Source organism: Anas platyrhynchos, chromosome 13 (genome assembly GCF_047663525.1).
Source record: "Anas platyrhynchos isolate ZD024472 breed Pekin duck chromosome 13, IASCAAS_PekinDuck_T2T, whole genome shotgun sequence".
In the NCBI taxonomy this organism is placed as follows: Eukaryota; Metazoa; Chordata; class Aves; order Anseriformes; family Anatidae; genus Anas; species Anas platyrhynchos.
This window is the reverse complement of record NC_092599.1, coordinates 24255141-24327229: the sequence shown is the minus strand read 5'-3', so window position 1 is coordinate 24327229 and position 72089 is coordinate 24255141. Positions and strand designations below refer to the sequence as shown.

General features: G+C 41.0%; 2 long non-coding RNA genes and 1 pseudogene across 2 annotated transcripts; 2 read left to right on the top strand and 1 right to left on the bottom strand.

Annotated features, from left to right (window-relative positions):
• Positions 1-19944: 19944 nt before the first annotated feature.
• On the top strand, positions 19945-28851 carry LOC140003578 (uncharacterized). Its single transcript, XR_011812472.1, has 2 exons — positions 19945-23223; positions 23462-28851. It is a non-coding gene; the product is annotated as an uncharacterized lncRNA (long non-coding RNA).
• Positions 28852-42464: 13613 nt separating this feature from the next.
• LOC140003581 (uncharacterized) lies at positions 42465-47887 on the bottom strand. The gene is made up of 4 exons (XR_011812474.1): positions 47335-47887; positions 43937-43999; positions 43276-43393; positions 42465-43094 (listed from the first exon to the last, which is right to left on the bottom strand). It is a non-coding gene; the product is annotated as an uncharacterized lncRNA (long non-coding RNA).
• A 420-nt stretch (positions 47888-48307) lies between these two features.
• On the top strand, positions 48308-60952 carry LOC140003580 (serine/threonine-protein kinase RIO2-like; annotated as a pseudogene).
• Positions 60953-72089: the final 11137 nt, after the last annotated feature.

The following is a 72089-nucleotide window of genomic DNA, read 5'->3' as shown; positions in this document are numbered from 1 at the left end:
GTGCCCTGGCAGCCAGGAGGGCCAACCGTGTCCTGGGGTGCATCAAGCACGGCATCGCTAGTAGGTCGAGGGAGGTGATTGTCCCGCTCTACTCTGCGCTGGTGCGGCCTCACCTCGAGTACTGTGTGCAGTTCTGGGCACCACAGTATAAAAAGGACATGAAACTGTTGGAGAGTGTCCAGAGGAGGGCTACGAAGATGGTGAAAGGCCTGGAGGGGAAGACGTACGAGGAACGGCTGAGGGCACTGGGCCTGTTCAGCCTGGAGAAGAGGAGGCTGAGGGGAGACCTCATCGCAGTCTACAACTTCCTCGCAAGGGGGTGTCGAGAGGCAGGAGACCTTTTCTCCATTAACACCAGCGACAGGATCCGCGGGAATGGAGTTAAGCTGAGGCAGGGGAAGTTTAGGCTGGACATCAGGAAGGGGTTCTTCACAGAGAGAGTGGTTGCACACTGGAACAGGCTCCCCAGGGAAGTGGTCACTGCACCGAGCCTGACTGAATTTAAGAAGAGATTGGACTGTGCACTTAGTCACATGGGCTGAACTTTTGGGTAGACCTGTGCGGTGTCAAGAGTTGGACTTGATGATCCTTAAGGGTCCCTTCCAACTCAGGATATTCTATGATTCTATGATTCTATGATAATAGGACCTCAGCAATAGGACCTCAGCAATAGGACCTCAGCATTGTGACCTCAGCAATAGGACCTCAGTAATAGGACCTCAGAAATAGGACCTCAGAAATAGGACCTCAGCACTAGGACCTTAGCAATAGGACCTCAGCAATAGGACCACAGCAATAGGACCTCAGCAATAGCACCTCAGCAATAGGACCTCAGCATTGTGAACTCAGCATTGTAACCTCAGCAATAGGACCTAAGCAATAGGTCCTCAGCAAGAGGACCTCAGCATTGTGACCTCAGCAAAACGGCCTCAGCAATAGGACCTCAGCATTGTGACCTCCGCAATAGGACCTCAGCAATAGGACCTCAGCATTGTGACCTCTGCATTGTGACCTCAGCAATAGGACCTCAGCAACAGGACCTCAGCAATAGGACCTCAGCATTGTGACCTGTCAGCAATAGGACCTCAGCAATAGGACCTCAGCAATAGGACCTCACCATTGTGACCTGTCAGCAATAGGACCTCAGCAACAGGACCTCAGCAATAGGACCTCAGCATTGTGACCTCAGTAATAGGACCTCAGCAATAGAACTTCAGCAATAGGACCTCAGCATTGTGACCTCAGCAATAGGACCTCAGCATTGTGACCTCAGCAATAGCACCTCAGAAATAGGACCTCAGCATTGTGACCTCCGCAATAGGACCTCAGCAATAGGACCTCAGCATTGTGACCTCTGCATTGTGACCTCAGCAATAGGACCTCAGCAATAGGACCTCAGCAATAGGACCTCAGCATTGTGACCTGTCAGCAATAGGACCTCAGCAATAGGACCTCAGCAATAGGACCTCAGCAATAGGACCTCAGCAATAGGACCTCAGCATTGTGACCTCAGCAATAGGACCTCAGCAATAGGACCTCAGCAATAGGACATCAGCATTGTGACCTCAGCAATAGGACCTCGGCAATAGGACCTCAGCATTGAGACCTCAGCAATAGGACCTCAGCAATAGGACCTCAGCATTAGAACCTCAGCAATAGGACCTCAGCATTGTGAACTCAGCATTGTAACCTCAGCAAAAAGACCTCGGCAGTAGGACCTCAGCAATAGGACCTCAGCATTGTGACCTCAGCAGTAGGACCTCAGCAATAGGACCTCAGCAATAGGACCTCAGCATTGTGACCTCAGCAATAGTAACTCAGCAATAGGACCTCAGCAATAGGAAGATCAGCAATAGGACCTCAGAATTGTGACCTCTGCATTGTGACCTCAGCAATAGGACCTCAGCATTGTGAACTCAGCAATAGGACCTCAGCATTGTGAATTCAGCAATAGGACCTCAGCATTGTGACTTCAGCAATAGGACCTCAGCAACAGGACCTCAGCATTGTGACCTCAGCAACAGGACCATAGCAACAGGACCTCAGCAATAGGACCTCAGGAATAGGACTTCAGCATTGTGACCTCAGCAATAGGACCACAGCAATAGGACCTCAGCATTGTGACCTCAGCATTGTGACCTCAGCAAAAGGACCTCAGGAATAGGACCTCAGCATTGTGACCTCAGCATTGTGACCTCAGCAATAGGACCTCAGCAATAGGACCTCAGCAATAGGGCCTCAGCATTATGACCTCAGCAATAGGACCTCAGAAATAGAACCTCAGCAATAGGACCTCAGCAATAGGACCTCAGCATTCTGACCTCAGCAATAGGACCTCAGCAATAGGACCTCAGCAATAGGACCTCAGCAATAGGACCTCAGCATTGTGACCTCAGCATTGTGACCTCAGCAAGAGGACCTCAGTAATAGGACCTCAGAAATAGGACCTCAGCAATAGGACCTCAGCAATAGGACCTCAGCAATAGCACCTCAGCAAGAGGACCTCAGCATTGTGACCTCAGCAAAACGGCCTCAGCAATAGGACCTCAGCATTGTGACCTCCGCAATAGGACCTCAGCAATAGGACCTCAGCATTGTGACCTCTGCATTGTGACCTCAGCAATAGGACCTCAGCAATAGGACCTCAGCATTGTGACCTGTCAGCAATAGGACCTCAGCAATAGAACCTCAGCAGTAGGACCTCAGCATTGTGACCTCAGCAATAGGACCTCAGCAATAGGACCTCAGCATTGCGACCTCAGCAATAGGACCTCAGCAATAGGACCTCAGCATTAGGACCTCAGCATTGTGACCTGTCAGCAATAGGACCTCAGCAATAGGACCTCAGCATTGTGACCTCAGCATTAGGACCTCAGCATTAGGACCTCAGCAATAGGACCTCAGCATTGTGACCTCAGCAATAGGACCTCAGCAATAGGACCTCAGCAATAGGACATCAGCAACAGCACCTCAGCAATAGGACCTCGGCAATAGGACCTCAGCATTGAGACCTCAGCAATAGGACCTCAGCAATAGGACCTCAGCATTAGGACCTCAGCAATAGGACCTCAGCATTGTGAACTCAGCATTGTAACCTCAGCAAAAAGACCTCGGCAGTAGGACCTCAGCAATAGGACCTCAGCATTGTGACCTCAGCAGTAGGACCTCAGCAATAGGACCTCAGCAATAGGACCTCAGCATTGTGACCTCAGCAATAGTAACTCAGCAATAGGACCTCAGCATTGTGACCTCAGCAATAGGACCTCAGCAATAGGACCTCAGCAATAGGACCTCAGCATTGTGACCTCAGCATTGTGACCTCAGCATTGTGACCTCAGCAATAGGACCTCAGCATTGTGATCTCATCATTGTGACCTCAGTAATAGGACCTCAGCAATAGGAAGATCAGCAATAGGACCTCAGAATTGTGACCTCTGCATTGTGACCTCAGCAATAGGACCTCAGCATTGTGACCTCAGCAATAGGACCTCAGCATTGTGACTTCAGCAATAGGACCTCAGCAACAGGACCTCAGCATTGTGATCTCAGCATTGTGACCTCAGCAATAGGACCATAGCAATAGGACCTCAGCAATAGGACCTCAGCAATAGGACCTCAGCAATAGGACCTCAGCAATAGGACCTCAGCAATAGGACTTCAGCATTGTGACCTCAGCAATAGGACCTCAGCAATAGGACCTCAGCATTGTGACCTCTGCATTGTGACCTCTGCAATAAAACCTCAGCATTGTGACCTCAGCAATAGGACCTCAGCAATAGGACCTCAGCATTGTGACCTCAGCAATAGGACCTCAGCAATAGGACCTCAGCATTATGACCTCAGAAATAGGACCTCAACAATAGGACCTCAGCATTGTGATCTCAGCATTGTGACCTCAGCAATAGGACCTCAGCAATAGGACCTCAGAATTGTGACCTCTGTATTGTTACATCTGCATTGTGACCTCAGCAATAGGACCTCAGCATTGTGACCTAAGCAATAGGAGCTCAGCAATAGGACCTCAGCAATAGGACCTCAGAATTGTGACCTCCGCATTGTGACCTCTGCATTGTGATCTCAGCATTGTGACCTCAGCAATAGGACCTCAGCAATAGGACCTCAGAATTGTGACCTCTGCATTGTCACATCTGCATTGTGACCTCAGCAATAGGACCTCAGCATTGTGACCTCAGCAGTAGGACCTCAGCATTGTGACCTCAGCAATAGGACCTCAGCATTGTGACCCCAGCAATAGGTCCTCAGCAATAGGACTTCAGCAGTAGGACCTCAGCATTGTGACCTCAGCAATAGGACCTCAGCATTGTGACCTCAGCAGTAGGACCTCAGCAATAGGACCTCAGCATTGTGACCTCAGCAATAGTAACTCAGCAATAGGACCTCAGCATTGTGACCTCAGCAATAGGACCTCAGCAATAGGACCTCAGCAATAGGACCTCAGCATTGTGACCTCAGCATTGTGACCTCAGCAATAGGACCTCAGCATTGTGATCTCATCATTGTGACCTCAGTAATAGGACCTCAGCAATAGGAAGATCAGCAATAGGACCTCAGAATTGTGACCTCTGCATTGTGACCTCAGCAATAGGACCTCAGCATTGTGACCTCAGCATTGTGACCTCAGCAATAGGACCTCAGCATTAGGACCTCAGCAATAGCACCTCAGAAATAGGACCTCAACAATAGGACCTCAGCATTGTGATCTCAGCATTGTGACCTCAGCAATAGGACCATAGCAATAGGACCTCAGCAATAGGACCTCAGCAATAGGACCTCAGCATTGTGACCTCAGCAATAGGACCTCAGCAATAGGACCTCAGGATTGTGACCTCTGCAATAGGACCTCCGCAATAGGACCTCAGCAACAGGACCTCAGCAATAGGACCTCTTCATTGTGACCTCAGCATTGTGACCTCAGCAATAAAACCTCAGCATTGTGACCTCAGCAATAGGACCTCAGCAATAGGACCTCAGCATTGTGACCTCAGCAATAGGACCTCAGCAATAGGACCTCAGCATTATGACCTCAGAAATAGGACCTCAACAATAGGACCTCAGCATTGTGATCTCAGCATTGTGACCTCAGCAATAGGACCTCAGCAATAGGACCTCAGAATTGTGACCTCTGCATTGTTACATCTGCATTGTGACCTCAGCAATAGGACCTCAGCATTGTGACCTAAGCAATAGGAGCTCAGCAATAGGACCTCAGCAATAGGACCTCAGAATTGTGACCTCCGCATTGTGACCTCTGCATTGTGATCTCAGCATTGTGACCTCAGCAATAGGACCTCAGCAATAGGACCTCAGAATTGTGACCTCTGCATTGTCACATCTGCATTGTGACCTCAGCAATAGGACCTCAGCATTGTGACCTCAGCAGTAGGACCTCAGCATTGTGACCTCAGCAAGAGGACCTCAGCATTGTGACCCCAGCAATAGGTCCTCAGCAATAGGACTTCAGCAATAGGACCTCAGCAATAGGACCTCAGCAATAGGACCTCAGCATTGTGACCTCAGCATTGTGACCTCAGCAATAGGACCTCAGCATTAGGACCTCAGCATTAGGACCTCAGCAACAGCACCTCAGCAATAGGACCTCAGCAATAGGACCTCAGCATTAGGACCTCAGCAATAGGACCTCAGCAATAGGACCTTAGTGTTTTAAATGTCTCAGGATTCAAATTAGGATTAAATAAAAAAATAGGATTTATTAAAAGTATATAAAGGAATAGAGGTAAGCAAACAGCGCTGGGTGCACCGGGAGTCTCTGCTCCACCAGGACGCACACCAGTTACATCAAGCAGCTGATTTTTATGCACCTAGACTAATACATATTCATTACTACTTCTAAAAAAAAATAGATTATTATAATTAGGTTCCAGGGTCCAGTCCCTCCTACTGGAGCATGCGCATCAGTCTCCTCTGGGGGTCTCTAGGGGTCTTTCATGCTGAAGGCTTGTAGTCTTCCTCTCACCCTTTGTACTTACTCGGCACTATTCCAAGTTTATGGAACACTCTCTGTACACTCTCCACAGGTCTTGTCTCCCAACCGTCCTTCAGCTTCTTTTTTCTTCCTCTTAATCTCTTGGCCCCCCTGGCCAGATACCAAGGATCCTCATAGTATCCCATAACAGTCACTAGTTGTTATCAGTTGTTCTGAAACTCCCAGACATCAAACACAAACAGCTTTCTTATTTGACGCTTCACGAGTAATTAAAACTTTCTTCCCCAGCCATTCACAGACACATCTATAGCAGTGTTAAGTTAATCTCGAAGAAGACAGGAAAAAAAGGCTGTAACTTTTAGAAATAGAAGTCCGGAATAACAAAAGCAAACAGGTTCATACATTTAGGGAGTGTTTTCTGAAGACGTGATAAATTGACTGGAATGAGGGGGAGACTGGGATACACTGCATCTGTGGTTCAAGAATTAAATTGCCAGTGCAGGGCCCAGAGGCAGACAGGATTCAAACAGAATTGTTCTTTATGGACACGAATTGGAATTGTTAAAACATTCCTCACAATCCCTTATCTTCTTTTTACTATCCCCAATTCGTGTCTCTTCTGTTATTAATAATTGGATTTCATCAGTTTGTTCTTGGAGGGTCCAATCCTTAAGCATCATAATTGACATATTCCCTTCCTTTTTTAATGAAGTTATTACCAATGTACTATTTATCACCCGGTGTATTGATAATGTAAAACAAGGTATCATACAAGGTACAAATAATAACGTCATTACACCACATAACAATAAAAATAACACTCTTTTAACCCATGGTCCACCAGGCAGCCATGAAAATAAATCCCATTCCATATCCTTCCAGGTTTGTGTTTGCTCGCTCACCTCCCCCCCTCTCCTTCTCTGGGATGGGAGAGAGAAATGGGAAAGTGAAGCCTGTGAGTTGAGATAACAAGAAAATAATAATAATAATAACAATAATAATGATGATAATATTACTACTAGTAATAATGTATACGAAACAAGTGTTGCACAATGCAATTGCTCACCACCTGCTGTCCGATGCCCAACCCAACCCCGAGCAGTCCGGCCCTCCTCCCAGCCTGCCTGCTGGCAGGACAGTGAGAAGCTGAATTTGGCTTGGTCCTTGGCTTGGTGTAAGCACTGCTCTGTAACAATTAAAAACAATTAAAACATCAGCATATTATTAACATTCTTCTCATCCTAAACCAGAACATAACATTCTATCAGCTACTAGGAAGAAACACCCTTTTTATCAATCTTTAAACAGCAATTACTAAAGCTAAATTTTCCACAGACTTCTCCTTCTTGTGCTAGTAAATAATCCAAAGCTAGGCAATTTTGATACAAAGCAGTTCTCATCATTTATAACTATTTCTATTACAGCTAATAACCTAATTATTCTATTAAGTATATATACTGGGGTCCTATAGTCCCACGATCTGTCTTCTGCCCACGTATCTGGATCATAATAGGTAAACACCTTCAGGGTTGATTCAGGCTTGTGTTACCGTTCGGCCTGTCAGGGTGATCCAGCTCCTGGAAAACGAATCACAAATTTATATAGGTTAAAATAAAGGTTCTTATGTTATTTTCTCAGGACAACCTAACCTTAGTGTGGGAGAAGTCCAGTCGAGGCCCTCTCACTCGGCAGTCAATACCCATAGGGGTTGCCTCCCTCGTGAGACCATACACACCGCAGTGGAGGGTCCTGCCCTGGTCTTGCCTTCTCCCTTTCCTCACTTCAAGCTTGTCCCCTTTATTTGGCATCCTTAATTCATGCAGAGCCTCGTTGCCAGAATATTAGTTCTTCCTTAGCTTGAGTTTCAGTTTCCCAGGAGCAGACTCAACCCTCCAAGTTTCAGTAGTTACTGGTCCTTTTATTCTGGATGCATGGGTCCCTTTCTGCGGTTCTCACAGCTGTTTCAGTAGTCAGTAAAACAAGGTACAATCCCTCACACCGAGGGTTCAGTGATTCTTCCCTCCCGTGGCTGCTTGTTGAAACACTTTCTTTTTTATCTTCTGACAAGTTAAATAACAGTTATCTAATTTGCTTTGCCGTATGGCCCTTTCCAGGTTCCTGTAGCAGGATTCATCTGATAGCCTTTCAGGTTGATACAGATTTGACTACAGATACCAGGGTTTTGGCATTCATCACTAACTCCACAGTTTCCCAGCTGGACAGTCACATTCATTTTTGTTGCATTCCTTCAGGGGCTTATCACTCCAGTCCTTGCAGTCTCTCTGCTGGTTACACACTTTATTGATATCTATGCATTCTCCACTTCTGCACTTGAATTTGCCAGGTCCAGAGCATTGAATAACATTGTTACAGTTTGCTTCATCAGTGCCATCCAGACAGTCTCTCACACCATTGCACTGCCTACTCCCATGGACACAGTTCCCATCTTCACATCTGAACTGGTCTGGTCCACAGGTCCAAGAAGGGCAGTTAATTTCATCACTTCCATCCTTGCAATCAGGATCTCTGTCACATCACCACTTCTTGTGGATACATTCACCTGAGCCGCACTGCACCTCACTCACAGAACACTTCACCGGAGGTGCAGGCTGGCAGCCACACTGCTCCAAAGATTCATCCGAGGGGTCGGAGCAGTCACCTTGACCATTGCAGACAAAGCTTTTGGAAATACATTGTCCACTACTGCATGTGAACTCTGCTGCACTACAAGTCACATTGCCACAATTCTCTTCATCCTCTCCACTGTCACAGTCTCTTTCACCATCACATTTCCATGACACTGTTCTCATATGACACAGCTCAGCACTTTTGTCAGACCCATCTTCACAATCCGGATCCCCATCACACTGCCATCTGTTTAGCACACACTGACCACTGTTGCACACAAAATCAGATTCAGCACACATCTTTTTCACATATCTTCTTCACACAAGCACTCTCATCACTGCCATCTGAGCAGTCTTCACATTTTACTCTAGCACCGTTGGCAGCAGTGCACAGTCAGGCGAAGGCGAGCAGCAGGCAGAGCACCCAGAACCCCGCACCGTCACCTGTGTCACTTATACTACTCCTATTACCCATGCTGTTAGTGTCAGTGGCATCCTCCTTGTACCGTTTCTGTCTTTGCCTCCCCCCTTTTCTTTTTGCCACTGACCATTCACCACAAATGGATGAGACACATGATTACTAGTTAGGAAAGAGAGTGTAACGTCTGCTATACGGCTGCAGGCAGTGCCAGCTGCAACCTTAGGTTTGTGAAAGAGCCTGCCGGTGGTCATTTGGCAGTGTAATCTGCGTCTCTGCACTCCTGCCCTGCAATAGAGCTAAGTCGTCATTAGCAATAGTTATAACACCGATCTGGGGACGAATAGTCTTTTTTGCATTGCAAGATAAACCTTTTATAAAAAGAATGCCAGAGTGAAGCAGCACAGCCGCTGCTGCCGCTGCCTCCATGGTTATGTCAGACAGGCTGCAGGGTCCTGATGTCCGCCCCTCTGCTCTGTGCCGACTCGCCACACGGTGAGGGTCAGCTACCGGTGTCCACTGACGCCTCTGGTCTCCCGTAGCAACTCGATCTCGGATGTTCCGCAATTACTTCAATTTCCCCGCGTTTTGCAGCTTCTGTCAGGTCTATTCTGTGTCTCTCAGAGCCGTCCGTGGCTCTGCAGCGTCTCTCAGGGCTCTCTCCGTCCATGCTGCAGCCGATCCCGCAGCCGAGCAGAGTGTCTCCTGCCTGGCTCACCAAAATGACTCTCAGAAAGCTGACTCCACAATCAGTAGGATTGTAAAGTAGGTATGTTTACTCAGTTCCGTGCAGCACGGGGCGGGTAGTCCCCCCAAAGTCGTGCAGGCCTAACGTGACAAATTGCTTTAGTAAAAAGTTACATATACATAAACATTCCTATACATATACATAACCTGTCCCTTTGTGAACAGTCCTCCTTATCTTAGACCCCTTGGTTAAAGTCTGAACCATGAGGTTGTTTTTGATCTGGTTCTCGGGGTCCGAGAGGCTCCTGTTATCTGGTGGTATAAGCGCAGCACAGCACAGTAGCACATATTCATTCTTAATCAATTGCTCTCTAATTTCTAATTCCAATGTTTCAGCTTGCTCTTTTCTGGATCCACGGGTATTCTACTATTAGTGTTCAAAGCCTGACAGACCCCGTCCTCCGTGGATCAAAATACAGGGGGTCTTAAGGGTTCTTTTGGTCATTCTGTCATAAAATACTGGATCATTTTTAATTTACTCTTTAATTTTCTGGGGCCCCTATTGTACCAATTTCTAATCATTATTCATATTGGACTTTTTGGTCATATATCTGGTAATTTGCTCCCTTTCTGGTCCTTGGTCTTCGATTTTATCTGACCCATCCGGGAATTTTACTAGTGGCAATTCCCACAGCCCTTGGTTGCCCAGTGAGAGTGTCTTGCAGGGGGTTTAGGACCTATCACCCACCCACGTATCCCTCTTCTCACCAGTCCAGCCCCCCCGACAGGAGATTAGAACCAGTGAGAAAACAAAAAGACCTCCACGCTGACTTTAGAAGTCTCAGTTACACTCTCACACACAAAAACTGGCAACCGTACCCTTACCCAACCGGACGGTATCTTACGAATCAGTCGTCTTCGTCCAGACTCCAATCGGACGGTATCCACCAGCGTCTCTGCTGTCTTCGTCTGGGATCGAACCAGACGGTATCCAAACGACTGTCGTCTTCATCCGGTTCGATTCCGGGCACCGGAATCCAACCGAACGGTATCCAAACGACTCTGTTGTCTTCGTCCCGATCTTCGCGCGCAGAACTACGGGCAAAAAACAGCCGGCAACAAGGGAGCTCAAAAAAAAATCAAATTCTTTGCTTACCTTTATTCAGGTTCAGGATGGCATTAGTCCCGATCTGACTCAAACAGGAGCCACCAAATGGTGGGGCGCCTCTCCTAGATTAAATCAGAATTCAGGAACTATAGCCATCCCGGACGAGCCCCCAAATTGTTATAAATGGCTCAGGATTCAAATTAGGATTAAATAAAAAAATAGGATTTATTAAAAGAATATAAAGGAATAGAGGTAAGCAAACAGCGCTGGGTGCACCGGGAGTCTCCGCTCCACCAGGACGCACACCAGTTACATCAAGCAGCTGATTTTTATGCACCTAGACTAATACATATTCATTACTACTTCTAAAAAAATAGATTATTATAATTAGCTTCCGGGGTCCAGTTCCTCCTACTGGAGCATGCGCATCAGTCTCCTCTGGGGGTCTCTAGGGGTCTTTCATGCTGAAGGCTCATAGTCTTCCTCTCACCCTTTGTACTTACTCGGCACTATTCCAAGTTTATGGAACACTCTCTGTACACTCTCTGCAGGTCTTGTCTCCCAACCGTCCTTCAGCTTCTTTTTCCTTCCTCTTAATCTCTTGGCCCCCCCGGCCAGATACCAAGGATCTCATAACAGTCACCAGCAGTCACCAGTTATTATCAGTTGTTCTGAAACTCCCAAACAGGTTGACGACTCACGAGCAATTAAAACATTCTTTCCCAGCTATTTACAGTCATCTACATAACATCTATAGCAGTGTTAAATCAATCTCGAAGAAGACAGAAAAAAAACCTGTAACTGTTAGAACTAGAAGTCAGGAATAACAAAAGCAAACAGGTTCATAAATTTAAGGAGTGTTTTCTGAAGACGTGATAAATTGACTGGAATGAGGGGGAGACTGGGACACACTGCATCTGTGGTTCAAGAATTAAATTGCCAGTGCAGGGCCCAGAGGCAGACAGGATTCAAACAGAATTGTTCTTTATGGACACGAATTTATGGACACGAATTGGAATTGTTAAAACATTCCTCACATGCCTATACATACATACAATCAGGATAGGTAACAAACAATCCTTTGAGTTCCATAACTTAACAGTCCCCATTCTGCCAGCCTGTTCCTCTTCACTTCTTTTTCCTGCTTCTGTACTGATGTAACTTCATAGTGTTGCCTTCTTTTTTTTTTTTTTTTTTTTTAAGAGCAGGCTCCCCTCTAATACCCTTCTCTCCACAGCAGTTCTTTTCAAAACAACTGTTTAATTAGTCAAACAACTTTGAATGTAACAACAACAGCAAACACCCAGAAACATCCATGCCTTAATGGCTGGAGAACAAGAAACCACCTGGAGAACAAGAAACCCCAGACTGCATGGAGTCTCCTGAATCACCCTTCTTTGTTAATATCAACCATTTTCTCGACACGAATTACCACTCCATATATAACATTTCCCCAACTTGTATTTCAAAGGTTCACAAAAATAAGCCTTTTCGGTTACACCCTTTTACCTTAACATAATCATTCCGTAAAGGCATTAATGCTTGATTTAGAACTGAATACGTTGCCCCATATCAATAAGAAATTTCACTTCTGTTCCTCTCCTAACTTCATTATAATCAGTGGAGGATCTGCTAGGGTAGATTCCCCGGGTCCCCATTAGACCTGTTGAAATCAGGGGCCGATGATTACCCTAGAAAAAGGCTAGTCGATTTGTCCTCTGAAGCCAGGTCCAAACCGTTTTTTTTTTTTTTTTTGTTTGTTTTTTTTTCTTTCTTCCCCATTACATTTCAGAGTTGGTCCAAAAATTCCACAGGGGTTTCTTTTAGACCTTGTTGGAAGCATATTCTCAATTCCCAATTCGTCCAGATTCTAGTATTTACTTAACCGTTCATAATTTTCAGGATGATTAGGGTCTTAGTGGGGGTCGGTCAGGAAAATGCAATTGTCCACAGTTTCCTGAGCGATCCCATCGGCAATCTGAGCTCACACATGAACTCAGGTTGTTTTCAGAGTTAACTGCTTTTCTGTTTCTGTGACAACTCTCTGGGACCCATCATGATCCCTTTGCCCCAGAGGGCTAACACCCAAGATTTTAAGGTCTCAGCCCGAGGCCGAGGCAGAACTGTTAACATTCCTACATCCTCTTTCCCTGCTCATTCAACTTCAAACACCTTTAACACTTGCAATAACCCTTTTAACACTTCCTTTATCTTTCTCCAGCCTGTACTTTTCTAATGCCAGCATCAAAAGCACAGTCAGGGACCAACTTAATTCCGTACATTTTCCCTCCAAGATGCTGAAACAACATCAGTATACAACATTCCATCCTATTTTCCTTCTCAAAAACATTGACTGTAGCAAAGTATTATAGTTTAAAGCTCCATTAAAAGGCCACTTTTTTCAACATTCCAGCTTATAAAGCAGCCACCATTGATTACAATATTTTGTCAGTTTTCTTATTTTCACTTCCACCCGGAGCCCCCCCTATATCCTTCCAATAACTCAAAATACAGCCCAACGTACTTTTCTTAGGAATTTCACTGCTTACTCGTCCCCCCATTTTCCAGTTCTCACTCTCAGAATACATGTATCACTTACAAAACTGTGGGCACACAGGTATCTTTCAATAGCGATGTCACAAAACTACTATTATTACCAGGAGATATTGCCAAAATCACAATAACAATAATCAGAGTCAAATTCCACATGCGATAGGTCAGAAAACCAAAATATGTAACACTGTAACGATATCTTTCTTATAACAATGCCACGAAACTACTATTATCACCAAGAAAATAGCCAAAATCGCAGTAACAATAACCAGAGTTAAATATCACACTCCATGAGTCAGAAAACCAAAGTAGGCAACACAATTCCAGATGGACCTTAAAGCGAGCTCTTTCCTTAAGGTCCCCAAATATACTTATGGTGCTTACCACAAAGTGTATACTAAATACTGCCTTGCAGAAGATCACCTTCCGACTTACAGACAGTTCCAGATACAGATGGACCTCAAGGTCCCCAAATATACTTGTGGTACTAACCACAAAGTATATACCAAATACTGTCCTGCAGAAGATCACCTTCCGACTTAACGGACAGTTCCAAATGACCGGTCTACCAGAAAACCAAACCAGAATAAAGAATATACTCACAATGATGGGTGGGGTCCTTGTCTGCCTCCGCAGTGATCCGGTGAGTCGAGGAGTCCCTCCGGGAAATCCCGGGGGTACCCTAGGGAGTCCTGTCCCCAGCGGGTCCTGCGGACCGGCAGAGAGGTTGTCCCATCTGGGGTGCCAAATTGATTTAAAGATCAAAGCCGAAATTTCCTTAAGTGGTATATTCTTTATTGCAGCGCTGGATGCACGGGGGATCCTTCCGCCTATCGTGCACGTTCGAAGTGACAAAATATCTCATATTTATACAGCGAATCAACGAATATTCAATTAGCACTCATACATATTCATTACCTAACCCCGCCTACCCTCGCTTCGTATGCTAATTAGCTTATCAGTCCTTGCGCTTGCGCAAAGCCTTCCAAGAATTGTGGGCCGGGGTCTCCAGGATGTGGGCAGTGGTCTTTGGGAGGAAGGCCGTAGGTCTTCCTCGTAATGCACTTTTCACCTTTGCTTAATCAGTTGTTTTCCAAGCTGTAAAAATGCTGAGTTGGCTTTCAGTTTAACTGAGGGTCGGCAGATAACAGGAAGTCTCAGTTAACAAGACAAGACAATTGACTCAAGTTATCTCAAGTCTCAGCCTGACTAACAGTTAACAGATACTGGGATGTTTTCAAATAACAAGATGCTTAAACATAACAAAAGGTCTACAGATAACAAGATGTCGTTTACTTTGTCCTTGCTAACTTTTAACCACAAGTTTTATTCTATCCTAAAGTGAGTTTATACTATATCAGGTGGGGGCGGTGTTAGGACTTCTAAGTCCTTTCTCTTTTTATCCTGCCCTCCTTTTTCTTTTAGAGATGTAGATGCGTCCTCATATCTGAATTTATCCAGAGGTGTGCATACTCACTTTCTTCCAGACTAAAAGGTTCCTTTGAGTTTACATAAATATTTAGGCCTGACAAACCCAGTCTTCAAAAGACCCAAATACAGGCCAGTAAAGGTGGTCTCCTCAAATCTGTTTACCATCCCAAACTTCAACACAATAACGTATCATTTTTACTTTATTCCTTCCCCGCCTAAAAGGGGAATCATTCCAATTTTTAATCATTATTCCTAGAGGACTATCGGGGGGGAATGGAGGACATATCCTTACCACTATTTCCCCCACCCATGGAACCAGAAAGCTTACTCTTTTTCTGGCCCATCTTCCAGAGTGCCCCCCCCCACACACACACTCCCCCTTTTCGTGGCCCAGTCCCTCGCGGGATGTGGGAACCGCACTACCGAGGGGTCCGCTCTCGCTTCGTCCGCAATTGGACGTCTCAGTTGTCACACTCTGGGAAACCCAACCCCAACCGAACGGAACACCGGCCTATCGTTTTTTGACTCACTCCTCCTCTGAGTCTTCGTTCGGTCTTCGTGCACAAAGGTTGCCTGAGGTTTACCGGTTTTATTTGCTTGTATCCAATTTAGGGTTCGTCAGTAAAAGGTCCCAAGTGAGGCCTACATTCTCAGAGGCCGCCGAACTCGGCAGGGCGCCTCCCCTGAGATGCGCCTCAGTCTGATGCCTTTATCCGAGTCACGGCACCAAATTGTTATAAGTTAGACCACACAATTTTCTGGTCTATTGAAATTATTTTATTAATCAAGTAAGCAGACACAAGCAAAACAGCGCTGGGCAGCTGGGGAGTCTCCGCTCCACCACAGCACGCAACTTCCTCTTTCCAGTGTCGCTGTTTTAGAGCATTCAAGTTCTGGCTTGTTGAGACTTGACCTGTCGACTTGTCGACTTGTCGAGACTTGTTCTGAGGCTGCGCAGTCTGTTGTTGGGGGTCGTTATTCTTCCTCCGGTGATCATGCGTTGTGCTTGTGTTCAGGTGGGGGCAAAATAGGATGTCTTGAGGTGGGTGGGTGGTATCTTACAAAATCCTTGTTTTAACAAGGATGTTTACCCAACCCCCCTTCCCCATTTGTCCCCATGTTACAATGCCATGAGTTGTGAAACCTTATCTCCTCAGTAGATTCTTTAAATTCTCAAGGACAATGAACAAACCCCTACTAATTTATCACACCTAACACACTGACGGAAACGTCGGCATTGAGTTGCACCTGGCTCACGATTTGCCAGTGTTTGCCTAGAAAGCTCCATGGTTTATATAGCATAGATAGATCCTGAAACAATTGAGAAAAGTTAGACTTGGAGCACTGTGTTCAGCAGTTCTGGGCTCCCCAGTACAAAAAAGACAGGGGTCTCCTGGAAAGAGTCCAGCGGAGGGCAACAAAGATGATAATGGGGCCTGGAGCATCTCCCCTGTGAGGAAAGGCTGAGAGACCCGGGGCTGTTCAGCCTGGAGAAAAGACTGAGAGGGGATCTCCTCAATGTGTATAAATATCTGAGATGTGGTGGACAGAGGGATTTGGCCAACCTCTTTTCAGTGGTTTGTGGGGACAGGACAAGGGGCAATGGCCACAAAATGGAGCCCAGGAAGCTCCGCACCAACATGTGAAAGAACTTCTTCACGGTGAGGGTGACGGAGCACTGGGACAGGCAGCCCAGGGAGGTTGTGGAGTCTCCTTCTCTGGAGATATTCAAGGCCCATCTGGATGCCTACCTGGGCAACCTGCTCTAAGGAACCTGCTTTGGCAGGGGAGTTGGACCCGATGATCTCTGCAGGTCCCTTCCAACCCCTACAATTCTAACAAAAAGGACTGGTTCATATTCATACTGGTGCCTCAGTGGTGGAAGACGCTTATTAGACTGGCCTAGAAACCTGAAGTAATGTGCTCAGGAGTGCTAGCTAGCATCCCAAAAACTCAGCCCTGTAGAATGCAGTCACGGGAGAAAGATGACAATGCACTTATAACAGATTAGGAAAAAAGCTAGGAAGCAGAAATGGATATTTTTATGGTGTGTACTCTTTTGAGCACCTCAGAAGTTCTTTTCACCTGTCTTGTCTGTGATTCCTCAACTTCATGTTCATTATATAAAGGATTTCTCAGAAAGTCATTTTAGAGAACAAGAAAAGCAAACCATATACACAATCCCATTAAAAATGTCAAGCACAGATAAAAAACATCATACGATGGGTGAACAATGTCTGACAGGTAGGGCTCAGAGGGTTATGTTAAATGGGGCTACATCAGGCTGGTGGCTGGTCACCAGTGGGGTCCCCCAGGGCTCCGTTTTAGGGCCAGTTCTTTTCAATGCTTTTATAAACAATTTGGATGTAGGACTAGAAGGTGTTTTGAGCAAATTTGCTGATGACACTAAACTTGAAGTTGTTGACTGTTGAGGGTGGAAAGGCCTTGCAGAGAGATCTGGACAGATTTGTTATAAATGGCTCAGGATTCAAATTAGGATTAAATAAAAAAATAGGATTTATTAAAAGAATATAAAGGAATAGAGGTAAGCAAACAGCACTGGGTGCACCGGGAGTCTCCGCTCCACCAGGACGCACACCAGTTACATCAAGCAGCTGATTTTTATGCTCCTAGACTAATACATATTCATTACTACTTCTAAAAAAATAGATTATAATTAGCTTCTGGGGTCCAGTCCCTCCTACTGGAGCATGCGCATCAGTCTCCTCTGGGGGTCTCTAGGGGTCTTTCATGCTGAAGGCTCGTAGTCTTCCTCTCACCCTTTGTACTAACTCGGCACTATTCCAAGTTTATGGAACACTCTCTACAGGTCTTGTCTCCCAGCCGTCCTTCAGCTTCTTTTTCCTTCCTCTTAATCTCTTGGCCTCCTAGCCAGATACCAAAGATCCGCATAGTATCCCATAACAGTCACTAGTTGTTATCAGTTGTTCTGAAACTCCCAGACATCAAACACAGACAGCTTTCTTATTTGACGCTTCACGAGTAATTAAAACATTCTTCCCCAGCCATTCACAGACACATCTATAGCAGTGTTAAGTTAATCTCGAAGAAGACAGGAAAAAAAGGCTGTAACTGTTAGAACTAGAAGTCCGGAATAACAAAAGCAAACAGGTTCATAAATTTAAGGAGTGTTTTCTGAAGACCTGATAAATTGGCTAGAATGAGGGGGAGACTGGGACACACTGCATCTGTGGTTCAAGAATTAAATTGCCAGTGCAGGACCCAGAGGCAGACAGGATTCAAACAGAATTATTCTTTATGGACACGAATTGTTAACACATTCCTCACAATGCTCATCTTCTGTTGGTGATGTATGAATCTGAGTAACAGGTACTTTTGGCTGCAGGAGCTGTGTTCACAACTCTTACTGCTTGGAGCAGACTGCACAGAGAGTTGCACTAACAGCCTGCTAGTGATATGCAGATCAGAACGTTTGGGAACTGGGTCATTTATGGGAGCTGTCAATCCATGCCATGATGGTGTTGCAACTTGGATTATTGAGGGCTCTTTTTGTAACAGAGTTACTTACTTCCTTGACACATTAGTGAAAGTCTTCTCTCAAGACTATGGCTCTTGCTAATACATGACACAAATGGAAACAATTTCAAATACTTGCCAGCAGGCTTTGCTTCCTTTTACCTTCATGCGGATTTTTCCTGTAGCCTATGTAGTAGGGAATATTGTGTTCAGATAAATAGGGTTTGGGCAACAGGCTGTTATTTACTTCCAATATTTTACCGCACTTCAAAACTCTTCCTTGAAAACTACTGTAGAAGTTGAAATGATGCTTCAGGTCATAGTTTGATCTGTGGAATTATGAAACTCCTTGTGGTATTTGATTAAGGAGGCATTGGGGAGGCATTGGGGAGGCAAGGACAATCCCCAGACATGGACTGTATATCTCGAAACAAGACGCTGCAACTCATGATAAGGAAGCGGCAGACGGACAGAGAAACAAATGGAAGGACTATAAATCTCAAAACTGGACATTGGAATTTGTTATAAAGGTACAACAAATGGAAGAATTAGCAACAACCAGCGCTTGCAATTAAGAAACATGCCAGCTCAGCAGATTCCTGACCAAAGGTGAAAAGTACACTGTGAGGAAGACTCGGGGTCTTCCTCCCAAAGACCCCTGCCCACATCCCAAAGACCCCTGCCCACAATTCTTGGGAGGCTCTACGCAGGCGCAAGGTGCCAAAAGGCTAATTAGCATGAGAAGCGAGGGAAGGGGGGGATAGGTAAGGAATATGTATAGGCGCTTGTAGAATATTGAGAGATTGATTGTATAAATTCAAGACTGCTTTCCGCCTTGGGTATGCACGATAGGTGGAGAGATCCCCTGTGCATCATCCAGCGCTGCAATAAAGACTATACCACTTAAAGGAATTTCGGCTTTGATCTTTGAATCATATTTGAACACTTTCTTTCTGTGATCAAAAAGCTTCCTTAAACAAAGCCTCAAGCTCAATTACACCAGTGTGTTTTTAATTTTCTACGGCTGGTTATTTCTATAGCAATACAGAATAACACTGCTCATAATTCCTGAGGTGGGGGGAACTATACCAGCCTCTGAAAGGGTGCTAGCAAGCACCTCTAATTAGCTGAAAGCTTTTGAGGTATCAGCCCATTGTTTTTTCAGGGAGGGGGGAATGGGAGCCATACTTTGAAACTGAAGTGCTAGGTGCTTAATAAAATGGGTCTGCCAGAATTGTAGGTGTGGTGCTAAAATATGAAGCCTGGCATGGTGGTAGGCCTTGGTGAATCACTGGATCCATCTTTAGGTGTTGCAGAAGTGGGATAATTTGATCCTGCTGTAATATGAATAGTATTGAAATGTCCTACCAACTGAATTAGCAATGTTAACAACTATCTGCGACTCAACTAGAAAATAACCTGCAATCTCATGTATTTGCAATTCACTTTATAAACTCATTGCCATCCATGATGATGATGATGATGTAGAAACACCGAATTCAGGAATAAGGTTTTGTAAATTGATATCATGTTGTCACTGTAGTATTTCAGTGAATTGGAACAGCAGAATTCCATGGGTAGTACTTGTTAAATGTACTTGTGAGCTGGGCTCTTAATTGCATGCCAACTACGATAAGACAGCAAAGGTATACTTACTGGTGTATTTATATTGGTGTATTTATAGACGAAAGAAGGGAGTTTGCAGCCACTTTATGTACCTGTGTAGAGGTTCAGCTACGTGTAATTGTTTTCAGATTGTATGTGCAAAAAGAAGGATTTGGCAGCATTAGCCACTGCTGCCACTGTACAAATAAAGACTGTTGTGCCGTTGTACTGTTTACATTAACTATAAATACACCACAGTAGAGAGAGACTAGAAATTCCAAGCTTTTACTGAAGAGTCATACTATAGTTCTTTTTTTTTTTTTTTCTTAAGCCAAGCACAGCAGGGAGTCTGCAGACAAAACTTTGAGTGTTGTCTGCTTTAGAGCAACATCCAGCATCATAAGTTCTTGTGGAACATGACTGAGCACTTTTATCTGGTGCTTTTTCTTGCTGTAAAGATGCACCTGTAATCTTTTCTCTGAGCTTCAAGTTTCAACATATTTCGTGTCCAGCTAGTAAGAGCATGAAGTCTCTCAACTTTAACTAATTTCCTCAGCTGGTTAACTATATAGTTATTTAGCATTAAAATATTTGTCAATGTATGCACACGTGTGCATATGTGCACAGTCTTGTCTGCACAAAAATCCAAATGTATCCTGTTCTGTCATTTAAAGAGTGACAAATATGAATTACTTATGATGTAGATATGATTGACCTGTATTTTCTAGATACATAGTTGTGGTCTGATCAGCTAATCTGAATATCAGCATCAAGTAGATTCACAGCTCAATGGCCGTTTTCTCCTAAGATGACCAGCTTCATCTTCTCTTCTTTTGAGAGAAATGGAGTTGAGTAACTTTGTGTGACGAGAATGCTCTTTTCTGTAACCTTTTTGTCTCCTGTAAACTTAAGAGTAGAGCATGGTTCTTTCATCTCTGAAAAGTGAAATGACATATTCCTTTTAAATCATTATTTTGGGGAATGGTCTCTGCCATGCTATTGTTGCATGTTGACATACCTGAGTATATATGGAGCACCTATACAATTTTGGACTGGAGAAATTCTGGAGTTAAGTGGTAAAGAGAGCCTGTGGAAACTTCTGCAGAGTCTCATGTTCTTTTGTAATAGTACTTAATAAGGAACAGATTTGTAGGTTATCTAAGCAGATAACTCAAGAACTTGTTTCAAACTCTAAAGATCCCTTTTGAACAGTAATTTCAAGAAGTATGTATTATCTCACTACACCTCTGTCATAATATGTCAGCATATCTAGATGTCTGTTTTCTATGAAATTTGTAATCAGAGATGGATATCATCACTTTCAATACTCTGCTAATTGACCAAACTCTGCATGGAAAAACTGCAGTTGGACAAACATAGATATACCCAGGATCTAGCTTTAATGTTAGGTAAATGATTTGATCTTTAGAATGGTGTCCCAGGGATGTACATGTTGCTTTTAGCTACAGGCAACAACAGAAGGCATAAGTGTTACTTAGTTCTGTCTCCTCCCAACGTATCCTCTGTGTTTTGCTGTAAGAACAGGTGAACTTGATGTTTGTGGACGGTACCAGCTGAAATGCTGGGTTCACCTCCCTGTGGAGAAAACTGCTTGCTGAATCTCCAGTGCATTGCAAACAAAATTAAACTTCTTGTAAAAGAAGAGATAAGGCTGCTTACCCCAAACTGGAGCTTGCGTATGTGTATTATCTACTTCATTTTTAAATTGTGTTTGTCAGGCTCTGGGGATGGCATCTGAAATAGTTTTTAAGCACTAAATTATTCTATTCTATTCTATTGTGTCTTTTTCCGCCCAGAACATGAAGACCAGCTTCTTGTAGAGCCACCTTTTTTTTCCACAAAATCTCTCAAGAGCGAATGTATTAGCCTAAAATGTGTTTGGTAGATTGTTTTTTTTTTGTTTTTTTTTTTTTTTTTTTAATGTAATTCTTCTTTATTTACCTAAGGTAATACAGTGTAGTCAGTTACAATATAAATAAATTATACTGTATCTTTTTGATTTCTCCCTCATTCCCCCAATTCCAGCCCTGTCTTATGCTTTTTGAGCCAAAAAAAAAACACTTCTGTGGTTTAATGATATGAATTATTGCTTGTTTGATCAAACAATGTTTTCATTCTACCTTCTGTGCTACTTTCCCAGGAAACTGATAATTAAAAGAAGCCAGCTCAGTAGAATTTCAGACATGGCAATGGAATCTGCTCTAATCAGTTCAGTCCCTACCACTGCATCTCGTTTTGCCTTACTACAACTGGAAAGTGATACTGATTCAGAGCCTGGAAAAGGCAGAAGTGGCCGACGTGCTGGTAAATCTCTAGCTTCAGGGTGTAGATCTATAAATGTGAAGAAAAGAGAGAAAAGAAGAAAAAGGAGAGAACAGCAGCAGAGTGAGGCCAATGATGTAAAGGGATTATATTTTCAACAGTGAGTAAGGTTGTTGTCTCATCAAGAGTTTTTGCTGTCCCTGAAAAGTCATTGGTTTTGGTTTTCCCTGTGAAAGAAGAACTACTTAATCACAGATTACATCTTTACGTTGTCCTGTCTTATGTTTCTGAGAAGTACTTGCATGCTTTAGGGAACTGAAGCTGGAAATACACCCTTTTGTTTCAGTCATTTCACAGCTTAGCTTTCTAAATGTCTCTTTGTTTATCAAGTCTTTAGGGTGGAGTAAGCTCTGTGCACTTACAAATTGCTAAAGCAGTGTTCCATGTCATGAATGGGACCGACTCGGTCTTATCTGTTGTTTTTCATATACAAATCGGACAGAATCCGTTCGCGTTTTGCTCCTTGAGCTCTGTCGGCATTGTGTCTACAGATGTGTCTGTGTGTGGACGTGTGCCTGGGCACTCCCGGCGGCTGCTGGGCCAGCAGCTGCGAGCAGTTGTGAGCGTGGCTCGCCTACTTGGAGACCGCTTGTGTTTGAGGGAAAACTCAGCCTTTACTGCTGAGCTCCACCAGAGCCGTAAGGAGACGCTCTCCTCCATGACGAGCGCGGCGATGGAAGCCGCATTTCGCACCCCTGCTTTGACCACAAGCAGACGGCCCCCTCCACCCTCCCCAGGACTCGAGGGCGAGCTGTGCGCGTCCCTGGGGGCCGGGGGCTGCCCCCCGGTGTCCCCTCACACCCACCCCTCAACCCCCGCTCCGCCCGCGCCCTCCTGCCGCGGGGGGCCGCTGTGCGCGGCGGGGCGGCGCCGCCGAAGGTTGCGGCCGTTGCCTAGCGAGGCGCTGTCACCAGCAGCGCGGGCGGCCCAGGCGCGGCCCGCCGGCCCCTCAGCCCGCCCGGAGGCTGCCTCCCGCCGCCCGGAGCAGGTTTGGAGCGGGGAGCGACGGGGCCGGGGCCGGGGCTGGGGCTGGGGGGAGCCGCCCCACAGCGCCGCTGAGCCGGCATTTTGCTTGGTGTTTGTTTGAGGAAGTAGGAAATGGGATCTCTCCCCTCCTCCGCCCCTCCCCTCCCGCGACTGGTTTGGGTGTCATTTTGGGAGGGGGGGGGAGTCAGTAAGTTTTCAGTATCTGCTCGTGATTGCCGTGCCCTTTCTGAAATGAGCAGGATTTCAGGCTCTTGCAAAGCCTCCTTGACTGAGAATCAGCAAGAGAAGAGCAGAAGATGTGTTTGGGATCCGGCAGCATTTGATACCCATCGAGGCTTTGGAGTGTTTCTGGTAGACATTTGTAAAGAAATCCTATTCGATGCTTCTTCTTGTGCTTCAGAATTAATCCGTGGGGGGCAGTATAAGGAGCCATGGTTGCTGAAATATATAACTAATAAAAAATAGTTCCATATGGGCATAAACAGACGGATTAAAATCAGAGGAATGCTTGGTGTGTAGTAATCACAACTATTTAAAATCATACCCACCATGTAAGCAACACGACAGCTTTCTGTGCTTCTGAAATTCTAAATACTTGGCCCTTGTAAGCAGAAGATGGCTTTCAAGCACGTGTGTGTCTGTAGGTATTAATTCCGGATAAAAAGGTTTTTTTGAATAATTTCTGTTGCCTATGCATCGGTACTGTAGCAGTGAGAAAATAAGGTTCATTGTAAGTCTATGCTTTATCAAGAGTTCATTAACAAGATCTTACAATATTGTTGCTTCATCCGGCAGTATAACGTCCAAACAGAAAGTCTGACCACTTTCAGACCAAAGGTTAAGTCTGCTAGCTTAGAAGGTAATAGAAGCAAAATTAGTTTCTGCACTGGTTTAACAGTTGTTAACATATCTGCTTTTTTATCACAGTTCCTTTCCAGGGTGTAATGTTGCTTATGTGCATCACTCTTCATGCTGATAAATATTTTAAATTACAAACAAACTTTGATTATCATACTTATCCACTTATCCAAAGCATAGAGAAGCATAACTAGAAACATGGGAAAATGATATGCATAAAAGCAACAGACAAATGCAGCAAGCATAATTTAGGTGATTTAAAATGTAAGGATTTGGACCTAAGAAATATTCTGCCAAAAGTCTGTAAAAGTTGGTTTTATTATTTACTGAACTATAAAATACAAAGTTTAGAAATGTAAATTTTGCACAGTGCAGATGACACACGATGTGAAAGTAAGCAAGTCACTATCACATTCCTTCAGAGACTGATGACGTCTAGTTGCATGATAAATGTGCCTTAGGGAGGCTGTGGTAAGCTCTCATAGGACTAACATGAAGATCAGTGTTTGCCTTGTGGCAAGCAGGTGTTGGAATAATTCGTTAAGTTTTCCTTTAAGAGCACTGTGTAAAAACAATAAGGCTATGCAAAGGAATAGTAAATGTTGTGAAATAAAAGGAAGCTGATTATGCTAGGTGAAAGGCCACAATCTCCTTTAAGCACCTGCAAAAACAACTGCAAAAATGCTGATGTTTATAAAGTAGCCTGCTGGGACTATAATGAAGATGTCAAAACCTCAGGCGGGCAGCCTTTCTTTAGTCCCCTTAAACCGTCTGTGGATAATGTGTGGAGGGGGGGATGATCTCACAAACCATGTAATCACAAATTTCGTGTCTTTTAGTCTCTTAAAACAAATATAAAAACAAAGATCAAAGCCACCATCTAGACTGTGCTGATTGACTTTTTGAAGAACAGCCCAAAGCTAGCATAAGCAAGCATTCAGAGTTCTAAACAATCAGTATCAAAAAAGACTAAACAAGAACATGTTTATCTACCAAATATCTTCTTGTATCCTTTTTCTGTTTAAATCTTCAGCCAGCTGGACATTCAATTTATTGAAAGCATGCCTTCATTTACTAAGAACATGAGTATATTCTTATGGATATGAAAATATATATTTATAGACAAAGTAGAGAGAAAATACATATTAAGCTGTACATAAAATGAGGCAAATGGCTGAGAAAATATGTACTCAGGCAATGCATCAGCTGGTTATCTTTATTTTTTCTTTTTTTTCTTTCTTTTTTTTTTTTTTTTAAATGGGAAGTTTTTATTACAACTTATTACATAGCTTGTAAAGTAATGTAAAATCTCTGATGTAAAGTCTTATATTTCATATTGAAATGCAAAGAACCTGGAATTAAAACTACCACTTAAAGATGATATTTTTATGGAAACTTGAATCCTATCACTGTTTTTGATTCGAAGTGTTCTGAATCATTATTTCTCATAATTACATGCAAATTAACATCTCATATGAACACGTGGATTTCTATTTTATTTCATTAAGAGACAGAAAATAGCAATCACAAACAAAAAGTAACTGAACTCTTTCCAAAGTCTGAAAGTCTACAGACAAAATTTGCTTTGGTCTTTCAATAACCCAAGCACTTGCCCAAATTTTTAATCTTTCTGGATCCTGCTTCTCTGCAAGTCTTCCAATGTTTTTGCTAGACATAGCCTGATTTCATATGGCAATAAATATTTAAAACAAGAACAGACCCAAAAGCACAGATTTCCTGCAACAGACACCGAGATTTAACTCTGAGTTTTTCACTAATCCAGGAGCTCCAATCGTCAAAAATAATTTACAGCCTTTTTTGTCTTGGTCCCTCATTAGCTATGCTAAATGTCCTTGGCATCAAGAAATGAAGTAGCCATTTGCTCACTGTAGTATCCTTTGAATGGCTGTAAACCAGTAACATCAGGAAAGGTACTGCTTTGCCTCATTAGATTTATTGAACTAGCAGGGAACCATTCTGTTGCATGACTGAAGTCACTATTTGACTAAGTAAACATTTAATGTATTTTAACTAATGTTTCATGCCTACTCACAGCTTACAACTATTGCAACTATATATTTCAGCCATTTTCCTTTTTTTTCCATAACTGCCTCTGATTTTCTTCAGTCTAAACAAGACAAACTATAAAAAGGTCTTGCTCTGCCAAACTGCCAACCTGCATTGGTAATTTACATATTAATAATTACATACATAAAAGAGTAAAGCATTACTTAGCACAATTCATTAACAAAAAGCAGTTTGCATGTTGCCAGAGTTGAACATCACACAAGAATTGCAAGACCTGTCGCCTTTACATTAATATGCAATGCAGGACTTCAGCAGGTGCTCTACCTCCTGAAATCATTTTCATGAACAATTCGTCATGAAAAGTATTCTGATGGAAATATAATTTGCAATAGAGACCAGTGAAAAAATCAGATGTTGTCTCTGGCAACTGTACCAAAATTTCCAGTCACTTGTATGGGTCAAAAAAAAAATTAAATCCAGTTCCATACCCTCACGTCAAATAAAAAGATAAACTTATTAAGTACTGTCCATAAGGATATGAGTGTTTTTATCTGCTTTTCATGAAAAACAAAGAAAGAAAAACACACGCACCCTATCCCAAAGTATCACCTCTCCTAAGGCTTGAAATTTGCTTTTAATTGAAGTTTTAACACATCTGTGCTCCATTCCTACCTCATCTCTGTGTGCCAATGGTGTCCATACAGAAATACATACTTCATAAGAGAAAAAGAAAGATGATGACAGTTCCCTTGATCAATTTTTAGCAGGCTCCTCTAGGCAGCTGTAGCTTTAATCCCAGAGTCAGAAATTAAGACTAAATCTGTGAAGAAGTGCATTAAACAAATTTCACCCACTATGAGGGTGGTGAGGCAGTGGTACATGCTGCCCAGAGGAGCTGTGGGTGCCCCATCCCTGGAAGTGCCCAAGGCCAGGCTGGATGGGACTTTGAGCAACCTGGTCTGGTGGGAGGTATCCCTGCCCATGGCAGAAGGGGTGGAACCAGGTGGTTTTAAGGGCCCTTCCAATCCAAACCATTCTGTGATTCTATGAATTGTTGGAACTGTACTGTAGCATTCCAGCCAAGCTTTGTGTACTGGGTACACATGGTAAGGGTTTGGCTGCAGGGGTGAGCAGAGCCCAGCAGCTGCCTCATGTCAGAGCAGAGCTAGCTCCGGCCGGCTCCAAAAGGTTCTGGCTGCTGGCCAGAGCTGAGCCAGAAAGTTTAAATCACGAATTTAAACTTTCCACTTACCACAGCAAACTTCTATGTATGTCACCTCTTGGTTGCTTAGATCTCTTCCTGATGCACAGTAGCGCAAGGCTCAATTTTAAAAAGTCCCTTATTAGGAAACCAGGATGAATGTGACAAGGAGGGAACAGTTTATCACTTCATTCTTTCTCTAACTATCTCCCATTCTTCACTTCTAGGGCAGGACGCTCAATTCACTATAAGCAGTAAAAAAAAAAAAAAAAAAAAAAGGCAACAGGCTGTAGCCACCAGGAAAAAAACAGCTATGATGGAAAGCCTTCAAGGTAAATCATTAGCTCCTAGACCTTTTTAAGTCCAGTCAACTGATCTCGTCATAAAATGAAGATGAAAGACATGGTCAATACAAATTCAGAGAATGGTAGAACAATCTGTTTCTTCAGACACAGAACGTCTGCATCCAGCTAGTTTGCAAGTAATCCAATGTGCACAGGAGGATCAGGTGGAGCAGTCAGTTTACTGCAATACTACTTTTCTCAACTTATAACTTTGTAAGTGCCTTGTTTTATCTCTGCTTGTCAAGCCTTTTGTACCAGGTATGTTTTTGTACCGTGCCTTCTGCCTATTCAGGAGAAAGCAGAATGATAAGGACAATATGCTTGCTTGCCTACTGCATGCTACAGTAGACAAATCATGGAAACCTTAAACATGGAAGTTAAAATTTTCATGAACGTCTTAAAAACAATAATAGGAAACTTCTTTAATAGTTGCTATGATCAATCTAAGCACAACTTTTAATTTCCAGACCACTTGTTTTCAATTTTTCATTTCTAGACTATGTCTTTCTAACTGTGGGATGGGAAGTGGACAATAAAATTAAAAAGAATCATGGATGGATTGAAGATAAATTAATACTGATGAAGATATATTTGTATTAACAGGCTATGAGCTGTGTCTATTTTCAGATTAAAGTTTGCTATAAAAATACGAAGCCAGCATAAGTTTAAAGCCTTCAAATATATTTTGGGTATTTGCATAATTACACTTGCAAATTAAAATTCCACTATTAAATACATATATATACAAGCACACCTTTTTATTACTTTTTTTTTTTTTAATGGATTGGCACTGGACATTTTCTGTAACAAATCTTTAAATGACGTTTAGATGTAGAGCTTAGTGATATGGTTTAGTGGAGGACTTGTTAGTGTTAGGTCAGAGGTTGGAATAGGTGATACTGGAGTCCTCTTCCAACCTAGATGATTCTGTGATTTTGTAAAATATGAATGACCGTGATTTTACCACACTTATTACAAACAATTAAATATCATGCCAAGTTTATTACATCAAGGCACATATCTTTGTTGAAGAAGATAACCACAATGCAATTTTAACATTTAAATGATAGTACCCAGCACCTCAATTAACCTAGTGCTCATGGCACTGAAAGGAAAAAAAAAAGACAAAGAACTCCATATGCATCTGCACATTTCTTAGCAAACAGCAAATTAATTCTGAGTGAGCAGTTTTGAAGTTAGATACATCATGCATTTGTGTCTCTTGGTAAGAAGTCAGTTTCTCTCGTATGCACGGTTGAGCTACAAAATAAGGAATTACCAAGCACCTGACCTATTGTATGTCCACACAGATATGGAAATCAAGCTGAATTGTTTGCAGTTTCTATCTTTTCTAGAAACCCTAACAGAACGCAATGAGGATAACACAGGTTTAATTCCTATTTTCCAGACAAATGGCAGTCCTCCCTCTAACATAGTCTATACTTACGGGTTTAGCTTTAGACAAGTGTACTTCAGAGAACTGAAAGGATTGGCCATCTTAATGGTAACAAAGGAATTTCTCAGAATTACTGACCACAGAGATTCATAGGAGCAAAGAGTAAGAAAAGATTTTGTAAAGGTTTGTGTACTCTAGGAGACCACAATCTCTTTGTCCCCTCCCCCCCCCCACCGCTATAGCCAGAATTGCAAATGGCTCTGTAAATGTTATGGAGAGCTTTTCTGAAATCAATTCTAATAGCTTTGAATATAACTATAATCAGATTTTGTTTAAAGCTCTTGATATGTTCTTTGCACAGGATGGCTATCGGGCACATATAATTGAACATTATATAATAAAGAAAAAATACATTGGCTTTTTGTTCTAGGCACTAGTTTCCATGGACTACTTCTCATTGTATATTACCATTTTCATAAAAGCAGCTCCAAACAGTTGCAAAGACTTATATATGTAGTCATTTTTTTGCAACGCCCACAAGCTTTAACATTTCAGTTGTTCAGAATCTTACTGGCCTATGCCCCTTTCCCCAACAAAGGAAATAAGGGCACAAAAATAATTTCTCTTCTTGTTTTCTAATGTCTTAGAACAACACATATTCTACCTACACCTGAAGAGGCAACAAGTCACCAAATTTCAGGAAGCATAAAGCATTTAAGCAGGGAAGTCATGCATACACTATTTGGCATGTGTGAAAACCATTCAATTTCAAACATTCTTATCTGTATGGAGAATTTAGGCACTTCAGCAATTCCATGCAAATGGTCCAATACTGCTTTCACCATGTTCTCTCTTAAATAATGTTAACCTCATTCATCTCCAGAATCACAAAATTGGTGCAGTTTACTAAAATTTTGAATGAATTCTCCACCTATTTCCAACGCTTGCTTGGAAACAGAGCTGAGAGTGACACCTTACCAAATATGTTTCATTTAGAAAAGATTAGAAGACAAAACGTAAGTTTACTGCAAGGAAGTACATAAATTTTAAATTAGTTAGAAATATTAGTACACACAAAAAGCAATATACTATTTTGAATAAATTCCTGGTGCATTACTAAGTAACTTTAGGTAAAATAATGTTTATCTAAGAGAAACACGGAATTGCTTTACAGGCAAGGAGTAACCTAAAGAGGGGAGGCTTAGTTTAGATATAAAGAAGAAATTATTTGCTCTGAGGGTGGAGAGGTACAGCAACAGGTTGCCCAGAGAAGCTGTGGATGCACTTACCCACAGAGAAGATGTGGAACACTTCCCCACCCCTGGAAGTATTCAAGGCCAGGCTGGATGGGTCCTTGGGCAACCTGGTCCTTGGGCACCAGGGAGGTGTCCCTGCCCTTGTCAGGGGGCTTGGAACTCAATTATCTTTAAGGTACCTTCCAAACCAAACCATTCTATGATTCTGGGATTCTCACATCCTCTTTCCTTACTACCCTTTTGGAAGTCAGTACTCTTCAGACAGCTGCAGGCCCTCTTTCAACTTACATTTCTGGGAACAAAAACAAATTTTCATGTTGAATTTATGTCTCACTTTTGAGTATTTGGGCTCCTCAGTGTTGTATTTGTAAATATTTCATTTCTCTGAGTTTGCCCTTTAAAAACCAAGGGCATTAAAGATCTCTTCCTGTTTACCCATTTAAGTTAAAGCAAATCAATGAAGAATCATAGGATCTAAAGTTCTTTTGTTTTTTCCTAAAATTTTTCTTAATCCTCAATATCAGATTTATCATGGCAAAGAAATCAATGAAGATACTGGTTGAATGTCAGTACCTAGGCTCTTGGATTATTACTACCATTTTTTTCCCCATAATCCATATTTAGAAAGCTAAAATGTCATATATGACTAGAGTGAACACTCCTATCTACTTTTTTCCCTTTAATACTGTTAGAGAGATCTACAGTTTCCAAAAACTACCTCATCAGAAATTCCTTAGTATCTCTTCCAGACTTCACTGACTCAAGAAACAATGTTATTGACCACACATCTTAGCTTCCTTTCTATTTTCTCTGAACATCATCTTAATTTTTGTAATTACTTTCGTTAGTTAACCTATAGAGCTGGGGTTCAAGCAGATCAAGTTCCTATGTCTAGACATATGTTCCTATGTCTATGAGACTTCCCCCATTCCACACGAACACCTCTATAGTGGCATGCTGACCACAACTAATTAATAATCAAATCCATTCTTCAATGGAGTTACATATCTGGTTATCCCTATTATCAGTATTTATATCTTCCTTTTTCCCTTGCCACTTCTCCTATTACTCTTTTGCTATTTTTACTACATTTGCCATTTTCTTTTTTTAATTCTTCTTAAGTACTAAGTTAGTTTAAAAGAATTCATTACTTCTTCCGAAGTCTCATTTTTGACACTTTTCTTTTACTATTTTTCCACTCTCAATTTGAAGATTACACTATTGCAGTGGAATCTATCCATCATGAAGAGCTTGATTTCGTTGAATGTTACCTTGTAGTCAGGTATTCTAAATGAATCTTGAAGTGATTTTTGTTTCTTTTTTAACTTTTATTTATTTATTTATTTATTAAGGGGATTAAAATAATTTCACCCATATAGCCCCAGCACCTTTCCTAATCTTGGGCAATTACTCGTTAGAGCAAATAATTGTCATTTGTTCCAAGTACCAGTCTTTGCTAGTAGTGACACTGTTACCAGCTTACCGTCCCCCTCCATACTAGACACCCAAAATTTTCTTTTTAAGTGAAAGAATGTCCTTCTAGAGAATGGAAGTTTTTACCCTGACATCTTTTAAGGCACTGATCCTTTATTTCCGTCTTACTATTCTAATCTTACTAATTACTATTTAACCCCCAAACTACTCTTTCCCATTATGTTTTTGTTTGTTTGTTTGTTTGTTTTTAACATAATTTGCAAATTGCTTTCAGCAAGACATTAAAGATAATGTTATTTCATTAATTTAAAATTAGTCAAGGTGATTCTCATGATATTTTCTGTTGTTCTTATGCACAAATTGCAAAACACAACTTTTATTAGCCTCACAATGAATTACTTAATTACAGGATGAAATCATATTCAGTAATAACAACTAAAGCACTTAGCCGTGTTCAAGAATGAAGTGAAAATCATTTAGATTCTTGCAAGTGGGTTCTCAGAGTTCCAATACATTTTTAAAGATACTTTTATATCACATAAAATGCATTCTTTTATATGATAGGACAATCCATAACAGAAGAAAATGAAGATCTTCATCCACTACAGCACTCTTTACTCTGAAAGAGAATGTCATGCTATAACCATTACAAAGAATTTCATTATTCTCTCAACCACAGCAGCCACCCAGTGGCTACTCTTTTTAATACTCAGACACGCATAAAACCAGGAATTTAGGAGATGGTCAGAACTTGCAATTTTCAGTGATAGCCTCTTGCATTAAATATTCCTTTTATGTGAAAGAGGAAATAAAGCCATCAACATTTTTTCTTTGGAAGCAGACTCTACACAAACATTCAGAAGAAGAGGAAGAAGAAAAAAACAAAGATATGGATGTAAATGTTGTGAGGCTCTTTTGTCATTACTGTTTATATATATATATATATATATAAACATATATATAAACATATATAGTGTCTGTTTGCTTTTCTTTAAATAAGAGACTGTTAATAAGAAGATATATTGTTAATAAAGTTTTAATAGGAAAATATTTCTGTGTGATAGGCTATTTTTTTTCTTTAAACTATAAATCTAGAGAGAAAAAAAAAGTTATTAAATGGAAAAAAAGTTATTAATGGATGTTAAAAGTATCAAGAAATTTAGACCAACAGCACTGACAGATGTTTCTGAACTACATTATAACTCGTTATGAAAGTTTTGCAACAGTTCTCAATCTTGCAGGAACATAAGAGAATTTATTTCATGCCTTATTTAAGTGTCTTTTTGCGTAGGTGCCAGAAAATGGCTTCATATCCAAAAGCTTGCCTGTTTTTTTTTTAACTGTATTGGTCTAGCTAAAAATGTTACTCTCCCTGCCATTTTTGCCTTGAAGATATCCGTAAACCTTCACAGTTTCAATATTAGTGATTATTAGACACTTTAATATTTATAAAGCAATTATATACAGCCAAAGAGGAACTTAAATAATAAAATTCATTTAAGATGACAAGAAGCATGAAGTTCTTCATCCACATTCTTATGATCTTCCAAATACTCTACTTGAAACCACTTCTTTCCATTTTCTAAGTTCCGAGTTTAACAAAATCTGTGTACATAATGTTTCAATAATGAGGAAAACCTCTATAAAATTCAAAAACTATAACAAATATAAATTATTATCAATGAATAATGCATGTTACTACCAGACAAGAAGTGACAGACGATTACAAAGAAAAGAACCAATACACTTTGTTGTAAATGGCATCGGTTTCTGCTGTGCATACCTAAGTATGTTGGAAGATATATACTTATTGTTACAGGAGTTCCCTCCAGCAATCTTAATATTTGGAAACTGCTATAGTGCACTCTCATTTCAATTGAATGAATGCCATTCTTTGATATTCCTGTATAAGAAACAGAATCAGGAATGATTCTTTGAAATATAAACTTGTGTAATAATTTTGCGTTCTTTCACGTTATTACTAGCCTCTACAACTGTATTACTTGTGCTTTCAGTAAACTGATAAAAATTTTTGCCATTTCATCTATAATGATAATGATCTCTAGGAAACAAAATACATAATTAAAAAATCATAAGCTGACCTTCAATGTATGTTTGACCAAAGTCTGGAATTTCTCTTTGAACTGAATCTGATAATTGTGTTCTGTGCTAGAGACGATCACGTACAGTCAGGACTATGCTGCAGCTTCCTTGACACAAAGCTACACAGTCAGTGTCACCAGTCTTCCATACATGTGTAGGACAAGCCCACTTTCTGCATCAAGCTGAGTGAAGGTCTACATGAAGTCTTTTAGCAGCACCTACAGATTCCTGGTTTTTTTTTTGTTTGTTTTGTTTTGTTTTTCTCTCAGAGATAGCCACTTCTTTTTGTCACATTTTCTGCTTACTTAAATTTCTTTTTCTTCTCCATCATTATTAGCCCCCAACTTCAAGATGACCCATTTATTTCTGCCCATTTTTCTTTGTAGAGGGTTCAGAACCTCTAACTGAGAACCCAGGAATCAAACATTTTGACACATCTACTTGTTGGTTTGACACCTGGAATTTGATATATAAGTTCAGGTTGAGGAACTGGTATGTTCTCCAAAGCAGACTGCAGGCAACACACAAAAAGTTAATGGAAATATGTAATTTCTTCATACATCATCCCTTCTCATGGAGGAAAGTAGTTACTAACTTATCTTTGTTCAACTCCTTAACCTGAAACTACTTGCTCTCAATAATTTATATTTGACTTTAATTACGTTTCAGTTCTAAGTTCCAATGAATTCTGATAGACCATATTACTGAAAACATTTGCTTAGTGTTTGCATCATTTAACCAAGGCTAGGGTCGATAAATATTAGCTAGCAGTAGGCCTACAGTCCTAATTTTTATTTTTTTTTAAATTCCTTCTGCTGGACTACAGTACTACCTGAAGCTATGACTTCAGTTTTTCCACTGCAACATGCTTAGCCACTGACAGACTAGGCTGTTGTATGGATAATACCCTTGCCAGAATTTTAAACCCTGCCCAGTGAGATTCAATTTTTATTGGACATTGGAATTAATAATGAAATCAGTTCTTAACTGAATTTAGCAAATCCCAAAGACCTTAAATTCTCTAATACTTGATTTTTTATTTTCCACTTGGAGTTTCTGAAACAAAATGAGAATAATATTAATAAAGCAGTGGAAGTAAACAAAACCAAGCATTAATATTGGATTAATATTAATGATCCAATTAATGGAGCAGTTTGTCATTCACTGATGGATCATCAGATTAGCCATAAAACATGCAACATGTTACAAAGAAGGGTTCAACATATCCACTATATAGAATAAACAACTGATGTAGTGTATGCCTCTGTACCTGATGTACGTAGTGTATAAGTGAATGAGAAATTTGGAAGAAGCAATAAAGTAGAGTGAGCCAGAGCACAAGACGGTATGAGAGATGAAGAGGGACAATGTGACTGTGTAAGAAAAAGACTTGGGCAAGCACACAAGACTAAGCATGAAGAAGCACGTGTGAGAAAGACAGAGCAAGAGAGCACGTGCCCATGACTGAACACAAAGGAGCATACAGAAGACTGACGAACAGCAAGTGAAAGGGCAAGAGCCAAGACAATGAGAGACAGCAAGTGAGCCAGAGGTAAAATGAAGAGAGTGCGTAACAGAGGGCACACGGGGGAAGGGGTGCACACCCAATGATGGCATGAGAGCACAACAGAGATACAGAGCACAAGGTCTCTTCTCTGGTATCTCTTTCAAAAATCAGCACATTATAGCATCCAGATATTTTCTCCTATTAGGAAAAATCAGGCAATGTTACCCACATGAGTGATCACCACTCAAACACTGTAACTTCACATAGCATTTGGCATGAAAGGCAAATTACTGGTTTGGAAGGTGGGGGGGTTAAATCTGACAGGGAGCTAACACACACACAAGTGAAAGAGGAACTCTTCACACGCTACTTTCGTGTACAAACAAGAATTTCATCACAGTGGAGCAAAAACATATAGTAGCAATAGCACAGGTGTCCTATGATCAGCAATATCAACAATAAAACCACAATCTTACCAAAGACAGGAGAGAATATTTAAGGTTTTAAAAACAGAGTCAAAAGTTAGTAATTATTTAAAAAAAAATGACTCACCCACTCACCTAGTGCATTTTAAATTGGAGAGCAAAGTTAGGAGGAAGACAGCAGCTGTCTCTTTCACCAATTACCTGCCAGTGCTAAAGTACTACATTTGCATCCACAAAATGCAATGCAAAACTAAATTTTACTGCATTAAGAGAACTGCTTAGTCTATCGCTTCACAGTTCAGAGAAAACATAGAAGACCCAGAACAGAATCTTGATGCACTTCTGTTTTAAAATGCAAGTCCTGACAACCTGACAATGTTTCATGTAGCCCCTTTATCTCAAAAAATATATAATAATAATAAAAATTAAAATTAAAAATCTCTCTCTCATATGAAACTTGAGCTATCCCAGAATGTATTGTTTCATTTCCAGCACACATGAAATGTAACAAGATATTGCACTTTGGTTGCCTTTTAAAAACAGAAGCACAGCAGAACTCAACATTATCCATAATCCTTTCATTCACATATTTCCTCTCACCTCTTTCATTTTTTAATCAGAGAATTGAATTATTATTGGCCTTAAAAGGCTGATACTTTACCACATCTTGCAAAGTACAAAAGCAACTTTACCTTTTCCCTGCTGCAGCCTGCCTTTTGTTCTTCTTAGATTAGTCATTTTTAAAATCTTCTCCACTGTGAAATCAAACAGGTCGCGCAGGCAGGGCGAGCAGGAAGGGAGGAGAGCAACCCCCGCCCACACGAACGCCTCTTAACGACGGTCTTTAGCTAGGCGATAATGGTCTCCACAAGGCACGGAGCGCTCTGCAGGAGGTCGGTACACACCCAGACCGACTGCCCGTTAAAGAATGCAGCGGTTCAGGTCACCGGATGCAGGGAGTGTCAGAGCCTGCTGCTGCCGTCGGCGGGAGGCAGAGACACTGCGTGCGTGAGATGTGAGCAAGTGGATGACCTGATCCGCATGGTGGCGGAGCTCAAGGAGGAGGTGGAGAGGCTGAGGGCCATCAGGGAATGTGAGCGGGAGATAGACTCCTGGAGCAACTCCCTGCAGGGCCTCAAGGAGAGGTACCGGGGTGAGACACCCCAAATGGGGGTGGACCCCCTGCCCTGTCGGCGTCGGGCAGAGGGAGGGGATCTGGGAGTTGAGGAGGAGTGGAGACAGATCCCTGCGCGACATGGCAGGCGATGCCCTCCCCTTCCGGCCCCACCTTCCCAGGTGCCCTTACAAAACAGGTTTGAGGCCCTGGAGATTGAGAGACCAGCAACTGAGGAAGAGGTAGAAAGTGTTCCCAGGAGGATGCCTAGGGCGAGGAGGTCGACTCCACACATCAGGACTGCCTCCACCAAGAAAGAAAGAAGGGTGATTGTCGTGGGAGACTCTATCCTTAGGGGGACAGAGGGCCCTTTTTGTTGGCCTGACCCTACCCGTAGGGAAGTCTGCTGCCTCCCTGGGGCCAGGGTCAGGGACGTTGCCAGGAAGCTCCCCAACCTGGTACGCCCCTCTGATTATTATCCTCTCCTGATAGTCCAGGCGGGCAGTGATGACATTAATGACAGAAGCCTGAAGGCTATCAAAAGAGACTTTAGGGGGCTGGGACGGTTAGTGGACGGAGCAGGAGTGCAGGTAGTATTTTCGTCCATCCCTACGTTGACAGGGAGGGGTACGGAGAGGACAAGGAAAGCCCACCTGTTAAACACATGGCTCCGGGGCTGGTGCCTATGCAGAAATCTTGGGTTTTTCGACCATGGGGCAGTTTACTCAGCACCTGGTCTGATGGCCGTAGACGGGTCCCTATCCTTTAGGGGAAAAAGGATCCTGGGCCAGGAGCTGGCGGGGCTCATTGATAGGGCTTTAAACTAGGTAAGAAGGGGGATGGGGCTGAAGCAAGGACTGTTGGGGCTGTGCCAGGGGGAGCAATGGCAAGGCCGGAGGATAAGGTAAAGGCCCAGCTGAAGTGCATCTACACCAATGCACGCAGCATGGGTAACAAACAGGAGGAGCTGGAAGCCATCGTGCAGCGGGCAGGCTACGACTTGGTTGCCATCACGGAAACGTGGTGGGACCAGTCTCATGACTGGAGTGCTGCGATGCCTGGCTATAGGCTCTTCAGAAGGGACAGGCAGCACAGAAGGGGTGGCGGTGTGGCTCTCTATATCAGAGAGTCTTTCGATGTTGTAGAACTCGAGGCTAGGAATGACAAGATCGAGTCCCTTTGGGTTAGGATCGGCAGGGACAACAAGGCTAGTGTCCTGGTCGGGGTCTGCTATAGACCGCCGAACCAGGATGAGGAGACGGATGAGGAGTTCTACAGGCAGCTGACAGAAGTTGTGAAATCGTCGGCGCTTGTACTCGTGGGGGACTTCAACTTCCCTGACATATCCTGGAAGCACAACACAGCCCAGACGAAGCAGTCTAGGAGGTTTCTGGAGAAAGTGGAAGATAGCTTCCTGACGCAGCTGATTAGTGAACCTACCAGGGGTGGTGCCCAGCTAGACCTTCTCTTCACAAACAGAGAAGGACTGGTGGAGGATGTGATTGTCGGGAACAGTCTTGGGCAGAGTGACCACGAAATGGTGGAGTTCACTATTCTTGGCGGGGCCAGGAAGGGAACCAGTAAAACCACTGTATTGGACTTTCGGAGGGCTGACTTTGGGCTGCTCAGGACACTAGTTGGTGGAGTCCCATGGGAGGCGGTTCTGAAGGGCAGAGGGGTCCAGAAAGGCTGGGCGCTCTTTAAGAGGCAAATCCTAATGGCGCAGGAGCGGTCTATTCCCATGCGCCCAAAGATGAGCCAGCGGGGAAGAAGACCAGCCTGGCTCAACAGAGAATTGTGGCTTGAGCTTAGGAAAAAAAAGAGGGTTTATAATCTTTGGAAAATTGGGCAGGCCACTAAGGAGGACTATAAGGATGTAGCGAGGCTGTGCAGGGACAAGATTAGGAAGGCCAAAGCTCATCTGGAGCTCAATCTGGCTACTGCTGTTAAAGATAACAAAAAACGCTTTTATAAATACATCAACACCAAAAGGAGGACTAGGGAGAATCTCCATCCTTTACTGGATGCAGGGGGAAACTTAGTTACAAGAGATGAGGAAAAGGCGGAGGTGCTCAATGCCTTCTTTGCCTCAGTCTTTAGCGGCAAAACTGGTTGCTCTCTGGATACCCAGTACCCAGAACTGGTGGAAGGGGACAGGGAGCAGGATGTGGCCCTCACCATCCACGAAGAACTGGTTGGTGACCTGCTACGGCACTTGGATGTCCACAAATCGATGGGGCCGGATGGGATCCACCCAAGGGTACTGAGAGAACTGGCAGAGGAGCTGGCCAAGCCCCTATCCATCATTTATCAGCAGTCCTGGCTATCGGGGGAGGTCCCAGCTGACTGGCGACTAGCAAATGTGACGCCCATCTACAAGAAGGGCCGGAGGGCAGACCCGGGGAACTACAGGCCGGTCAGTTTGACCTCAGTACCAGGGAAGCTCATGGAGCAGATCCTCTTGGGAGTCATCATGCGGCACTTGAAGGGCAAGCAGGCGATCAGGCCCAGCCAGCATGGGTTTATGGAAGGCAGGTCCTGCTTGACGAACCTGATCTCCTTCTACGACAAAGTGACGCGCTGGGTGGATGAGGGAAAGGCTGTGGATGTGGTCTACCTTGACTTCAGCAAGGCTTTTGACACCGTCTCCCACAGCATTCTCCTCAAGAAACTGGCTGCTCTTGGCTTGGACTGGCGCACGCTTCGTTGGGTTAGAAACTGGCTGGATAGCCGGGCCCAAAGAGTTGTGGTAAATGGAGCCAAGTCCAGTTGGAGGCCAGTCACTAGTGGCGTCCCCCAGGGCTCGGTGCTGGGGCCGGTCCTCTTTAACATCTTCATCAATGATCTGGATGACGGCATTGAGTGCACCCTCAGTAAGTTTGCAGATGACACCAAGCTAGGTGCGTGTGTCGATCTGCTCGAGGGTAGGAAGGCTCTGCAGGAGGATCTGGATAGGCTGCACCGATGGGCTGAGGTCAACTGTATGAAGTTCAACAAGGCCAAGTGCCGGGTCCTGCACCTGGGGCGCAATAACCCCAAGCAGAGCTACAGGCTGGGAGAGGAATGGTTGGAGAGCTGCCAGGCAGAGAAGGACCTGGGAGTGATGGTGGACAGTCGGCTGAATATGAGCCAGCAGTGTGCTCAGGTGGCCAAGAAGGCCAACGGCATCCTGGCTTGTATCAGAAACACTGTGACCAGCAGGGCTAGGGAGGTGATCGTCCCCCTGTACTCGGCTCTGGTGAGGCCACACCTCGAGTACTGTGTTCAGTTTTGGGCCCCTCGCTACAAGAAGGACATCGAGGTGCTTGAGCGGGTCCAAAGAAGGGCGACGAAGCTGGTGAGGGGCCTGGAGAGCAAGTCCTATGAGGAGCGGCTGAAGGAGCTGGGCTTGTTCAGCCTAGAGAAGAGGAGGCTCAGGGGTGACCTTATTGCTCTGTATAAGTACATTAAAGGAGGCTGTAGCGAGGTGGGGGTTGGCCTGTTCTCCCATGTGCCTGGTGACAGGACGAGGGGGAATGGGCTAAAGTTACGCCAGGGGAGTTTTAGGTTAGATGTTAGGAAGAATTTCTTTACTGAAAGGGTTGTTAGGCACTGGAATGGGCTGCCCAGGGAGGTGGTGGAGTCACCATCCCTGGAAGTCTTCAAAAGACGTTTAGATGTAGAGCTTAGGGATATGGTTTAGTGGGGACTGTTAGTGTTAGGTTAGAGGTTGGACTCGATGATCTTGAGGTCTCTTCCAACCTAGAAATTCTGTGATTCTGTGAAATACAATTAGATAACATTTCATTTACTGGGGCTAGCATCCTTTATTATATTAACATCATGCTCAAATTTTTATTCTAAAGTTTATTTTAAAAAATCCGTTATTTCTAATGATAAAAGAACATAAAGTGAAGGCATCCAGTATCTACCACACTGTGTTGGGTTTATGAGGCAAGGTTTTGGCAGAGATTGCCCTCCAGACTGTGGAGAAGACCACAGTGAAGCAGTCCTCCTGCAGACTACGGAGGCCCCTGCAGCAGTTGGTTGTGCTCTGAAAAATGCTGCTGCCCATGGAGAGCCCACACAGGTGTTTTTTTGGCAGAACTGTGGCGCAAGTTGGGCCCATGCCTGAGCAGTCTGCTGCTGGAGGACTGCACCCCACTGGAGCGTTCTTGAAGAATGGCAGCCAGGGAGAAAGGGGAACTTGTTAGGAGGAAGGAGTGACAGAGGCTACCTGTTACGAAGAGACCACAACCTCCACTGCCAGCCTCTCACACCATTCAGGGCTCAGGGTGCTGAGGTGGAAGAGTTGGGAGTGAAGTTGAGCCTGGGAAGAAGGAGCAGGTGAGGGGCAGCTGTTTTTGTTTTGTTTCTCACCACGCTTCTCTATTTTTACTTGACAATAAACTATAATAAATTTCCCCTAGTCAAGGGTTTTTTGGCCATGATGGTAATTGGTGATTTCCATGTTCTTATCACAGGTTAGGAGCTTTTCCACCCTGCCCTGTCAAGGACAGGGTGTGGGAGGCTGGAGGAGGCTAGGTGGGCACCTGGCAGTTGCCACGGTCAAGCTGTTTTACTGGTAAATAATATTCATGGTGTATTTGGGTGACCCCTGAAGAGACACTCCAGAATACAGACCCAGGTCTGTATTTCCATGAAAAATACATGCCAAAACAAGCTCATTTTAAAAATCTTACCCCCTTTGCAGAAACATACCTGTCTCTAAAGGGAAAGAGGAAAAAAAGAAAGAATTAAATGAAGCATTTGCCCTGCCAATAACCATTATTTATTAATGGCAACACCTCACACATAGTCTGAATTAATCATATTGCTTACAGAGTTTGCATTTACTGCAAGGTAAGTTTTAAATTTTTATAGATGGTTAAAATAGAAATGTATCCTAAATTCTCAGAAAGTTGCAAGCATAGAGGAGTAATGACTCTAAATTTCTTTACGAGCATTATGTGGGCAAAAATATATGCTGGGTTTTGACTGCGGATTGGATTCTCGTTAGAGAGAATACTTTTCTTCTTTTTTTTTTTTTTTTTTTTTTGAGCAGAATAATAAGGGTGTATTCTTATAGCTCCCTTTCTACCTCTACAATTACTTTAAAATGTTGTGAAGACTCAGCTTCTCAGCACAAGCTGAATAGGCAGTTCTTTGCCAAGATCCCTGTCCATTGTGCATTCATGAAAGCAAACATGAATGCCATTGATCCCAGCAGGAAGGCTTGCAGGCTTGACACACTCTGTGCCAAAGCAAGGGCTCTAATTAGTGATCCTTCCAGCTGGACAGTAAAGGCCTTACCCTTCCTTAGGGAATAATAAGACAGGACATGTCTGAAGTCCCCAAGTAAGCTTTATAGAATAGGGAGCATGCAGAGAACTGCATTAAAGGCACTAAACCAGCCGACACAGGTGACCGAACAGTGAACTGTGCACTTGGCAATGAACAGAAAAATGCCTGCTACACAAGCATCATCTGGTCTTTGGTTCCTCCTGTTTGCCTGAATTACTGTCAGAATTCAAAGGACTGTAATGGATGGCGCAACTATTTAAAAGAAAGCAATAGATTTGTTGCAACAGTGATAGTTTTGAATATCTTCAAACCTTTTCTTCAAAAACAATGCTTGTTGACAATATAACATACCAATTCATAACATCACCATTCTTTGCAGAATAATGATAAAAAACTCATTAGCAGTAACAGGCTTTGAAAAATAGGCAGCATGTGTAATTTCAGCACTTCAAAACTGTTCGCAATAAAGTCACTTTTAATTATATTTCTTTATAAAGAAAAATTATCTAAAGGATTAAAAATAGAAAGTCCTTTCATAGTAAAGATTACTAGCACTAGACTGCAAACACTGTAACCAGAGAAAAGCACTTGTACATATATGCAAAGTGTACATCTAGGTTTCTGTATATAAAAGATCTTATACAACTTCTTTTATTGCATTGCTGCTTCAGAATTCTGACAACCACAATATTCAAAACGCGAGTTTCACTGAAAAAGCAGGATCTACTGAAAACAGTGGCTTATTTAAACATACTTTACATATAAGCGCATGAAATGTATAAAGAAGCATTGACATCTTGAAAGATTACAATGCCAAAAATTGCGTGAAGCTACAGTAGAAAAAAAATCCAAATGGTATATGCATATCCATTGTATACATCAATTATCTATTAACAAATTCCCAACGTAGATAAATTCCTCCTCTGTTAAAAAATAAAAATAAAAAAATAATAAGTTAACACTTTTAAAAATAAACTAGAACGTACAAGTTTACACCCTTCTAATCCAACCACATTTGCTTTTTGAAAGCAAATGCAAATTCTAAAAGTGAAATATTAAAAGTATTTAAAAACGAAAATTTTTCACTTAGAATTATTATCCTACCTTGAGAACTGCACTTTCTTTAGCCAAGCAAAATGCTTGGTCCTTCTGATGTTTGTTCCATTTTCACATCAAGTGGATATTAATTTTAACTACTAGCTTTCACTGAGAATCTTTCATTCTTGAAGAGAAATAAGAAAATTACTTATTGAAAACAAACAAGTCTCATTTCAAGATAGCAGCTTTTAGCCAATAGTTTTCTGATTTTCTACCTTTTGTTTAATACTGGTTATTCTTACTTGCCTGAAAGACTGCTACATTTCTCTTATCAGCAACATTATTATATTTTTTCTAAAAATAAGATTGAAAAAAGAGAGGAAGAAAGGCTGTAAACAAAAAGCTGTAGAATACAAAGGCAGTTAAAAGTTGGCTTCACAGCTCCTCAAAATAAATACTGAAGGATTATGATTCTGTAACCACAATCAGGATCTTTTTTACATCAAAGCTAGAGAAAAAGTAATGATATTAGTGCTTTGGACTCTAAATGGAACATACTGTTATTGCTGGGCAATAACTGTCCTTGTGCTGAGTGACAAAAAAAAAAGGGGAAAAGGCGCACTTCCCCTCCCACATTCCCTGTATATCTCTAAAAATAAAGGACAGGTGAATATTCAAGGTGAAAATCAATATAATTTTTAAGATAGCCAGGAAGCCTTTAAATTACCTGAAGCACATTCTGTGCTCATTTAAAGAACATTCTGTATGCAGGCTGTAGTAAGAAAAGTATCTGTAGAATTAAGCAAAAGATCAATGAACAAATTTTCAGTGTACCACGAAGAATTCATAATGTAATAGTTATAAAACAATTGACTTTATGATTGTTTAATATTATCACAGGCTCATAGAGATGTATATTCAAGGTATTATAAGGTTGCATTAAAGAAGGTCACATTAAAGTGAGGACAATAGCTCTGAATCTCAAAGGATTTGGTCTAAGAATGTATTGGAAAACGAGAGATTCATAATAGTTTTTTCAGCCTGTTTTAGCATGTTTTCTAATACCATGAAGTCTTATGACATATTTAAAGTCAGTTTAAAGCTTATTTTTCTTCATTAAGACAATAAAGTGTGTTTTTCCTACATTCATGCTATCTATAGCACTTTGGTTTGCACTTCCGGATGCAGCCCAGCTAGTATGCATTTTCTTCTACATTCACTAATGAGGTGGTACAAAAATAAAAATAAAAACCAGGGAATAAATTAGGAGACTAAAATGCAACCTACAGTGAGATGCAATCTACAGGTGGAAAAACATAAAAATTGAGCAGTATGTCAGCATAAATTCATAGAATCATAGAATCATAGAATATCCTGAGTTGGAAGGGACCCTTAAGGATCATCAAGTCCAACTCTTGACACCGCACAGGTCTACCCAAAAGTTCAGCCCATGTGACTAAGTGCACAGTCCAATCTCTTCTTAAATTCAGACAGGCTCGGTGCAGTGACCACTTCCCTGGGGAGCCTGTTCCAGTGTGCAACCACCCTCTCTGTGAAGAACCCCCTCCTGATGTCAAGCCTAAACTTCCCCTGCCTCAGCTTAACCCCGTTCCCGCGGGTCCTGTCGCTGGTGTTAATGGAGAAAAGGTCTCCTGCCTCTCGACACCCCCTTACTAGGAAGTTGTAGACTGCGATGAGGTCGATTGTTAATTGATTGTTAAGTGATTGTTATGCTCTGGTAAAAGACGTATTCAAGTGGAGAGAATATCTGTCCAGGCTTGGAGTCAATCATATGCAGTCAGTAGAACCTGGCTCAAATAACAAAACCAGTTTCTGACACTAGGTCCTTACTGCTTCAAAAATGAGCAGCTACGTTCATTTGATGCTAGACACTGCCCCTCTGGTAGTCTACCCAGGGCCTAGAAGGGACATACCTCCAATCTCTAATGACCTAATAGGTGGGCTGGCAGGAAACTGGCCATCCAGAAAATGACAGGTCCAAGTTTGAGGTTTGATAGGAAGGTTTTGAGAGCTCTCGCTTTGTCACAGCCTGCCAGTTTTCTATGCCCAGGAGAGAGCTCTACTCTTTTTCTTCTCATGGTTTTATTCTCCATCTGAACACATAGAAACTGGCTTCAAAGTCTCAATTCTCCCCACACTGTGATCAAATAAATGAAGTAGTATCGAGGCTCATTCTGATCTCTCCACTCTAATTTATGTACCAGAGCTCTCTAAATGGCATCTGACAGACAAACTCCCTCTGCACCCATGTCTCTGGCTGGACAGCAATTCAAATTCAAATAATAATAATAATAATAATAATAATAATAATAATAATAATAATAATAATAAAGCTCTCTGTCTTTCCTTCCTTTTTTGAAAACTAAGCAGTTATCACAATGACAAAGAAAAATGACTGCCCTCCTTAAGACATATGCAAACAACAGATGATTGATGATTATAGAATTTGGCTTACAGAACCTTAGTAACCAGTCAGAAGAACTGCCAATGGCATATACATGTATACAATTTTACCACATGGCATCAACTTGTACCCACCTCTGACTGCCACACACCTTAAGTTAGCACCACTCAGTCTGCAGGAAGGGGCTGTTACCTGCCTTTAATGTTAAATGTTTAATGTCTAAAAAACACACTACTGTCTATAGAACTTGTTGGAAGTCTCTCACCAAACATAAGAAACTTAACTAGCTTAGCAAACGAGCCAACCTTTCAGACTTTATGTTTATCCCTACTACTGAGAGCAGTACCACCACGATGAGGCAGAGCTGAGAAGCCTGCATGTGTGGAAAGAAACCTCACTAATGTACTGCACAAGCACTAAGCTTTACATACTGCTCAACATGAGCATTAAAATAATGGTGTGCTTTGCAAGCCCTATAGTTTTTAACAAATAAAAGAATCTGAAAAGCTGAATTAGTAAGTATTTTAGGAAAGACTTAAGTGTTAAATATTCTGTATCACTGAATTAAAGCTGAAAGGTTCCCATGTTATCCACTCTAAAAATATCCACTACCCTGCTTTACAGCCTTTTGGAGGCTGTTTTCAGCTACGATGGGGGAATAGACCCCAGCTAGACCTCACACGTATCAGACAAGCCTCAACTCCAATGCAAACGGAGCTGTCTGACCACCAACTAAGGCTCATGAAGTGACTAAACACTTCCTTGACAAGTGCCAAATGCTGATCTAAAATTCCAGATATAAACATGTAGGTAACATAGAGCCACCACTGTGGGCTCTTTATACATACAGCAATTACTTTTTTTTTTTTTTTTTTTTTTTTTACTAATTCAGACACCTTAGCAATTACCTAAACTATAAACTTTAACGCTCCCACAATCTATTCCCTTTAGGTTTATTACTAATTTTCATTTGAAACGGAACACCTGAAGCAATAAAACTGCTAAGCATTCATATCTATCTTGAGAACAGTAGTTTCCTAAAACTACTATGAAAGAGCCCACTATATGAACTGCACTGTTCAAACCTTACACTAACCTACAGCTTTTGGGGATTTATAAAACTCCTTGCAGAAGAGAATGTGCAGCATTTGTACACTTGGCATGGATTCTGCTATTCATTAGAAAAACTTTATAAACACTGAGTTTTTTCTGACACCACAATGATCATTCATGTACATACACATATACATGCATGCATATAAAATGGGTGAAACCTATAATGCTTAAAAATACAAAAAATTGAATGTACTTATGTGTATTCTTCATGATGTCAGCCAGGTCCTTAGAAGTATACTGACCAGTCAAAAATAACAGTATTTTTTACAGTGCTTATTAACAGTTACATCAGTACAGACTTCTAGAGAAGTTTCATGGTTAAACTTCTGACTTTAAGATCACATTTTGTTTCTTGCTTTTTTGTTTGTTTGTTTGAACTGTTCGTCTGTTCATGCTGAAATTTAAGATCTGATTTCACAAATTCAACTTTCCAGATGCCTTAAGAGCCAAGAATTAAATTCTGGATAGCCTTACTGTCCACTATATTATGCATATATTGAAACAGCCAGCCTCTTAATTAGCTGATTATACAGGGAGTTAACATCCCCTTTTTTTGCATGGAGTTACCTCATTTGGATACTCACGTTGCAGTCACATATTCCTCATGTTTCTAGCAGAAATACTTTATAGACTAGTCCATATAGGCAGCTTGTAAGAAGGACTACACGAGGACCTACATGAGAAACCAGAAAATAATTTCTCTGCCATGCCATCTTGCAGGACGGAGGGGGAAGGAACCACCACCAAAAAACACTTCAGTTTCATCTCTAAAACACTGCCGCCCCCCAGAGGCAGCGGTTCGCGAGCTGCAGCTCTGTCAGCTAAAATTTGCAAAATTCGAGCAAAATTTGAGCGCCTGAGAAACATTGCTGGGCGTTTTCGCGTTAACCGGTGCAGACAGAGGTAACCGTGATAACATATAATGGAAAACCAGCCTCCGTGAGCAACATCACACCGCAGGTTAGACATGATTTGTTCCCAGGTATTGCTACCTAACCACACACGGATGGGATGGCTGCAGCTGTATTTCTGCCTCTTTGGGCCCCGGTATTAGTTATGGCAATAACGGGGTGTCACGGCGAAGAAACGTGTCCGCCCCGGGACTCGAACCCGCAACCCCCGGGTCTGGAACCGCCCCGCCCCGCCCCACTGCCCTCTGCGTGCGCACCGAGCGGGGCTGCCAGGCGCATGCGCACTGGGAGCCTCCACCCCCCCCCCCCCCACACACACACCCTCATGGCCGTGGGCGGTGGCCGCGCATGCACAGTTGAAGCCGGGGGCAGCGCTCTGGGTGTCTGGTGCCGTGGGTGGTGTTCCCACTGGATCGGTCTGGGCAGATACACATGCAACCCCATTAACTCTTTTAGAGTAGAGCGAGGGGTTAAGCCATCACCTTAAGGCTTATTCTGTCTCGATTCGTAGAGGCTTGTTTTGTCTCTATTTTGAGTTGTAAGTGACTTTGCTACCGGCTCGGTATGCGAAGATACATCGGAGGACACGCGTCTCTATGTAGCTGCCAGGACCCAAAACAGGCTCCGCCGGTAGGGCGAGGTAGGGGAGAGGGGGGCGTGCGCATGCGCGGTGCGTCCGCGTGAGGCCGGCCAGCCCTGTGAGGGGGGTGCGGGCGCGGCCGCCATGGGGAAGCTGAACGTGGCCGTGCTGCGGTACCTCAGCGGGCAGCACTTCAGGGTGCTCACCGCGGTGAGACGGGACGGGACGGGGACAGGGGAAGGGAAGGGAAGGGAAGGGAAGGGAAGGGAAGGGAAGGGAAGGGAAGGGAAGGGAAGGGAAGGGAAGGGAAGGGAAGGGAAGGGAAGGCGCAGCTCCCCCCCTCCCCTTCCGTCCCCTCCCCGCTGATGCCGCCGACCGTTCCCTCTCGCCCCCCGGCAGGTGGAGATGGGCATGAAGAACCACGAGATCGTGCCTGGCAGCCTGGTGGCGCCCATCGCCAGCCTGAAGCGCGGCGGCTGCAACAAGGTGCTGCGGGAGCTGGCCAAGCACAAGCTCCTGGCCTACGAGCGGACCAAAAGTGAGTGTGGGGCCTGCGCTGGGAGCCTCCTCCCGGCCCTCCCGGTTCTTCAGCGCCACAGAAGTGCGGTAGCTTGGTCATTCGGGTATCCGGGGCGTTTGTGAGCCCCGTCTCGCCTTGGGGCTAGCTGGGGAATGTGAACTCCTTCAGCAACAAATGGTGTTGGTGATTTCTGAAATTCATGGATTCGTTCGTCCAAATTCGTGGATAAAATAAATAATTGTTAGCTAAGGTAGTATTTAAGTTCACATAGGGATCAGCCCAAATGTGTTACAGTCTTACAGCAGACAAACTGGAGCGGACTGCAAAAACCTTATACCTTCAGCCAGTCAGGAACGGTCACTAAAGTAGTATTTATTCTGTCCCATTCTGTTAGTAGCGTTGGATTTCCTTTAGTCTTGCACTTGCATCTGGCTTTGCAAGCACAATGTGGGAGTCTTCATGAAATTCATCTCCTTTTTGTCTCCGTTTTTCAGACCATTAAGGTTTGGTTTAGGTCTTTGAAACAATCCTGAATCCTTGCCGTGTCTCCTAAGTAATCATCTTTCAAAGTAATCCTATGCAATTTGAACCATTGTCACTGCCTGCGTTACCAAGGGGCTAACAAAATGTCTACTTTTTATCCAGTTAGTTTTCAAAAGGCTTGCACGGATTTAAACTTACTGTCAAGTTGGGTTGATACTAGCCAACAGTGAAAATACTATTTGAGTGTTGTGTACCATAAGCAGGAAAAAAATAAAAGAGAGACCAAAATGAAACTTCTTTTAAAAGAAATACATGCATAATATGGAATGAAATGTTGTGTAATTTATTTTTTCCTAGCTGTCCAGGGCTATCGGTTAACTAATGCAGGATATGATTACCTTGCCTTGAGAACTCTGTCTTCCCGGCAAGTCATCAGTTCTGTTGGAAACCAGATGGGTGTTGGCAAAGAATCAGGTAATTTAAAAAAGTGTTTTCAGTATATAATTTTTTTTTTTTAGAAGAAATGGGTCTGTATTTTTGTTAATTTGTTGGAAACTTGGTGAATTTACCTTTGGATAGTCATATCAGTTAATCTGTCAAACACCAAAATTTATGGTCACTTCAAGTTCTGTGTGAGTCTTGACTACATCTGATTTTTTTCACAAGTGTTGTTCCACTTTGACCATTTTGTACAATTCTTGGATGGTTCCTTAAAAGGTATTTTGCAAACAGGTGACAGTTGTCTTGTGACTTGCAAAGAATTTTGAAGCCTTCTGTCAAAAAGATTAACATCAAATGTTTCATCCCACCTAAAAAAAAAAAAAGTAATATACAGTCCAAACTATTGGAGTGCTATCTTGGTTTCTCATGCTCATATGTTGATTGTAATTTGGCACAGCATGTCTTTTGTCATTAAAAAATGACGAAAAAAAAAAAAGAGGATTATTGGGGACAAATGGTAAAAATGAAACATAGCCAATTGCTAACACTGTTTTAAAGTAAGAGGTACCTTGAGTTTTCTGTCCAGTCAAGAGAAGTCTTTTCTAGTGTGCCATTAAGTTACTTCTTATCCCCTAGTCTGAAATATGTTTCAGATCAGATGGATGGTTCAACCAGATGATCTTGGAGGTCTTTTCCAACCGTAATGATTCTATGATATTCTACTAGTGGAGCAGCATAATCTCTTCACCAATGACTTCTTCTTGTTCAGATTTGTAATACATAATATACAAATTTGGTTGTCTTTTCTGTTAAAAGAAGTGTAGTAGACTTTGCTATTCCAGAAATAGCAGTTACAAGAAGTCAAGCAACCGATTTCTCACTGCACTGTTGCATTATATACCTGTCAGATACCATTTATTTCTCAGATCTGTGCTGCTGTTTTTTCTCCTAGATATTTATATTGTTGCAAATGAAGACGAGCAGCAGTTTGCAATGAAATTGCACAGGCTTGGAAGAACTTCCTTTCGCAGCCTGAAAAATAAGCGTGACTACCATAAGCACAGGCACAAAATGTCATGGCTGTATTTATCCCGGCTAGCAGCAATGAAAGAGTTTGCCTACATGAAGGTAGGTGGTTGTTTGCACCATATTAACAACGATGTAATAGTCTGGAATGTACTTCTCAGATTATCTTCTCATCACTTCATATTTGCAGTATATGTTAGGATGTATGCTTTTTATTTGTTTTTTTTAGTGGACTTAAAGTATACATTTCAGAGAATGACAGTGCTGATGCATTTTGTATACTTTCAAGTGACAAAATCAAACTTTGCCATGGAGTCGTATGGAACTGAAGCAATTTCCATAAAATTTCAGGTGAAGCTGTCCAGTCATCTGAGTCTTAATAAAGGCAGTGAATAAACTATCGCCATTTCACTTAACCTTGTCTTAGGAAAGACTATATGCTAGGGAAAATTCGTGAAGTATCTACTAGTATTTTAGTCTTGTCAATTTGGATCACTTCCACAAACATAATTACAGAGTATTTGTTAGGTCTGTAAGCGATGAGTTTCAAACTGGGAGGAGAGCACACTGAGAGCAGCCCTGCAGAGAAGGACTTGGATGTTCTGGTGGATGAAAAGCTTGACATAAGCCAGAAGTATTTGTTTGCATCCCTGAAGGCCAGCAGCCTCCTGAGCTGCATCAACAGAGGAGTGGCCAGCAGGTGGAGAGAGGTGAATGTCTCCCTCTGCTCTGCCCTTGTGAGGCCCCACTTGGAGTGCTGCATCCAGGTTTGGGGCCCCCAGCACAAGAAGTATGTGGAGCTGTTAGAGTGGGCCCAGAGGAGGACCACAAAGGTGATCAGAGGGGTGAAGCACCTCTCCTGTGAAGAAAAGCTGAGAGTCAGGGTTATTTAGCTTGGAGAAGAGAAGGCTTAAGGGAATGCTAATAGCAGCCTGCAGTACTTAAGGGGGCCTACTGGTAAGCTGGGGAGGGACTCTTTCAGGGAGTGTTGTGATAGGACAAGGAGTAACAGTTTTAAATTAAAATAATGGTAGATTGAGATTAGATACTAGGAGGAAATTCTGTGCTCAAGATGGTGAGGCACTGGCATAGGCTGTCCAGAGAAGCTGTGGATGCCCCATCCCTGGAGGTGTTCAAGGCCAGGATGGATGGGGCTTTCAGCAGCCTGGTCTAGTGGAGGTGTCCCTGCCCATGGCAGAAGGGGTGGAACCAGGTGGTCTTTAAGGTTCCTTCCAACCTGAGCCATTCTGTGAATCAAGTGAATGATTTGGTAAATATGGTTAGAGCAAGCTAACAGAGCTACAAAATACTATGGCCTACCTTTAGTTAATCTTTAATGTAGTGTAATACTGGATATTAATATTTAAGAAGAAACTTTTGCCTTACTGAGACCGAGTGTGGATTACCTGACCAGGCCAAACTGTATTTACAAGAACTGTTGAACCTTTTTCTAACACCCTATTCCCAATTATCTGCTGGTGGTTTCTTAAGCTAACAGACCAGATATGATTCTGCTGTTTTTCTATCCCGTTGTGTTTTCCTGCCACCTGCAGGATAACTAAACTCTGGAAAATACAGAAGCATAGTTAGTAGTGAAAGTTCAGATTGCTCTTCCTCCTTAAGCACATGATTTGACTTTTACAGTTAGCAGTTGAATAATGTGTAGGATGCTGCTTCCGCAATGGTGCTTAACTGCTTATCTTATATTTGTAGTTTGTCAGGTATGTAATGTTTTCTTAATGGTTATCTTTTATTTTTTCAATATGTTGTCTCTTTCCAGGCTTTGTATGACAGAGGATTTCCTGTTCCAAAACCTGTAGACTACAACAGGCATGCAGTTATTATGGAACTCCTTGATGGCTACCCTTTGTAAGTTTGGAAGCTTGAAGTCTGTTTTACAGAAACCCTAACAACGATAGGTTCAGTAAGACAGCAGGGATGACGTTTTTCCTTATCGTGTGAGTCAGTTCTGATCATGCTGAATAAAGCATGAATAAAGTCAGGCCCAGAACAGCTAGGGTTCTGCTTCATTATATTTGGAGAAATTGGTGAGAGAAGGAAAACTAAAAACATACTCTCTTTGTCCAAAAAGACTGGTGGAAATAGACTTTTTTTTTTTTTTAAGTACGGAATACATCAGAGGAGCAATGTGATACAGAGGTTAGTGCTACAACCATTTTCTACACAGAAATTTTATGTTCTATATGTTATCTATTCAATGATATTCAATATTGATATATTCAGTATATCAAATATTCAGTATTGAGTTGTGTATCCTCCACGTTCTGAGCTCCAGTTCATGATCCATGTTGTGGTAAAGATTCAGGTAGGATTACAACTTGTACAGTTGCCATTGTAGAACTTCTGTGTTGATTTTTTTGGGGGGTGTTTGTTTTTTGTTTGTTTTATTTTTTATTTTATGTATTTGTGTGCATTGAACGCTGTTTTTTGCTCAAGGAAGATTACTTTTCTTCAGTTTTTCAACATCCAGAAACATGAAAAAATGTTGAATTTTGTATGTGAATGAATGGCTTGTTTTGTTTCCATAGCAGAATGCAAAATAGCTATTTGATACTCTATATAATGTACAGTAACAAAGGTTCAGTGTAATTAATCCCAAAGTATACAGTTGAAGAGTTACATTGAAGAAGTGCCTTTTAAGACTTTATTCTATCCCGTTTCCCCGCCTTTGTTAAATAGTTCCACATCTGTCCTGTAGACAGAAAGCTTTAAAGTTACATGTGGGCATTGCAGGTGAGGCTTACCATGCTATCCCAGTTCTGCAATTTTAACTAAGCATTTCCTGAAGGAGATGCTGTACTAGATGAGAAATTATTTCAGGTGATCAGCATCTCAGAAGATACCAGTTTAGATGACTTCCAAATTCAAAGAACAAATGATATATTTTATGATACAGACCTCTGGCTATAAGAAATGTCACCAATTAATTTTGCTGTTAATATGAAAATATTCAACAGCAGCCTATTACAGAGCTGCTTGAATTCCATTGTGTTTTGTTTGTATGTGCAACTGATATGTTCTCATAACACTACAGTGTTGCATTCAGGCCAAAATATATCACAAATTAGCTGTAAATGATGGCTTCTTGACAGCTCCTGGTATAATAAGACAGCTGCCTATTTATTCTGCTTGTAAAAATAAGGTGATGTCTATTCTGCGCACTTTTGGGGCAAAACATATACTTTGCTTTTATTCTGGAGTTTATGCTGGAGTATATTCTGGAGTGCTTTAAGCTTTTTTTTTTTTTTTTTTTTGGCTTTGCCTTATCCCCAGCTTAGTCTTGAAAACACTTTTTTGTGAGACATTTGAATGGCATTTGAATACAAGAAGACCTAAGTTACCTAAAACAATCCAGACATAAAAATTCGCTGATCCATTGTTTAAATTAGGCAGCATAACTATCGTGTTTGATAGGAGTACAAGAGACAAAGGGCTTTAGTTAAAACGAGGGATTTAACCTGGAGATAGGAGAAGCTTTCTCCCCATGAGGGCAGTGTGGTGGAGATTGCACAGTATGTTTCCATCCCTGGAAACTTTCAAGCCCGCATTGGTAGAGCTCTGATTAGTCTCATCTAATCTCAGAATTGACATAGCTATGAGCAGAGTATTGGACTTGTAACCTCTGGAGATCCCTTACGACTCAAATTGTGACCCTGTCATTCTCTCAGATGTAACTCATATGTCTTGTCTATATTTTTAAATTAATTCCTTCAGGGTTCAGGATATTTTCTTTTTTATTTAACTTTCCAGATGCCAAGTACACCACATCGAAGACCCTGCTGCTGTCTACAGTGAATTAATGGATCTAATTGTAAAACTTGGCAATCGTGGTTTGATTCATGGGGATTTCAATGAATTTAATCTCATACTGGATAATGATGATCATGTCACTATGATTGATTTCCCTCAGATGATATCAACATCACATCCAAATGCTGAATGGTATGTACAAATGATGTATGCAAAATAAACCAGTTAAGTGCTGATAACAACAAATAGTCAACCATGATTTGTTTTCATAAGCCTGCTTCAAATTCTTTTTCTACTGTTTTCACCATACATTACAAATGCAATTTGTTTCATGAATGAGTAGAAATCTCCTTAGGATAAATGTGTAATTAATTGCTTCTCAGTTAATATTATTTCTTTCAATTAAGAAATGAATAGAAATAATCTGCATTTATGTATGTATACCTACACGTGTACTTTCTCACTTCGAGTCACTGATGGTTATTAATATTCAAATAAAAGGCAAGAAAGTAGAGTAAAAGTTTGTCATACCAGTAGACTTAATTTCCTTGATTATTGCATTTTTACAATTCTGTATTTTTTAAACAGGTATTTTGACAGGGATGTTAACTGCATTAAGGAGTTTTTTAAGAAACGCTTCAACTATAAGAGTGAGCTCTTCCCATCATTCCAAGATATCAGGTAAAAAATGCCAGCTGACTCGTAATTCCCCCATGTTATGGTAGTTACGTTGGTTTTCTGAGAAAAATGGATGCCTCTGAGAGATGATTTTAGAAGTGAACAGGGGGAAAAAGAGCCAATTTGAAATATTTTTGTCATTCTTACAGTAAAAAGGATCCATACTGTCTTCACTGGCAGTTACTAAAAGTGGTTTCCAAAAACTGAAGCACGTCTTAAAATCTGCTGTCTCCTTTGTCTTACCTCTTGCAGCTAGGGGAAAGAGATACATCCAAATGCCGTAAATGTTACGGTGACGCAGAATTAGTTTCTCTGACTCTTAAAACCATATTTAACAGTCCTGGGGGATCAAGTATTAACTTAGTTTTTAATTTTAAATTTAATTTTCAAAATGCTAGTACATGTGGTGACCGCCTCTTCAAATATTATCTTCAAAATTTTCCTACTGTAGTTTGTCCCTTCTGAAAAGCAAACAATTTTCTCACATATTTTAAGAGCAAAGCTGATTCAGTTAAAAGGGTTTTATATCACTCTGAGCCCTTTCTCAAAGGGGAATTGTCTGTGTGTGTGTCAACATGTCCTTCATCGTTCTGTTTGCACAAGCATAATTTAAGTATTATATTTGTTAAAATCAAATTGTTTGCTTTCAGTAAGTGCTGATTATGAAGATGGAATCATCTTGTATGAAAGTCTGGTTCTGTCAGGCTACATTCTGCTAACTACCCAAAGCCCTGCACTGTAATATGTTACCTATGTTCCAATGGAGTATACTCTTTTTGTTAATAGCATGGTAATTATAGTCTAACTTGATAGTATTTTTAATCCAAAATACAGCATAATGATTTGATATATTAAAAGAAAGCTCACTTCTATTTCTTTCAGGAGAGAGAGTTCTCTTGACATAGAGATTGCTGCCAGTGGTTATACAAAGGAAATGCAGGAAGATGATGAGCTGCTTTTCCCGGAGTGCTCTGATGAGGATGATCATACAACAGAGGAGAGGGAATTTGTAGAAGATGCTGAAAGTAACGCCAACTTCCTCAGCCAAGATAAAGAAAACAATGCAGACTTCATATATGAAGTGGTTTCTGAAAGCAGAACCTCTGAAGACTTGTTATCACAGTGAAGATGCTGAAGCCACAGAAAGTAGTGAAAATTCACAAGGACTGAGTATGTCAGAGTTGAGTTCAGCCTTAGAAAAGGTTGAAGGGCAGCCTGTGCTTTCGAAGTCCAGTGAAGATGCAGAGAGTTGTGCGCTTGGTTTTTCTGAGCACAAAAGAATACCTGACGATGCTGCTGAAAATCAGACAGAGGGCAGCAGTGATAAGGACAACGATGAATGCCCTGATCTGGTTGACTTGTCAACTTTAAATAAGGAATTGAGACCTTACAGGTAAATACTTATATTTACTGTCTAGTGGTGTGGTGAAATTTTCTTCTTTTTTCTTTATTTCTAGTAATAATGTGAGTAAAAGTTTTTTTTTATATTAAAACGCTGCTGCTGCTAAGTAGCTTTGACAAGCGAGTTTATAATTAGAGTGCTCTTTCTCAGCCTCTGCCCCTCATTCGGCTGAAATTAGCAAGAACAAGCTCTTTGGAATATATTATTCAAATATATTTTACTGAACGTCATACCATGTGGCTTTTAATGCCTTTACTGACACACTTGGAAATTCCTTCTTACCTTTAAGCTAACCCCTTCTTATATAAAATTCAAACTATTAGTTTGCAAGCTCCCCATGTACCTGAATGCATATATAAAGTTCATATACCCTGTTTTCTTTTTGAATTTTTCCTTTTTCATGAAATTCTACGCCTAGGCAATGTACAGAATCTGAATTAATCTTTTTAGTGTTCTGAAGCTTCTTTTTCTTACACTACTTTGTGTAGTATGTATGTGGCTATTGCACTATAATCCTTCCTGTCATAAAATATGTTTTTTGAACTAGTGTTAATATTTCAAATGTAAATGTTCTTTCTGTAGTACTCAAATGTTCTGCTAGCACTTTTGATTGTATATCAAAAAAATGACTGAAACATGATGCTCACTGAATGGAATAAAACATTAATTTACATATTTTAGAAATGAAGACAGTATGGTTCATATTGCGGAGCACAGAACAAGAACTAAAAGTACGTCAGCCAGCAGTGTTGGGAGCTGTTCAACCATTCCACCGGTAATTATTACTGCTACTGTCTAGTTTACTCTGATACCATCTTAGGACGTAGCTGTTGAAGATATTTTTACAAATACGTAGTTAGCAGTAACTGTCTTTAATTGATTACTACTATGTACATCTTTGGTTTGTAGTTCCATGTTCACAGAAAATAGGTCTGATGCTTTCTACATGTTTACAAGTGAATTATATCCAGTGCTGTACTTCATGTGTTGTTCTTTGCTCTTTCACAAAAGCTCTACTCCGGCATTAGCAACTTTAATTTCATTTCTGTTGCTAGAAATCAATTCTGTTGCCCATAATTAATGTTTTTGTATTTTAAATTTGCATGCGTGAGTAAAGATTTAACTTGGCCTTTTTTCATCTGTCTTTTTAACACATCTCTTACCACGTTTCTGAAACATAGATATGAATTCATTGTAGTCATGGTGTCTTTGGCAATATGAATTTGACTTTCAGCATTACATAAATCAATACTTTGTGGCAGAATTTTACATCTTTCTTCATCCCTACTCAGTATACTATCCAGTATGGCTACCTCTGTCACATTTTAAAGAGTGTGTCTAAATTTTAAATGGAAGAAAGGCCAGTTTTATGCATAAATAAATGTGTTAGGGAACAGCATGTTTGCAAGTTGTGTAAGACTTTTACAGGACTTCGTGTGAAGGAAAGAGAGACTTTTGTTAGTCATCCCTGTTCTTACTGTAGGACATGGCCTTGTGCCTTATTAAGGAGAAAAAGAATTAGCCTTGAATTATGAAATGAAGTAAAGAAGAGCTAGGATAAATGCTAGGAATCGCCTGGCTTCTGATCCATGCGATACATATTTTTTCCCTTTCAGTTTGCTAACCTAAATGTGTAGGATTTCTTTTGGAATCGCCTATAGATCCCTATTTGAAATTATATTTCTGTACACCAGTAGGTGGTAGCAGTGGTCACTCACTGTAGAAACCTTCCTGATTGTTTAGCGAACACATGTTTTTTCTGTAGGCAGACACATCAAACTTGTTAAAATATTCAAATGGCATTTAAGTACCTAATATTCTGTTCTAAAAGAAAGATAAAAGCAGAAGCAGCTTTCAAGAGATTCAGCCACATAAACATCCTGTGTCAATTTACTTTGTGTAATCTTTCCATTTATATGCTCTTACGCTAAGTAAAATGTTTCTGCCCATTGTTAAATCTTATTTGAACTTTTGAATACTAGAACTAAAGAAAGGATATGCATGATGAGCTATTTGTAACATCAGAACGTGATTGCAAAACGAAAAACACAAAAGGCACTGCAGTAAGACCCACTGAGCTGCTTAGAGCCAATGCCTGTTACTGCTTCTAGCACTTCTCTGTTGTTTATATAGCTTTCTCAATGAAGAAACACATTAAAACATAAGCAGGTTTCCAGATTAAACACACAGAAGGAATTCATATGGGCATGTATAAACAATAGCAGTAATAGCAGTAGGTGCAGTCATAGCTGGGTGACTGTGCCAAAAAGAAAGCCTTATGAGTTACAGACAATAAGCTATTCCAGACAAAATAAAATGTCTTGTTGTGCTTGTACAAATCTTTGTAGGGACTGCTGCAATTTAATTATAGGAAATAATGCAAACTATGCAAAAATTTAAATAATAAATGATAGATTTGTTTATTCATTTTGCTTACAGTCAGGCTTAGGATGATGGAGAGACTAGTGAGACTTGCATGCTGTGATTGAGCAGTAGTATTTTGTGAATTTACATTTTTGCATAGTGAAAATATCTGGTATTTGTATTGCAAAGTTTCTTCTAGCGAGCCTTGTATGAACTGTGAAGGAAGTCATCTGTCCACTGAAGTGGGAGAAGTAGAGAAGCCTTCTTTCAGAGCTCTGCCTATAAAAAGCAGAGGATGACAATTATCTTACTGACAGAAGAAAAACATCAGTGGCCCAGTTTAAACTAGTTCTTACCAGCTTTCCTCAGGAATTTCTTCTGGAATATTTTTAAAGAGCATTCACAGATTTAATTTCCAAAATGCTCTTGTTTAAATACTGAGTTCTGCTAAGCTTCCGAGGAAAGAAAGACAGATCTTATACTACTCTTTTTATTCACATTTTTGATAGTCAACCTGCATGTGGTAAAGCTTAGGAAACTACTATTCAGGTGAATACTATGTAATTACTACAGCATTCTTACTGAAATCAGGATTGGGTACCTGGATTTATTGACTACCTTGTATTTGCATAATTTAGTTGTATTAGTCACAGCAGTTTTTAAACAGTGCCAAAAGAATTCTTTCTGGTTCCTGACTTAACTACCAACTTACTACTTAATGTGCTGACAGTATCATAAACAAAAAACAAGGCAAGAGAAATTGGGGTAAATGCAAAAGAAATGTTACTAGATTGTGGGGTAATTTTGCACCAGCAGGTACCTCAGCTCCTCCATGCTTCTCTTAGCCCTGTCCTCAGGTGGAAAAAGGGGGAGAAAACATGATGACGTAAAAAATATTCATGGGTTGTGATAAGGACAAGGAGATCTCTCCTTGTGCTGGAGCAAACTCTCTTGGTCCTTTTTCTACTTACAAGATGTTTGTCAAATCTGCAAGCACAGGACATTATCATTTTTGCTGAAGGCATATGTTTTGCACTGAAAAGTACTGGTTCATTATGATTCCTGAATGAAAGGCACCTAAACTCTGCAAGATATCACCTAAGATGCTTTTTATTAGAGCTAATGCTAAAAGAAAAAAAAAATAGCACAGGTGATCGTACACCCCTTCAAATGCTAGAGCCCTGACCCTGACTCCAAACCACATAGCTATACTGTAGACCTTGTCTGTAGCAGAGGTTCTCCCCTTTCACTCAGTTGAGATAATTACATGATTTTCTTACAAAGAAACAACTCTGCTTGCTCAGTTTCTGCTGTTGAGAAGAGGTGAAGTTCTTATTATAACTTCTTTCTGCTCTGTTAGATAAAGGCAAGACCACAGAGCAGTGGTAATCACTGGAACCAGGCGGAAGCTGCCTGCAGGCTCCTCTGTCCCAAGAAGCTGGCTGAGTTTGCCCCAGGCCAAGGGATCTGTGCAGCCCCACAGGGGGTTCTGGGGCCACACAGTATGGGCAGCACAGCACAGGGCAGGCCTGGGCAAACTCGAGTTAACCCTGGTGTGGATCACCAGCTGCTCAGCGCATGGTGGTCTTCTCGACAGGTTCACTACCACATGTTCATGTTAGTACTGAGAATACAGTGTCATTATGGTAATGTTAGTACTAAATGATGTTCAAAAACTTCTGATACTGAATTGTTTATTTATTTGTAGGAACTGGTGAAAAGGAAGATAAAACGTCAGCTGACAAAACAGCAGAAGTCTGCTCTGAGGCGACGACTACAGAAAGGAGAGGCAAACGTTTATACCAAACAACGTCGAGAAAATATGCACAACATTAAGTCAAGCTTGGATGCAGCTAGTTTCTGGGGATAATTTATCATAGCTGCCACCGAACATGAGAAAACTCACAGTACATACAGCTAAAACAGTTACCTAATAACCAAGCATCCTTTTATACAGTGGAGGAAAAAGTTCTTAACAATACCGTGTATTTTTGGAAACTAATAAACATCACGCTGGTTCCTCTGGTTTTGTTTGCATGATTTTATTTTGTGTTCCTAGTTAAAAATATCGACTGTGATTTAAAATAAATTAGTAGTACTAGGTACGATCATTTAAGTACAGTATTTCCAACAGTATCTTGTTTTAGGTCAATTTTACTGTTTTTGTATAGATTAAGAATCTTCTGATGTGCAGAGGATTCCTCTTTAAAAATTTTCCTTTGTTCCTACAACGTAAAATTTAAATGTGAAATTCTGCCCTCAGGTTACAAACAGGTATTTGTTTGATTTAATTAAAAATCAAAAGGAAATAAAAACTGATAGCTTTTAACACTCTAAAATTTCTTTTGAACCTGTACAAGGATCATCAAACAACATGATAATGTACATTCTTTGAACCAAGCAATTCTTGCTTGTTTTTCCTTTCACTCCAGGATCTTGTATAGATCTTGAAAAGATCTATAGATAAGAGAAAAGGAATAAATCAGTGCTGTAGAGATCTGGCAGTCACTCAGGTTTTGAATTTGGCTGTGCAGTTACCAATAAATCTAATTCATTTAACAATTTACATAAAGTGGTGAGCATTCTGAACTTCTCTTTTTAAAAAATATTACCATGGTTTTTTTTATGTTATTTTGGGTCTCTGAAGACCTAGAAAAACAAGTATCTTGATGTATCTGTGATTTAGGTGAAGAGCCTTCCTAGAGACGTATGACATGGTAAAGTTTGTCATCAACCCATAGTTTGCAACGTTTTAAATCTTTTACTTGGCTGGGGAAATGAGGAAGTTTGGATTTGAGGTTGATTTTTTACTCACACCTGATACTATCTATATTCTACTTTACCCTAACTGAAAATCAGCTTTTAGTCTATTGAGAATTACAGCCTCTGTCCTGTCTTGCAGCATGCTCTGCTTTGAAAGTTTTCAACTTCTGTCTTTTTGCTTTTACAATAAAAAACCTAGTCTTAGCTAGCAGCGGTATACATTCTTAAAAGCATGGCAGGCCGGAGCAGAGATGTAATAGATAAGTGTTTCTTTTAGCATCAAAGCTGCAGGAAGGTCTGGTGACAGAAGTAAGGAAGTCCAATTAAATCTTAAATGTGATTGTTATCAAGGTATGTAGGGCTGTTTCCTGATGCAAATAGCTCTTTTTAGCACGGGCAGAAAAGCAGCCTAATTGAATTTAATTTTATTTCCATTTTAAATGTAAAGGGAAAAAACATATTTTTATGTTTCTACACTCTTATCTGTTCAGGGGTTGTTTCAGTGACTGCTTAATAAGATTTCAGTTGAAGCTCTTTGCATAAGATGTGCACACACTTTTTGGCTTCTAATTTAGAGCTTTTCACAGTGGGTGAGTTCTTTCTGGTGCATGACCTTAAGTCTGTCTTGGTAATGGGTTCCAAAAATATACAAAGCCTGTCCCGTTTGATTGTGCTCCATGAGAATAGAAAGGATGGAATGATGGAAATCCATGCTGTTTATTTTCAAAATGTTCCTTTAAAGCATCCATTAACTCTTTTAAAGGTATTCTAATGGATGGCTGTAAGTTATCATTTTCATTTACTCTGCCAGACGAGACTTTTCAGAGAGTAGAGTAAGTGAGGGAGTTACAGCTTAATATATCTTTATTAAGCCTTTTTTTTTTTTTTTTTTTTTTTTTTTTTTTTTTTCAAAGCAGCAGAATTCCTGAAATATCTGAAGTCATCAAAGGTCGCCACAAAGTTTACACATGGGATGAAGTTTAGAGTTCTCTTAGAGTGAACTTGGGAAAATGCAGAGGTTAAGACAATAGCATTATTGATTATCTTAGCGAATTCACCTAGCAAGGAATGTGCGGGTAATAACAAAATGGGTTTTAAATGTTTTAGTAAACAAACACAATGTTAGTTCATTAATTTGTAAACAAAACATGAAGATAAAGAGTAGATACACCTTGTGCAATGCACACTCTATAAATGAAACAGTATGTACTGAAACTTGTAAGTGATGGAGATAAAAGGTTGCCCAGCAGTTTTCCACTGCTGCATCTTTAAAAAGAAAAAAAGAAAAAAATAATTTTTCTTTGGGAAAGACTGTACAGTAATTAAAGAACACACATCCTTACTTTGGGATTTTTTCCAAATTAAAAAGAAGACTTTACTGGAATTGAAATAAAAGTAAGCTGAGCAAAGCAACTATTTTGTACAGTTTATGACTCTTACACAAATGTGTGTGACAGCAATGTATTTACATTTGTGCTTCAAGCTTTTGCCACTGCATCTGTGTTTGCCTTGATTGGAGTGCCTCTTCAGACCTCTGCATATCCCACAGGTCCTTTTAGATGTAAACAGTTTAATTCACTGGCATTTTAATACATTTATTGTATAGGGAGTAAGGAAACTGCTTTTCAGGAAACCAGATTCAAATTGGGTTAACCTAATATATCACAAGTTTAATTTTGCTAATCGGATTAATTTTCTATTTGCCATTAATATCCTTCTTCTCCAGTTACATAGTTACAGGAAGAAAAAAAAAAAAACACCATACTTTTTATCGAATTTGTTGTTTTTAAACAAGAGCCTGCATGCTGCTTTCAGGCTATCACGTTTAGTATAGCTTTACATAAGTATTTCCTTATATTTGCAATCTTTTCCATAATTTGAGGGTTTGGGTGAGCAAGAGAGTCTCTTTATTCATTTGGTATGAACCAGAGAGGTCTTTGCCTCAGCACATCGCCAATAAACCGATGAAACAAACTTCTTTCTGGTGATTAGCTTCTCTCCCCGGCCTGTAGGTGGGTGTGTTTAACAGAAGGAAGGAGTAGGAATGCGCCTGTCAGCCTGCCTTTGCAGCTAATTAGCTCAGCATACAGCAAAGATAAGCAGTCCGGGGAGGTGGACCCTGCGGAGGGTCGTGGGGTTTGAGGCAATGCCTGATTGGGAGACGTGGGGAGATTCCTCAGGAATCCAGAGTTGGTACAGGACTTGCCTGACTCAGGCATGAGGGCAGCTTGTGGCTGCTTTCTGGAAAAGCAGAGCAGAGATGGACAGAACCTTGGAGTCTCTGCAACTTGTAATTGCCCAAGTTCTGCCTCATCGAGACCCTGCCCTGGTTTTTAAAGACTGTAAGTACCAAAGATAATGATTTTATTTCCCTGATAGTGAGTGTATTTAATTCAAATGTCTGTTGTACCCAACAAATTAAGAGAGAGAAGTAATTAACATGCTTGTACATGTATTCGTGTGCATACCACAAACTATCATTATTTTATCTTGCCTATTTGAAGGCAGTGTTGCTGCTTATTTTTTAAGTTTGCATTTCAGAAAACTGATTTACAACTTTTACCTAGGATATTTAATTACATTCTAATAACATGGTAAAAACTTTACTGCTTGACAATTTTGGAAAACTTTATGCCAACTCTCTTTCTGTGGTTAGTTTGTCCTATAAATTACCTTTCTTGACTGTAGTACTGCAAAATATCAAATATTGCAATCTTAAAACATAAGATGTTTTCCTGCAAGTATATGGAATGTGATTTCCCTCCCCCCCCCCCCCATATCAGACTTGACTATGGATGCACTTTTTAAACCTGGCCAAAACACTTTATTCTCTCTTTCTCTCTCATTTTACAAACTATCCCTTGTGAAATGTTCTGAAGTACCTTTCAGTAGATGGCACATAATAAACTGGCCTGATGCATCCCTTGAAACAGAGTTCAATGCAACTCACATCACGGAAATAAGAGTATTTAAATTTGAATTTATGATTTGAGTGGGGCTATGCATGGAACAAAGTGCTATTTAATTAGTAATTTCTTAGAAAATACATCCACAGATTTCATACAATGGAAAAAACCCTCTTCAACAGATCAAATGAAACAATAGTTAAATTCCATTGTTCTCAGTTTTCTTCACAGGTGAATGAGATCTCTTGATGTCATGCCCCCAAATCCGGTCCTACATAAACAATTTGATTGTAAAATTAGTATTTTGCTGGGTGTCATTTCAGTCTGAATCACCTAGTCAATCATTTAACATGCAAACAATGCTGGAACAATGTTAGATTTTTAGAAGGGAGTTTTATTTATTTATTTATTTAACATTCACTTCTAATTGTAATCTCCCGTGTGACCTGAGGCACACTGCAGAGACATTTATTTAATCTCCACTTCATTCTTTTGTCAACAGCTCTGTTAGAGTTAATAAAATCAGTCTCATACAGTCAACTGTTGCCTTCTAAACTTGCTGTAAAAGGAATAAAGACTTAAAGACATGGCTAGTGATGGACCTAGGGGAAAAACCCATGTACATCTGCATTAAACAACTCCACTTGCCAGATTCTTATGCTCATAGCCACACTGAAAAGTCAGAGGCTGACCCAGTAGTTCCCTGGGACTAAGTTGGATTTACTCTTGTAGAAGGATGCTACTCTTGTGTGAATGTAGCATAAGGATCTGTCCCAGAGCTTAGGAGTCTGACATCTGTTTCTCAGGCCACCCTGCAGGAGGTTTGTATGCTGCTGGGTAGGTTTGTATTACTGTTGCAGTCTTGGGACCTCGTGGAGCAGTCTGTGAATGTACACACATCACAGGAACAAAGAATTTGATCGGGGTGCAGTGTGGGGGGTGGGCTCGAGGAGAGGGGCATTCCCTTTCATAAGTTTCCACTGGTAACCAGTTCCTGCAGGTCTACTGACAAGGCTTTTATTGAAAGTGTATGTACAAGCTGCTTGGACAATGCATTTGTGACCACCCACAGATCTAAGGGAGGGAGAGATGATTAAATAGAAACAAAAGTGCGAGTGGATTCGAGTAGTTTTTTTTTTTTTTTTCTACTTTAGATTTTCTGAGGTATGAAAAGAATTTTGAAGGCATTCTAATATAAATTTAACCTATACAGGCTTGAAGTTGCTGTGAGTGTGTGCCACTAATTCTGACTGGTGACAGACATTCATAGTGCTTTGTCTGTAAGTCAGATGAGAATTTACATGCATTCTTTTTATCTTCAGTAAAAAGTCATCTTTAGATCTAGGTGGTGTCCATCTCTGACTTTTAATCAGATTTAAATACAGCAAGCAAGTATTAGACTAGAAAGAACATAGTGTCTCATGTTTCCCCATGGGACCACGTCCACATCTCTTACAAACGCATTACTTTCAGACCTTATTGGAAAGAACAAAGTAAGAATGAAGTCCATTCAGGATCTACTTTGTTGCAGCAGCATCTACCCTTTTCACAATGTGGTGTGACTCAGTATGTCAACAGGACTGAGTTTTGCTAGGGCAAGATGTCAGAGCAAGTCTGCTCATCACTGCTCAGCACCACATACACTTTTTGTTCCCATTCCAACCTAGAGGTCTTGGCTTGCACTGTCCCAACACTTTGTTCTGTTGGGAATGTCTCACAGAGGGCTTTCTTCAACAGCAGCAGGGAGAGACAAGATGTTCAAAAGTCCCTGCCCTCCTGGGTGCAGCTTGCAGGAGCAAATACAGTGAGTGGTGCTGTGCCTGCTGGGCTAGCATCTGCCCAGCAGAGGCAGAGATGATGGGATTTGGGAAAGATGCAAGATCATGGCTGGGTGCCCTGGCAACAAGACAGCAGGGATAATTTGTTTCTCACAAGTTCCTCCCTGCCATGAGAATGCTTTATCCTTATAGTGGTAGACAATCTTTGGCAGAGAGCAGGGGTCTGAGCAAGGCCCCGTGGTGCAGGCCTGTCACCAGCCCACCGATGGGGGATGGGGAACAGTGGGCTGCAGAGGGGCTGGCAGCTCCAGCAAGAATGGGACAGGCAAAGACATGGAGGAGGAAGGCAAGAAGAAGGAGCCCAGTGCTCAACTCATGCTACTGCAAGAGTTGTGTTTGCTTTTTGGTGTGTGTGTTTCCCTGAACTGTGCGCTGTATGTAGCTTCCATCCCAGATAACATGATAAAAAGATAATGCTTTCTACCATGCAGACCTAATTAACCCCAGCACTGGTCTAATCCATATGCTGACCTTATTACGACTTCGTTTTCATATCAAAAAATATTATGGTATCAGGTAGGAGTTACGATAAAGCTTGGAAAAAAGCTAAGTACTTCCAGAAAGTCTTTTTAAGCCCTGACTTGAATTCATGGTTCCTAGCTGGATTGCTACCTGGTTGGTTTGTGAACATTTAGCAAAGTGATTTTACATCAGCTGAACAGCACTGTGTCTCCATTTCTTTTTACTGGTAGCAACAAATCGCACATTTTCCTTTGCACGTTTTGCCAGCAAAGATTTCAGGTCAGCAATAGATGGACAGGTTAGACTGTAGAGTTTTTAATAAGAAAGTATGTTAACTTATGGGGATCTGCCCATAATTTTTGGTAGAATCAGCCCAGCTCACTTTTCTTCATTTAACATTGAAATAGATTTGTCAGTGGGTACCATACTAGCTCTCTGATACAAGCTTTTAAATTGAAGTGCACTATAGCCAGAGTAAGTCAGTTGCCTTGGAGAAATATTACAAGATTAAAAGTTTTATCAAACAAACAGTCTTTTCCTTTCTAGATTAATGTTATTATTACTATACTATTCCTGTGCGAATCAGTTATACTTCTGATTATCACAAGAGATTGACCAATTTATAAATCTTTATTGCTATATTCAGATGCTGAAATTATACCAAAGTTCTTATCATTTTCCCATGTAATGCTACATAAGAAGGTAGACCAAGCCAAGCTGTTCGGCAATGATTAACAGTTGTCTTCAGACTATCAGCTTAAAAACACCTGACTTTAGTATGTCTACTCATTCTGTTCCAAGTGATAACCTGCTTACTCAATTCATAACGCTGCAGGGATTGACTTTTTGCCTCAGTCCAACGGTGGTGTCAGTGAAACCCTCCCAGTCTCTACCCTTCCTTTCCCTAGCTGCATCTAAATCTGCTGTGACTACAAACATACCAATGGTTCACAAAGCCTACACCATTCTCTGAGCTGCTTGCCTCCAACATCTTCTTCTTTCTTCCTTTACTTGGTAACACGTTCAGAATGGCTCTTGAGGAGGCCATCCAGTTCATTTATTTAATTTTATTTTGTTCTTTTTCCAAATCCTTGAAGTCTAGGAACTGTCAGTCAGTGCTGGATTTAAGGTAGTCATTGCCAATTAAAGATGTTGCTTCTCACAAGTGGAATCTCACGCCACAATCAGATCTTCTTTTCCTGAAACAACATCTTGCTACTTTTTGTGCTTTTTAAGGGTTTTAGACAGAATCACCTAATAGTCCACTGCTAGATCAGCTCACTCATAGCATCCAAATCCATCATGGAGAAGGAAAAATGCCCCTGAAGTCCTCTCAGCATATTGTTGGTGTCCCAGTACATGATACTTGATAATGTTTTTATATATATTTAACAATATACCTAATTTCATTAGGTTTAGTAAGGATATGGGGCTTTTTATTTTTGTACATATACATGGAGAACAGAATAGTATAGCATATGGACCAGAATATCCTAACAAAATCACTGCCAACATGCTAATACATAACATAATATATATGATAAATGCATAGTAAGATCATGGGAAAATTAATTGATATTGCCTACTCACATTTGTACCTTTTTTTTCCTAAAGCTATTATTTATATGTTTAAAAATATGCAAAATAAATCAAAAGAGAAGCAATAAAACCTTCCCTCAAAACAGCTGGATCCCACTCCAGTTGCTGCCTTTTTTTTTTTTTTTCTAGAGATTTAAACAGTATCTCTTTGCTAGCCTGAGCCCAATTTAACAGCTTCCCTAAGATGTATGCATTAAGTTACAAGCCTTAATAGGCTGCAGCTGGGGAAGGGTGCACTTGTAACTTATGAACTTTGTTTAAACGATATAGTTTTACTGATTATGTGCCATGGCTTGATTTAAGACATGTAAGGGAACTTTACTAGCCTCTCACTGAAGAATCTTCTTTAATAGATTTCATATTACATATTTCTTTCATTCATAAAGCTTGTATTTTTCTTCTGCATTCATGTATTAAATTAAATCCACAAAGGCAGTTAAAAGGACTTTTAGAAACAGCTGTTTTAAGTTTTAAAATGACAAAGTAGGTGGTTATCTTGTGTGTGTGTTCTTTATACTCCACTCTCTCGGCAGTGAGACGTTGTCAAGTATATGACTCCATTCCACTTCAGTGGCAGAGTCACTTGGCTCCCACTCCGATTTGCCCTTCCAGTCTTGGCCAAAACACCCCCCTCCCAGTTGGCCAGCCTCCTGTTTATGGCATTGTTTGTTTGCCTTGGTTGAGGTGAATGCCTAGCCAGTATTTTTAGCAGTAATTCACAGAAACCTGGAGCTATTTTTTTTCTGGCATCAATGCAGTGCAAACTTACTGACATAATCCAAGTTGGAGAGTTCTGTTTCCCACTTAGAATGATATTTAATTTGACTCACAGACTTCCTTGAGCAGAGGCAAGACAGTTGCTACTGAAAGGTGAGAAATTGTCTGGAAAACAATGTTGTGTTATAATAAATGTGTTATCATTTAATCCTCTTTCAAACACAGTTCACATCAAACTGTATTTCTGAACTCTCAAAAGAGCTCAGGGTTCATTTAGGGTAAATGCAGCTGTATAACCCACATATTTGTTGTTCCACAGAACTCGCAGCCTGTCCTAAATTCAAATATATATATATATATAAATAAATAAATAATAAAAAGTCCTTAGAGTCTAGGAAAACTTCAAGAACTCTACCAGGATTTGCACTTGGGGACAGCTTCATTTGGTACAATGCTCAGCCCCTGGGCAAGAGGCTTTTCCAGCTGAGTAAAAAGCAAAGTAGAGAAGAAAAATCATCTTCTCACCTCGTAACTAGGCATTACAGCCAGCTTCAAATAGACTATTGTGGAACCATTAGTATTCACAGATGGGAGAGTACTAAAGGAGGGTATATGGAATTCTTGCTCTTGAACTTGGTGATGCACGTACTACTATGAAACTCTAACTGAGAAAGATCTGAGGTATAAAGTGGATAAAATATTATCTGAATGGGGTCTTGGCATTGCCTACAACAAAATCAATACTGTTAACTAATTCAGCAACTGACAGTGTACAAAATAAATTGTTTTAAAGCATGGATGATTTAATCCTGAAGAAAATTGTTTGTCATTGCATACAAATACTATAAGCATTATCTTAAAAACTCAACCACATCATAGGCATCTTTCAAAATACGAAAGTCAATTACAATGAGAATGTCCTTTCAAAATGAGACGTAAATTACAGTATTTTGCTGCATTAAACCATGAATCTTGTTGTTTCATTTATGTACTTCTGAAAATTCTCATTGTTTTCCATACTGCATTTTTAGACTTAAGCCAGTTGGATTCCAAATACTGATATACAGCATAGAGACTGAACAACATTCTGCCTGGAATGTTTAGAAATGAAGGCAAACAATGCATGTGATTGCAGGAAAAATGAATATTGAGAGATCTTAATACAACATTAGTAATCATCATATTAGTAATCATTAGTTACTATCTTAGAATAGTAACTTAGTATATTTGATTGTGCATCTGATCATATGTATACATTTTTCACATCTTCCTAAACTACTACAAATCCATGTGATACATAATGAAGGAAAAAAAAATAATAGTGGCTGTAGTGGCTGTTAGGCATAAATAAAATCTTTTTTTTTTTTTTTTTTAGTAGAGAACTGTTTTCACACACACCGAATTTTTACAAGTTTAGCTGAAATTGTTTTAATTATATATTTGAAATTGATATGCTGTTTTAATTTAATGATGATAAACATACTGATTCAAGCTAAACAGTTGAGTAAAATAAAATTAATTAAATCAAAACATAAAGAATTCTTGGGGAAAAAAAAGTTTGAGGCTTTGATATCATGGCTGCATTCTGTAGTTTAACCTGATGCATCTTCATGTTCATCACTGTTTTGAGGTGCTAGTTTTGGCTAGGATTGAAAAAATCACAGCAAAAACTGCAGTGATAATTTGATGCTGCCACTACATATATACCACCAAGTATTTCCTGCTACCATCCTCACAGCTAAGCCAGGTTTTATGTTTATCCAATTCAGTACAAACCCAGGCACTTTTAATTACTTAATTACAGAGATATCCAGCTGCACTGTGGGATAGGCACATAGCTTTCATTTGACAGAAATTCTAAACAGAATAAAAATGATGCTGCTCAGCTACTGTTTCTGTGTTAGTCATACACGTATTAGTTTAATCTGTAGCAGCTACTCACTGCTTACTAGTCCTCTGGTAAAATATTGCTTTATCTGTAAAATTTGAGACAGCTTAAAGCATGTTTCAGGATTTCAGGAAAAGAAGGGAAATATATTTCTGTTGGTGTATTGCAGTGAAAGTAGATACCTCTCTATAGCTCTAAAAAGTCTTTTGAATATTAGTTTTCAGAGTGGAAACTTTCAGCCAAGTGAGAGATGCAGGCTGTCTAAATGCTGAATTACCATCGAAAGGACTCATGAACAAGAATGGAAATTAAAACAGAAATTTTACACTCTGAACTCTTAATTTCTGTAAAACTAACAACAGAAGAGAAGCAAGGATCAGACACACAGCAATTTAGGTCACTTATTGCTATCATTGGTACTAAACAGTTTAAATACCTGTTTCTTTTATAGACCACTATACCAGTATAATTTCCTCTTGGTAAGCAAAAGCACGCATGATATTTATGGGTAGTTTCCCCTCCATCAATGAGGGGCTTAGGATACTAAAATCTAGGGACTTGGACTGGACAAAAAATGATCATGCTTGGGATTTCCCTGTGCAGCTTTGCCAATTGCATTGTACATCTTCTTAGAAGACTCAGCAGTTTATTACCTACAGAATAATCGATCTCATCATGATGTGGGAGAAATCAAGCTTTATTAAAATTTATTTATTTATTGTTTTACCAAAAGTTGTATCATACAGGCTGAATGATGAGACCAGAAAGAGTACTGTGGGTTACCTACACCACCAAATTCATTATTCCTGTGGACTTTGCATTATTGTTTTTAAGGACTGCACTCTTGGACAACAGTTGTTTCAAAAACCAAAGCACTTTATGGAAACATCCTAAATCAGTGATATTCTTAAAGCTGATACTTTCTGTTGCTATCTATTTCAATACCAGTAAAGGACTGAATGTCACCAATACCATTCTCACACTGAAGCA